The sequence below is a fragment of the Phocoena phocoena genome, chromosome 4, assembly GCF_963924675.1.
Source record: "Phocoena phocoena chromosome 4, mPhoPho1.1, whole genome shotgun sequence".
Lineage (NCBI taxonomy): Eukaryota > Metazoa > Chordata > Mammalia > Artiodactyla > Phocoenidae > Phocoena > Phocoena phocoena.
Window position 1 is genome coordinate 28,143,191 of NC_089222.1, and position 72,089 is coordinate 28,215,279.

Here is a 72,089-nt window from a genome sequence, read left to right on the forward strand (position 1 = left end):
TTTATACTTTTACTATGTTGATCCAAATAATCTTTACTGATAAGCTATAGATCCCAGAGAAGCAGCATGTTTGCTGTGTTTTATCATTTTCTTTGCATAGATACAGATTTATCTATCATTTAAATAAAAAACAGCAAAACAATATTAAGCCGTGCCTGCATTTGTAACTTTTGCTTTTACAAAGTGCTATGCAGAATGTCACATTGCAAAATTTAAAAACAAAACTCCAACTCTTGCAATCTGAACAGCACAGTTCAAATCAGGGATCTTCCTGTAAGAAAAAAAAACTCATCTCCTCTGTGTCATATCAAATGAGACACAGGTTCAATAGGCAATCTTAGAGATTTGACCGAACCTATTTTACATGTAAGACATCTATAACCAAGAGAGGTCAAATGTATTAAATACAAGCTTCTCATAAGGGCACTGATGTCTCTAAACTGCTCAGAGATCTAGATTGGTTAATGGCCCTGGTAGTCTGACTCTATCTTCATACAGAGGCAGCTCCTGATTGTGTATGCTAGTAAATGAGGCATAGAAAATATAACCTTATGATATGAAAAACATGTTTTATTTTGTAATAAAATAAAAATTTCCATTGAAATTTTTATGAAGTTTGCAAAATAAGGTTCTGATACATTTGCACAAGTAAAATTTTCTTTGGGCAATAAAACACAGTATTCCTCTCTGCCTTCCGTTTGGTTTTTAACAATGAAGAGTATCATTCTTTTCACCTGGAATCAAATTTGTCTTCAGTAACTGGACATGTTGATGGAGAGGAGAGGGTCAGAGTTAGAAGCTATATTACTCTATCTCAACAAAGATTGCTCTAAAAAGCCCATCATTTTACTATCAATTAATGTGAAAGCTTTGGGATTCATTTCCCCTAATCTCATGTTTAAAGCGTTTTCAAGTTCACTATATATATGTTTACTTGGTTAATGGGTCATAACTTTTTCAGGTAAACTCCTAGTCTACCAAGTAGACGGGTAGACAGATACTCAATTGAAACACATGTTTAGATGTGTTCTTTCACTTACACGCTCAGCCTACCTGTCAAAGCTAATACCCAATAACAATAATCTGCAAGAGCAGATAAATATATTTGTGAATAATTGAGGGCCGACTGTAAGCCCAACCAACTTTTCTAAATTGTTTTCATTAATCAGAATTGCTGATTTGCGGTGTCCATCAATTATGAGTGGATGAACGTTGTGGTGGAGAGCTCTCAAAATACATGAAGTCCTGAAATTGGAAAAAGAATTATATGTATAGATAAATATCAAATTAGATAGATAAATAATTATATAAAGAATGTAAATAGATAATTAGGTGCAATGCACAAAATGTTATTCTTCATAATTTATCAGGTGATCTCATTCCAGTTAAGGATAAATCAAGCTAATGAAATTTTCATGAAGAGAACCTAATATGAAGAACAGCAATTGCAAATCTGAAACTGGGTAGTCAATAAGTTTTCCATCTGGGGTACCAATTAACTAAATTTTCCTTGTTGAAAGGAGGAAAACCTTGATAATCAATATTAAAGATGTTAAATATACCAATTGCAATATGTTAATTAGGTTTTTAAGGTAAATGCTATCAATTTTATTTCTATGATTTATGAATATTAGCCACTAATCAGACAGGAATACAGCAAGGAAATTGTACCTAATAAATCTTAGGTATATTGACAAAGAGGTAATATATGAAGGGAGAGAACATCAGCTTTAGAGTTATTTTATTTCACCAAGAAATCAAAGAACAGGCATCTTTAAGTAGTGAGAATGGTAAGTAACATGAAATGATGACAATTACACCCACTGGATGCCTAGTATCTTTCAAGCACTCTCCTGGCCCCTTTACTCATATGATAGCTAATACTCATAACCCTGAAATATATATATATATATATATATATATATATATATATATGTGTGTGTGTGTGTGTGTGTTTTCATTTCCATTTTACAAATAAGGAAACTGAGGCTTGCAAGTGTTAAACACTTTGCAAGACATATAACTAGTAAGTGGCAGAGACAGCTTCAAATCGTATTGCCTTTCTACTGCACTACACTGCTTCTCATCAGAAAGAATAATTCTCTCAGGATAACTCAGAAGCAAAAGGCTTACAATGAGGAAGCAAGCTCCAAAAATCATGGCTTTCATTGTCACATCCAGGTCTAATGGGAAGTGAATTTCAAAGTGGTCAGCATCACTCATTGCTGATAACACACCATTCCACTTCCGAGTAATACTGCCGATACTGGATACACCATCAAGGGATATGACCTAGAAAGACAAGAAAGTGACTTTATGATTGAAAGATGTTAAACTACATGCTTTATTCTCCTGTTTATAAGCAGTTTACACTGAGGTAGTATAAATATGGTGCAGGAAATGAATATAGTAATAATATAATTTCAAATAGGGAATTATGGCCAAGAAGGGTTAAGTGCCTTGCAACTGGTTGACAACCAAGCTGGGGAGTATCTTACAATTCTCAGGTCAGTGTTCTTTCTTCACCCTCAAATGAGTTATTAGGGAAGCCTGTCAGAGGAGGTATGATTTAAACTGATTTTGAAATTCTTTTTCATATAGCAAAGGGTGGGAATTGGGGATTGGAAGGGAGTCTTTCCCAGTCGAGGGAAACATGTTAGCAAAAGCAAGGTGGTATGGCTCTTTTCACTTCACAAAATCCATATGATCACTCAGGCTTTTGTGGGCCCTGTCTTCTTAAAGTATGTCAGAGTCCCAAAGGGCTTCAGCTTCTAGAAGGCACCTGCCACAAGGATAATAACCAAACACTACATTTTGGTGATTAAAATGACCCACACACCCTGCCCTCGAAATCTGGCTTATCTACATTTTCTATCTATCTATAATGGCCTTTTAATAAATAAGTCATGGTTGATGATATGGTTATGTAAAATGAGAACTAAGGAAAGTTTATCGGGTGTCATAGAAAATATTTGAATGAGCAATTCTGGATTATCAATTTTGTTGAATTGTGAGGCATTTAGAAAGAACTCTTTAAGAAGCCCAGGAATCTCCTTTGTCACAACTGTTAAGAGTAATAAGCTATCATTTTGTGGCCATTGAGATGAAGGCAGAACAGAAGGATTTTCCTTCTTCCAGAAAATGTTATAATCCACTATAAGATTTATCCTGGTTTATGAGTGTTGTCTTGTTTCTTGAGGATGCAGACAGACTTCTATCTTGCAAATAAGCAATTTGCACAACCTCAGGGGTGCTCTATTGGTTCTGTGATATGTGGGGCCTTTTCATTACTCAGGACCTATATTCTGTTCCTGGAAATCTTTGGTAAAAATGGTTAGTGAAATACAGCCAAGAATAAAATAGATGGATTAGGTTAGGCTATTTATTCTCAGGTTTAATGTTTTAAATGGTTTCTTCTTATCTTTATCAAACACTGAAATCATGCAAAAGAAGCTCACATTGTGGAAAACGTTAAGCAATCCCCTAATGATAATTTGAAAATTTTTCAATGTCAACTGGTTAGTTAACTCTTTCCTCACATTACGTTATTCATTCACACACAGAAAAATCATCTAAAAGCACATCATTCTGAGGTCTGTTAGTAGGTGTAGAAAAAATAGTAGAAACATTTATTTTTATATTTGTTTACCTCAAAAACAGAATCTGAACCACAGCCATAGGTTGAGCATGGCCCAAGCACTCCCATCATATCTTCTTTCTTCTCATTTTGGATGCTGTACACTGCCCTGCACAGGTTCCAGTGTTCGGCAACAAAGCCAATGGTAACACCAGGAGGACACTGCACCTCCAGCTGCAAATGAAGCAGTGACAGAGGCGAAGATGCTACATGTATAGGTATACACATACACAGATACACACAATCTAGGTATGTTCCTAATTCATTCAAGAACTAGGGAAACTGTCACTGGGAAAGAGTCTTCCATTATCCCCAGGCTATTTCTTAGGGCTGTATTTCAGTGAACAGCCTTGAGACATGAAGTCATGTTCCCTTTGGGACAAAATTACTCCTTGTTATAAAATGGTCAGTTCTCCAAGCTCCATGTCCCTTAGCTGCATATGTAGCATCTACCTGGGATCCGCTGAGTCATCCTTGTAGAACTTGGGGATGAGGGGACCTACGCACGTGTGCTGGAGTTCATGCTGCTTACTGTGCTGTAATAAAGTCCTTTGCCCCTGACCTAGGGTTCTCATGTCTTCTGGCACAATCCATGAAAAAGTAACATGCTAGCTTCTTAGACTGACATCTCAGACATGACAAGTGTAATAGGAAACAAGAGAAAAGAGGCATTCTGAAAATTGTATGTTGTGAAGACAACAGTATGTGTGTATAAGTATAGGATGAAGTGGAGACTGATCTCAAATATAAGACTGTTATTATACAAAGACAATAATGACAAAGGAGTAAGCTATCTGACAATTGCTAATATTCACTGAGCACTAAACTATTTGCCAGGCACTACTAACACAGTTGACATTTACTTACTATATAATCCTCAAAATAACCATCCTATGAGATAGGTACTATTAATATCTCCATTTTATAGGTGAATAAATCAAGGCACAGAGGCTATAAGTAAATTCTATTGAAAATGCTGGTACTTAACATATAATTAAAATCCCAGTGATCCTAGGAGGTATTTTTTTCTGCCCAGTTAACATATTAAGAACACTGAGGCTAAAACAGGTTAAGTAAATTGCCCACTTTTAAGTAGGTGGCATATTTGAAATTCAGATTCTCTTGGATCTCTCTCTAAAACTTTTCTCTTCCCTGTAGCAGACAATTTTCCTAGGGCAGCACAGATTATAGAAGAGCAATTAAACTGCAACTTGGCACAACTGCTTCCTAGTTCCAGCATCTACCAAGTGTAACACCATCCTCAGGCACTTATTCATTTTTAGCCACCCTTTCTTTATCTGTAGCAAGGTGTAAATTATGATGGGTAGAGTAAAAGTATCTCAAGTTTCTTCCGATCCTATTTAAAAGCATGTCTACATTTAGTGTGACCTCATTTGGGGATATGTAGGCACATTTAGACAAATGTGTGTTCTAGGTAACAGACTAATTTCTAATTCAGTAGACACAACTGATAGAATTGCGATCACTGACTAAATAACCCTCATTTGTGCTTGACCCCCCCGCCAACTAGCACCTGAAGACATGAACCCACATGAAAAATGTCTTTGTGGTTTTTCCATAGGTAAGACAATTTGGCATTTGGCTTCCTTCCTCCCCTCATCCCAATATCTTCTTCCATTCTGCCTGTGCCATGAAAGTCCCCTCCTGTGTAGCTTTGGAAGGAGCACAATCGTGCAGGGAAGAGTTGGATCAGAAAGAAACAATGGATGAGACTTCTGTCCTCTTACCTCTTGCCTGGTGGAGGGGCAACAGAAGCAACAGCAGGTGCATCTGAAAGGTCTCTGCATTGTCATGATTTCTCGGCCCATACAGTCAGTGACCCGGAGCACAAAGGGCCTCAGTGTCCGATAAGCATTCCTGGTATAATCATCTGTGTCTTCGGTCACAAAGTAAACCATCTGGCCCAGGTTGTTTTTAATATCATATGTATTATTAGTTTCAAAATCTGTTATCACTAAAAATGAGAGAGCCATCTTATTTTAGAAGCAGTTAAAATGGGCCTCAAGAAGTCCTTTTGTAGGATTTCACAGGGGCCTAAAGCAAAAGAGCTTTTTAAAAAATTTCAGGTGAAAAATATGCAATTATTAGAATGCCATTGTAATTCATATGCCCTATAAGTATATAGGTAATTTTGAACTTTTAAAACATTTCTTTTAAGAAGTTCAGTGTAAAATGATTTTTAAAACTTTTCCACATAGAAGCAAAGATTGGAAACAATATTCCTGGAGTACTTGAATTAAGAAAACTTTAATTATAAAAACATTTAGAGGAAATCATACACCAGACCATGAATTAATCAGCTTATGAAATATGCTGAGAGGATTAGGGTCATTACTAATTGCAAATAAGAAAACTAAATAAGAAAAGTCAAAGGCTCTATGTGGAGGTAAAATGAATGAAATGAGGGTGTAGATCTGATACAGTGAGGGGAACTGAGAACAGGCATTGTGTTTACCGTGATTTTTTCTTACTTCCACAGCATTGGACTTAGAACTCAGCAGACTGAGACTCTATTTCCAGTTCTGCCATTGATTAGCTGACTAGGGTGCCCTTGACTAGCTCATCTAGTCTTTTTGCTCCTTCTTTCCCTTGTCCATGAAAAGTGAATATGGAGGAGTTGAGATGGGTAAAGGATAGGGCGTTCAATCAGGTAAAAATGTTTAAGTCCTTTTGAAATCTAAGAGCTCATGTATGATGTGTAAACAGATAAAATTATACAAAGTTAAGTCCCTTTATTACTTTCTTGAAGATAGGGTAATAGAGGATAGTCTTTTCTCTTTGAACCACTAAAAAATGATCAATATAAATAAGGAACTAGATATTGGATAATGCAAATTTTCACCTGATTCAAATATTGCTGGACACTACAAAATTATACATACTTTCCAGGGGTTCAAAATGCTGAAGAACATGTATGTTGTCCAACTGTTGGGATAGAACAAAGCAATTAGGAGAGAGAGAAATAACAGAATCAAATCAAACCAGTATTAGAAAAAAAACTGATGAGACAGAAATTAAATGTATCAATTGATACAAAAATATCTCTCTGAAACTGAATGGAATCAAAAACATTTTGATCAAGCAAAATCAGCCCATCTGCACCTGATCAGATGGTTATTAGCAGAGCTGTCCAGATAGAACACTTTCCTCCATGTCCACTGTAAAATATTGAAACAATTCTCTAAAATATCAGAAAATCATCTTCCTGCTTCAGTAACAGCATCTAGAAGAAGCTATGTTGCCTAGTTCAGTTCCTACTCACTGGTCTCTCTGATATGTCACCCACAGACTGGACTTGTCAGGAAGTTCGGGACAGTTTAACATGGACCAGCCACAGAGAAGCCAATTCTCTCAGTAGCTTAGGGAGAGTGAATGAGGCAGGGTGGACCTTGCACAGGAATGTCCGATCTCATATTACTTCACAGTACCTCTGAAAGAGGTTAACACACTGACTTCCATTCACTTGGGCTGCTGATGCCAGGGTCTTCCCTAAGTGCAGACTTTAATAGGGGAAGATCCAAGAGAGCTGGAAGCATGTGAATAGGATGAGGGCAAAGGAGAGGAAACATTCTCCAAGGATGGAATCCCTTGAAAAGGGAGGTTGGTAATACCATTAGACCAACTTCTACCTTAAGTTTACTTAGGAATCACTGTAAAGATAAACACTTTGGCCCATCATCTGTTATACTTGAGAACATCCTAGCAGAAAAGAAACCCCCTTAAGGACAGACTACTCGTATCTATCTAATTGTAGATAATTTAGATCATTAGATCATTCCTAATGCCTGAGCCCAGAACATTGCCCGAAATGCCATATTTTACCAAATGTTTGTTGAATACATTAATTAATGAACACTACATTACTGTGGTAATAAATAAAATTTAAAATAATGTAACCTGACATAAACATTTTGTGGCGTGATCCATTACAGGTGGGTATAGAGAGGATACAATCTTTCTTTCATTAAAAAATTTTTCGGGCTTCCCTGGTGGCGCAGTGGTTGAGAGTCCGCCTGCCGATGCAGGGGGCATGGGTTCGTGTCCCGGTCCAGGAAGATCCCACATGCCGCGGAGCAGCTGGGCCCGTGAGCCATGGCCGCTGAGCCTGCGCCTCCGGAGCCTGTGCTCCCCAACGGGAGAGGCCCCAACAGTGAGAAGCCCGCGTACCGCAAAAAAAAAAAAATTTTCTTTTATGAAAACACAATCAGGTGAGAGGGCCTAAACATGTCTTACAAAATTATCAAAAGTGGCCACTAGGGTGGTTTACAGTCCCTTTGAAAAACTCTAGGGACTCTTAAACATCTATAACTAAAAAGTAAAAATATTCACTACTTGGTAAGAGCTTCTACTGCTGGGCAAAATATTCTAAAGAAATGCCTGTTACTGTGAAAGAAGTTTACCCAATAAGATACTACGGTTGTTAAGAAGCAGTTCTAACAAAGTGTGGAGTCACTGGCCAAGCCAGTATTCTAGAAATAATATAAACCTGCTACTCTGGATGTTAAAGTGTCAGGATAGTCCTGATAATGATTCATGTAATTTGCACACGAGATGGCAAAAAGACTATGATAGGGACTTCCCTGGCAGTCCAGTGGTTAAGACTCCACACTTCCACTGCAGGGGGCATGGGCTCAATCCCTGGTCGGGGAACTAAGGTACAGCCAAAAATAAAAAATAAAAGCCTAGGATGAAAAAATGCTTAGATGCCTGGCTCTGTGTCTTCCACCTACACACAAGGTGTTTCAACTAAAAACATCCTCACAGCTATTATCCACTGTGTGGGTCCCATGTGCCAAAAATATTAGGCACATTACAAACCTTATCTCATTAAAAATTCTCCTAACAACCAATAGAGTAGGTATGACTAGCACTATTTTATAGATGATGAAATTCAAGCACCAAGAGGTTAGAAAAGTTACTCAAGGTAGTAGAGTGAGGAGAGAGTAGAGCTAGAATTAAAACCCAGGTTTGTCTGGCTCTAAACCTGTATTATTTGTTTCTTTTTCAATTTTTTTTTAAACTAAAAACATTGCTGAAAGGGAAAATAGAATTCATAAAATATGCTCATTTAACTTCACTGAAAGTAACAGAAGAAATTAAGAAAATGGTTTTTTAATATTTAAATGAACAATATTAAAGCTATACATTTTTAAAAAGAAATGACTCTAGATCTTGGATTTCTAAGGAAATTTTCTATATTTATCATCAAGTAAAAAATAAACTTTCTAAACTTGGTTAACTTATAAGCATTTTATAAGCTTCCAAAATAATGTAGTTACTCTAGCACTGTACCTGAATGACTGGCTTTGTCAATATTTTGCCAAACAACAGGTTAATAAAGTTTTTGGTTTATGTAAAATCCAAATTTTGCTGAAACAACTGTATTACTTTCAAAGGTCAACACTAGAACTTTGTAACAATGGTTTTCAATGCACAGGATCAACAGTCAGTATATAAAACTGAAAAGAGAAACATGTCAACTCCAAGGAACATTTGGTTGACTATGGTGGGGAGACACGTATTAAATTGGCAAGTCCCTTGCTTATAATGTATCAATATTCCAACACTTGCTTTTTCTAAAAGTGAAACATGATTTAGTAGTTTCTAGGGGATTTGCAATACTAGGTTTATCTTATTTTCATTAAGCAACATTTTTACTTCTGACATGGGTTTTTAAACAATACCATTTGATGGTACACAAACCTGTGGGCATGTTGCCCCAGTTTCTGAAATGGGTGGCCCAGTCCTAGAATGTCCATCTAGATAAAAATTAGAGAGTCTCTGTGTTGTGGAAAGGGGTTCTCCGGACCTTGACCTGAAACAGTATCCTTGGAGGTCCCCTATTTTTATTTACCTTGTATGCTTTGGGAGGTGACAAGACTGGTTGATGAAAACTATGGGTGGTGAGAAATAGCAATGGCCTGAGGCACTGAGTGATTTACTCACTGTCTACTGTTCTGTTCTGTTCTTTGTAATATTGCTTTTCTTGACATTCAGCCTTTACTTCTAAGCAAATGACACTCCAATTAACATCTTTGATAATTTTTCTTCTATTCCAATTCCTAGTTTTTAAACTGCCTTCAATAGGACATCTTGAATGTCTTAAAATTCAATATACAACCTTCACAAAAACCATATCATCCCACCAAAAAAATCCCTATCTTCTTTGTTCCCCATTCACATTTCTGAAATTAGCACTACCACTCCGATAGTCTCACAAACATCTGTCATCACTGACCCATCCCTTTATCTACTCTATCCAGTCTCTTTTTTTTGGATCCCCAGTCATACTTTGTAAGAAAATAATTTGGATTTGTGTGGAGTACCTGGGCTAAATATTCCAGACCTGGAGGACAGTTTGGCATAACAGTTGGCATTGGCATCCATACTATTGGAGCAGAATGTTGTGGTGCAGGATATTTTCCAGGCTGGTACTGGATAGGATGGCTACCACCAGTTTGCATGTACAAGGGGAAGGTAGTGGGCTGATGTGGACTGTAGTATCCCACAGGCAAGCCTCCTGGGTGGCCTGCAGGAGGAGGGACAGCTGGTCCAGGGGGCCCTGTGTTCAAAAACAAATGAAAGTGTTATACATTATAAACACTACAATATATTGGAAATTAGCATGACTTTTTACATGGAGATGATATGAATCACACAACCTCCACTTAAAAATAACAAGGTGTTCCATTTTACGAGTGTGTAGGATGTACCAAAATGTACTAAGGGGATTTAAATATTAACTCATTTAATCCTCTTAAGCCTTATGAGACAATTATTCCCATTTCAGAGGTACAGAAGTAAGGTTGAAATATCAAGTTAACATGTTAGCCTCTAGGCATTAGCTTCCTTCTTTGGAGATAATAATATACCTACTTCATTAGGTTATAGTAGGATTAGCGCAAGGCCTAGCATATAATTAGCATGGTTAATTTTTTGTTACTATGTTTACTGTTATTATTGTTTAAGGTCATAAAGATAGTAAGGTCTACTTAACTTCAAAGGGGTTCTTTTTTTTTTTTTTTCTTTTTGCGGCTCGCGGGCCTCTCACTGTTGTGGCCTCTCCCGTTGCGGAGCACAGGCTTCGGACACGCAGGCCCAGCGGCCATGGCCCACAGGCCCAGCCGCTCCGCGGCATGCGAGATCCTCCCGGACCGGGGCACGAACCCGTGTACCCCTCATCGGCAGGCGGACTCCCAACCACTGCGCCGCCAGGGAAGCCCCCCAAAGGGGTTCTTTTAATGACTGCTATCTAACTCCAGAACAGTTTCATCACCCGTCCCAAAAATACCATACCCATTAGCGGTCATTCCCCATCTTTTCCCCCAGTCCCTGGAAACCGCTATCTCTATATATTTGCCTAATCCGGACATTTCATATAAATAAAATCATGTGACATAGCCTTTGTATCTGGTTTCTTTTACTTGGCAAGTTTTCAAGGTTCATCCTTGAACTTTGCATTAGTACTTCATTAATAAAAACTAGTGAAATAACAATACTCACGTCAGACAAAATATACTTTAAGACAAAAACTGTTACTAGAGGTAAAGAACATTTTATTACAATAACAGAAGTGTCAATCCATCAAGAAGACATAACAATTATATACACCTAAAAACAGAGCTTCAAAATACATGAAGCAAAAACTGACACACTAAAAAGTGAAATAGGCAATCCAACGAACAATAGTTGGAGGCTGCAATACCACACTCACAATAAGGGATAGAACACCTAAGCAGAAGATCAAAAAGGAAATAGAAGCATGAAAAACACTATAAATGAAACAATACATAACAGGCATGTATAGAACACTCTACCCAACAACAACAGACTAAACATTCTTCTCAAATGCACATAGAACCTTCTCCAGGATAGACCTACTGGATGGCCATAAAACAAGTCTCAACAAATTTAAGATACCTGAAATCATACAGAGTATATTCTATTACAATGGAATAAAACCAGAAATCAATAATAATAGAAGAAATTTTGGAAATCACAAATATGAGGAAATAAATCAATACACTCTTAAATAAACAAAGGGGTAAAAAGAAATCATGAGAGAAATGAGAAAATACTTTGAGATGAATGAAACAAAAGCACAATATACCAAAGCTTATGGGATGCAGCTAAAACAATGCTTAGAGGGAAACTGACAGCTGTAAACACCTACACTAAAAAAGAAATAGCTCAAATCAGTAACCCAACTTTCCACCTTAGAAATAAATCAAACCCAAAGCAAGCAGGAGGAAATAATAAACACTGAAGTAGAAGTGAGTGAAATGAAACAGGAAAAACAATAGACAAAAATCAGCAAAACTGGGCTTCCCTGGTGGCGCAGTGGTTGAGAATCTGCCTGCCAATTCAGGGGACACGGGTTCAAGCCCTGGTCTGGGAAGATCCCACATGCCTCAGAGCAACTGGGCCCGTGAGCCACAACTACTGAGCCTATGCGTCTGGAGCCTGTGCTCCACAACAAGAGAGGCCGCGATAGTGAGAGGCCCGTGCACTGCAATGAAGAGTGGCCCCCACTCGCCACAACTAGAGAAAGCCCTCGCACAGAAACGAAGACCCAACACAGCCAAAAATAAATAAATTAATTAATTTTTAAAAAATCAGCAAAACCAAAAGTAGGTTCTTTTAAAAGATCAACAAAATTGAGAAACCTTAAGCCAGACTAACCAAGAAAAAAAAATAGACTTCAATTGTTAAACACAGGGGTGAAAATGGGGACATTACTAAACTTACAGAAATTAAAATGCATCATATGGAAATATTATGAACGGTTGCATGCAAAAGCAGGGTCCTGTGCATGATCTCTGCACACAGCACCACCAAGGGGGTGGGAAGACCACCCAGGCTATGCCTCCTGCCCAACCCACTGACCCGTCCCTACCCTCACCCCATTTAAGGAACCAGCTCAGCCCCTGCCTCGGGGAGTGAGCAAGGCCACCTGCTTCTTATTCTCGCTCCCTCTGCTGTAGCAGGAATCCCAGTAAAGCCCTGCTTCAACTTCTCATCTGGCCTCTTAACAATTTCTGTTGATTAAATTGTCCAAGGACCTGGGTCTGTAACACATTCACTGGTAGACGCATAGTATGTGAAGTGATTAGAGAGGAGGGGCAACTAACCTAGGCAGAAGAGGTACCCTGTGATGTAAGTGCTGACACATTAGACCCAGCCAGCACCTTTACGATGAGCAAAAGTTTTCGATACAGCAGGTACAAAATGAGCAGCCGCACAGAGGAAGCTCAGTACCACAGGAATAAAGGCCATGCATATATAGAGATTTAGCAAACAAAACAGAAAGGAAGGTGGGGAGGAAGTGACGATTATGAAAGACCTATGCTCTGTGCAAAGAACCTGAGCTTTATGCTAGTAAAATGTAAAATGGAGTGACCAGTTTTACATTTAGAACCTTTATGAGTGAGAAGGTTAAATTAGGAAGGAGGTGCCTGCAGGAGTCTAGATGTGAGGTAAGGAAGTTTAATTGTGATGAAAAGAGTAGAAAGTGGAGAAAATAATCAACGTTTAAGAGACATATTGTCTTGGCAGTAGACTGGATGTGAGGAAAGATTCTCAAGTTTCTGACATGGGTCCCTGCAGGCCTCCAGTGTAGAGAAAGAACAGAGGGCACGTGTTCCGGAGTGAGATGCCCAAGATGCACTGAGGAATCACTGAGTTTGAGATCCTGGGTCACCCAGGGCAAGTGGTCTACAGGCAGGTGGAAATGCAAGTTTAGAGCAGAGGAGACTGATGTGGGTAGGGGCTAAGGGATTCGTAAGTGGTTAAAGGCAAATGAAACCATATGGGGGTATTCCCAGTATAACTTAGGAGAGTGTAAAAGGACAGGTGAATGGAAGAGGTGAGAGAGAGGACAGGGCAGGGCAGGGCTGGACAGGGGAGTGGCCCAAGGACCTCTGGGGAATACCCGTTTTTAAGGGTAGAGAACACAGACCTCTTGACAGAGACCAGGAGTCAGGAGAGACTAACAGAAAAATAATGGTAACTAGAAACAATGTTAAATTAGAGCTAAGTGAGAAAAAAAGTGCTAATGTCTTTAGAAAAAATGGAGGAAATTTCACGTTTCAGTTTGTTGTGAAGAACAGACTTTAATTCCTTTAAGAGCTGTGTTTAAGAGTACCCAAATTGGCTTGGAAATCCCGCTCATCATTTTTTTAGAACTATTATTAAAAAGCATACAATGCACCTAAAAAGTCACACAAACTATCTCAAAAATACTAATTGTTATATCACTTCAATGAGTTGATGATTAATTCTTCTGGTATTAACCATGTGATTTTAAGATAAAAGTACGTCATGGAACAAATTTTGAGGATCAATAAATTAGAAAAGAAATTACAATTTAGATTATGGTGCTATTCAGTTTAGAGACTATACTTCTAAAAAAATTGTATACAAATGTATGTAATCAAATGATTTTTGTTATAAGTATGTATTATTCAGAGAGGTTAAGAGAAGTGAAGAAAAAAACAATCTAATTACGTGTGGGAAATGTTTTATACTCTCTTTTAAGCTTTAAAATTGCCGTTAAGGGTTCTGATTGTTCTGCAGGAAAACACAACAAAACATGTTTAACTTTGTGTAACTATAGTATCCCACACTTATTTAAATAAAGAACTCTGTTATGGAGCATTTTCCTACCAATGCTAGTAGGTAGGAAAATACTGAGAAATACTGCTTTATGGGATTTGTGTTTTCTTAGTTATTTTGAATATTATCATCCTTTTTTATTTCAAAAAAGTATGTCATTTTCCTCTTTAAATAGACTACATATAACAAAGGCTTCTTTATCAACTATGTTTTTAAACATATGTGGCCCAAAATTATTTTCAATGGTAACAAATATCCAGTAATGTAATGCAAATGGAATTATATAATTGAATTTAAAGAAATTCATTAAAGCTAAAATTTCTAGTATTTCAAGTTCCTTAATGTGAATCAAGGGCACACAATTTGCATCAGTATAAATAAGTATATAGTTCAGCCACTAGATGGTGATCACAGTGAATTTTTGTTGCTGATTTTCATAACTGAAAATTCATTAGTTGTGCTATTTTTTTGATACAGAAAGGAAGAGACAGACACTTTCCCAGATGAGCAGAACATGATTTATAACCAATGTTTACTTCTTAGAAACGGTGGAGTTTCTGTTCTACTGGAACCTAAGTTCTTGGATATAGAGTGACTGGTGAATCTAAGACAGATTATGTAGATAATGTTGATAGCCAATGAAGTAAAACATAGAGAAATGTATATATAGTGATATTACAATGTAGGGTCGTCAAAACTTGGATTTAGCAGGGGTTAAGCCATAATGAGGGGTTATACTGGATCAGATTCACACAACATGCATACACATGAGGGAAAGGGGAAAAGGAAGCCCTGTTTTCAGAAAACACTGCCGGGGCAAAGGCTACCTGAGCTCCATGAATCATATGTCTGGAGCCAAGACAACATCCTTGCCCTCATCCTGTGGATACTGGGGTTTCTTCTGCTCTTTCACAGCCTAACTCACTGGTTTCTGCCTCTAAACAAACACTTAAATATATATTTAAAGAAATATCACTATACTTTATCATTTTCTAAATCACTAAAATGTATTTGAATATAATCCTGATTAAAACGATTTCCTTAGTCAAAAGTAAGAGTTGGGTTTTTTTTTTAGATGTTTTAGGGCTTTAATGTCCTTCACATGGTCAACATAAAACACTGACAATGGATGAACAATAGGGGAAAAGACTGTTCAGCGAAGATCTTCCCGAACTCACGGCATCACTGGTCAAACACCATAAAGAGAACAGTCACATGAACAGTAAGGGAGTTTAACAGAGATTTTTAGTTTAACAGCATAACTGAAAAACAAAGAACCAACCAAGTAAGCAAGCAAGCAAGCAACCAACCAACCGTTCTTCTACCCACTGAAAGGAAAGTAAAAGTGAATCGGGGAGCTGCCAAATCTTGTGAAGCAGCTTAAAAAGGGAGAGGGGAGGGGGAAGGGGAGGCACACAACAGTTGAGAACGTAACACTCTAATGCACAAGGTCAAGGATCCTAACATTCTCAAAGTCTCAACATATACCAACAAGAACCATATTATTAGAAATATAAAGGCACAGAGATATAAATGCATAGAGATATAAACTATTTGGTATTAAAAACAGACCTTGCTATATAAACGTATAGTATGTCACTTTTATCTCTTTATGAGAATAACAGTATAAAGAAATATCTCCAGTTTGCCTTTTAGTCTGGAACATCACAACACGGTCGGTGGTGACCTGAATTAACAGCTGCAGAATCCAGAAGACCCCACTCTGCTGTCATCTTGCAAAGGATCAAAATTCAGCACCTAGAGGGCTCCACCCACCCTCCATGCTGTGTGTCTGTGTGTCTCTAAAAATAATAACCTGCAATTTGCATATAATTAAACCCATAGGCATCTTCGAATATGAGATCTAGGGAGAAAAAGTAGCAGCAAAGACAACAGTAGCTAGAATTTGGTAGAAAAGCAAGAGAAGATTTTTTAAAAGCTTCCACTTCAAGTCAGGATTAAGGTTAAGTTTCAACAGCTGGGCTTAGCTGTGGATGTTTTGCTGTTCTCTGGAAAAAAAAGAAAATCTATCATAAGGATGTTCATTCGAGAAAAATACTGTTTGTTTAGTTTTTTTAGCCATGACCAAGTGAAAGAGTAAGAGTATTTTTAATTTTAAAGAATTTACATATTGCCCAAATACTTAGGAGTATCTATTTTCCTGAGTCCCTGAGTACAGTATGAGTTGTGTATTCAGACTTATAAAACTATTTGCTGAACTACAAGCTCCTGAATCAGAACTCAAAGCCATTCACTTCCATTTTTCTGCACTTCTCCTGCCATTTGTCCCAACCAGACCTTCATGACCCTGAGCTTTTGGACATATTGTTCTTTCTGCAAGTATGGCCCTTTCCCCCTTTCCTTCGATTGATAAATTCCTCACGTGCCAGTAAAACTTGATTTCCTCAGTTAGTGCTTCCCTCAAATCCCCAGTAGAGGCAGTTACTGCCCTCTGTGCTCTTCACAGGACAACGTTCTCTTCACATTCAAGCAAAGAGAATGCCATCAATGTTTGCACAACTTCCTTCCTAAGACAGGAATATAATTCTAATTAACATCTAGTAAACTACTCGGCATGCTGTAGGCATCCAGTATTTATTTACTGAATCATTCCATTAATTAATTAGTTAATTTTAAAAGCAATCTTAACTATGAGTATGGTTTTCTGGAGAGGGGCAAGATTCTTTCTGAATAGTTAACCTACCTGGTACAAAATGGGAATTGTACTCAGGAGGGGCACCAGGCCTTGGATCAGGTGCTTTTATTTGATTCTCCATTTCATCTGCAAGTTGTTCAGGGCCTGTGGGGACTATATTTTGGGGGAGAGAAAGGGGACCTGGTTTACAATGGGAATGATAATATGATTACAGAAGATATTCATTTTTAAAATTTTGGTATGCATCAATGAATATAACCAACATGACATACACTCATTTTTTATAAACAAGCAATTCATTATGTATATTAGACATCAACCTATTAATATATTTGATGAATTTTTAGCCTGAATATGGACTTAAAAATAAAACTAAGCAATTATATTGTCATGATCAAAGCAACAAGCTTTCATGCGAGTGTTCAGCTGACCTGATGCTCATTCCTATCTACATAAACTCCTTGCACAGTACCAAAACTTCCTTCTCCTATTATATAATAGGGAGAGTACAGTCATTTAGAGTGCATCTGATTTAGTCCCGAATCCTTTTTGGAAAATGGCTGTGTTTAAATAAATTCAAAGCACAACACAATAAATACTTAATAAATTTAATATATAACATGATGAATACTTAATAAATTTAAAACATAACACAATACTTAATACTTTAAACAGCAGTAATGCTACACACAACTCAGCTGGAGGTGGTTCAGTCTTCATCTCCAGTGAGTCACATTTTTACCATATTCTGCCTAAAAGCAACCTAGATCATTGTAATTGCTGCAAGGGAGGTACTGAAGTCACTTTTGTTATGTTATAGCTTGTCCTCTTGTTGAAATTAGAGAAATTACTCACTAGAAGGTAGTCCTGACTCTTTTAACTGGTTGACTTTTATCTCATAAGAAACACAAATCCCACAGATGTGGTGTTTCTCTCCTTGTATCATCTCCTACATTGCTTGAAAAAGCAGCGCTATTTTTGAGTCTTCTTCTGTAAAGGCAAGCTGCCATCACAGGCTTTTTATTACTATTACCTCTCTTTGCAGATTTACTCTCCTACCTGTATTTTTCCTTTACCTAACTTTCCCCCACATACTTTAGAGATTTTTGCAGTACCTATATGCCAGTATAAAACCCTTTTAATCCTTTTCTGTCAAAGATAAAGAGGAATGTTCATATATATAAATGAACAAATGAATGTATATATATGTATATATATATATATTCTTCAAATATTAAACAAGTGACTTCAAAGTGAAATAAACTCCAATTTTTTAAGGAAAGGAATCACACAGTTCACATTTGAAAATAAAGCATATTAAAATTTATTCACAAAAACTTACCTGACATTTGAAGAATTCTAATTAATCCTGAAAAAAAAACACATTTTATACCTTTAAAAATATATTTATATAGTTAGTATTATTATTTAGTGATACATGTAACAAGTTCTGTGATTCTTTTAGTCCCCAGTTACCTTTCTTTCATTCCTTCATTAATTCAACAAATATTTCCTGAGCATCTATTATGTACCAGGGACTATTATAGGTGTTGAAAATACAGCAGTAAACCAGATGGACACTCTGCTGGAGATTATATTCTAGTGGAGTGAAACATATCAAGAGATATTAAAGATTAAATTTAGGTAGTACAGTTATGAAGAAAACAAAGTTAAAGATTAAGAAAAACATGGATGAGGCGCTCGAGGAGGGTCAGGGAAAAGCTCTCTCAGGAGGTAAGCTTTCAGCTATCTGAACTATGACAGAAAGCATTATACTAAAAATGTAGGAAGAGAGTTCCCAAAAGACAAGAAAGTAAGTGCAAAGGCCTTGAGATGGCAATGAGCTTGGGCAATGAGCAAGGGAGAGAAAGAAGTCAGGTGTGACTGGAACACAGGGAAAGAAGAGAACCGAGGTCAGAGATGGAGACAGAGGTCTGATCATACCTGAAACTCATGGCAAAATGTTTGGAATCTGTTGTAATTGCAGTTGGGGGTCTTTGGAAGACTTTAATCAGTGGATTGACCAGATCTGATTTAAACTTTATCTTGAGGGGCAGGAGTAGAAGCAGTGGGGGAGGGATGGCAGCAGTAATCCAGGTGGGAGCTGATGCTGGCTTAGACTGGGGAGGTGACATAAGAGAGGGTCAGATGCCGTCAGATGCATAACAAGATTTGGAAGCAGAACCCACAGGAGTTGCTGATGGACTAAGTAAGAGAGGAGTCGAGGATAAGTCTCACTTTTTAAGCCAGGGTACCTGAGCTGATGGTGATGCCATTAGCTGAACTAGAGAGGAAGATGGTGGGAAGATGGTGGGAAAATGTTGGGACTGGGGTGGGCAGGAACCAAAAGTTTAAATCGGGACATGTTATGTTTAAAGAAGAGTCCAAGAGAAGACATGTTAAACATTTAAATAACAAACATGTACATGTGAACATTATGAGAATAACTCAGAGAAGTAATCTAGAAGTTGGGATGATATTTGAAACAAGGGGTGGAGGTTGGGGAGAGAGTTCATTGATTTCATTAATTCAGTCAAGGGGAAAAGATTATTACAGAAAGGAATTTCAGTATTTCAGGTTTCTGAGTTCTGGGCGATGACAAATAACAAGGAGAAAACATCAGCAAAAGCTATAATACTCTGAATGCTTATCAAATGTCAGGAAAAGGCAGAGCACTTTTCATATATTATCTCCAGTTTGCACAGCAAAGAAACCATGAACAAAATGAAAAGACGACCCACAGAATGGGAGAAAATATTTGCAAATGATACGACCAATAAGGAATTAACCTCCAAAATTTACAAACAGCTCATGCAGCTCAATATCAAAAAAACAAACCACCCAGTCAAAAAATGGGCAAAAGACCTAAATAGACATTTATCCAAAGAAGACATGCAGATGGCTAAGGGGCACATGAAAAGATGCTTAACGTCACTAATTATTAGAGAAATGCAAATCAAAACTACAAGGAGATATCACCTCACAGCAGTCAGAATGGCCATCATCAAAATGTCTACAAACAATAAATGCTGAAGAGGGTGTGGAGAAAAGGAACCCTCCTACACTGTTGGTGGGAATGTAAATTGGTGTAGTCACTATGGAGAACAGTATGGAGGTTCCTTAAAAAACTAAAAACAGAGCTACCATATGACTACCATATGATCCAGCAATCTCACTCCTGGGCATATATCTGAAGAAAAACATGGTTCGAAAGGATACATGCACCTCAATGTTCACTGCAGCACTGTTTACAATAGCCAAGACATGGAAGCAATCTAAATGTCCATTGACAGATGAATGGATAAAGAAGATGTGGTACATATATACAATGGAATATTATTCAACTATTAAAAAAATGAAATAATGTCATTTGCAGCAACATGGATGGACCTGGAGATTATCATACTAAGTGAAGTAGGTCAGACAGAGAAAGACAAATATGATATTGCTTATATGTGGAATCTGAAAAAAAATGATACAAATGAACTTATTTACAAAACAGAAACAGACTCACAGACATAGAGAACGAACTTATGGCTACCAGCAGGGCAAGGGTGGGGGAAGAGATAGATTGCAAGTTTGGGACTGACATGTACACACTGCTATATTTAAAATAGATAACCAACAAGGACCTACTGTATAGCACAGGGACCTCTGCTTAATACTCTGTAATAACCTAAATGAGAAAAGAATTTGAAAAAGAACAGACACATGTATATGTATAACTGAATCACTCTGCTGTACACTTGAAACTAACACAACATTGTTAATCAACTATACTCCAATATAAAATAAAAATTAAAAACAAACCAAAAAAAAAAAATAAACAGGGACTTCCCTGGTAGTGCAGTGCTTAAGAATCCACCTGCCAATGCAGGGGACACGGGTTCGAGCCCTGGTCTGGGAAGATCCCACATGCCGTGGGGCAACTGGGCCTGAGTGCCACAACTACTGAGCCTGCGCTCTGGAGCCCACGAGCCACAACTGCTGAGCCTGTGTGCCTAGAGCCTGTGCTCCACAATAAGAGAAGCCACCACAATGAGAAGCCCATGCACCGCAACGAAGAGTAGCCCCCACTCGCTACAACTAGAGAAAGCCCGTGCACCGCAACAAAGACCCAACACAGCCATAAATAAATAAATAAATAAATAAATAAACTGGAAAAAAAGTAAATAAACAAAACAATGTAATAGTGAAAAAAACAAATGAAAGCATCTAATACGTAAATGGCCAATGCTGCTAAACTCAAGTACTTCTAAGTTCCCAGTCCATGTTCTTTCCAATGAGTTGTTCTGCTTATCAGAGTACAGAATGTGGTCATTTGTGTTGCTCCAGTAGGGTAGAAATCACCGATACAGGGTAGGTATGCCAAAGAAGCATTAGAACACTATATGAGTGAGTAGTCAATACAGACTGAGTTGACCCAGCAAATGTCACCACGGCATAAGCCAGTATGTAGATTCTAGCCTCCTGCCAAGCCTGCGTCAGTGTTGGACCATTTCCTCTCCCTCTCTGGAGCTGGAGTTAGTTGTACAATGTCCTATGTGTCTTAAAAGTAAAAACAGCTCCCTGGAGCACATCACAAATCCAGACCCAACTGCAGGCCAACCAAGAGTTCCAGGAACTGGTCCTATTCCTTTAATGATGGTAATATCTGGTGTTTAGGAAAATGCCCCTATCTTTCTAGAACCTTAAATTCTGGACATTCCTAGGAATGTACCCTCAAGTGACTGCATGTGTACACACAGGTTATATACGAGAATATTCTTGACACACTGTTCATACTAAAAGAAACTAAAAACATTTCCAGTGCCCATCAATGGTACCCTGGATAAATATATTCTGGTATATTTATATGATATAATAGTATACTGTAGTGAAAACAAAGTACAGCCATACCCATCAACAGAGATGAATCTCGAAATTACAACACTGTACAAAAAAAAAGGAGTCATAGGAGAACACATATGAGTCCATTTAAGAATGTTCAAAAGCAGGAAATGAGACAAAACGCTTTTTTTCTGATACATGTACGGGGGAAACTTTAAAGAATAAAATTAGGTAATTAATAACACAAAATTTAGGAAAATGGTTACCTGTGGAAAAGAAGTGATGTGGGTAAAGTGTTTAGCTCTGGCCCTCAAGGGGCTTGAAGTTCCTGCTAATGTTCTACTTCTAATAGGGTGGTGAAACAGGGGTGATGGGTTGTTACTAGTTTTTAAAGAGTACATATATGTTTATATCTGCATATTTATATGTATGACATTGTTTCACAATAAAAAAGAACCATCTGACGGTTATATGTTTAGTGTAACTTTCTAACTAAACATCTATTTTTCTTTTCTACATCAAGCCTGGGGATTGTAAACTGTCAAATAACTGTGATGGAAAGTAATTAGACCAGATTATTGAGTGCCTTAGTAAAAACGGGCCAAATTATCAATCTATCTATCCATCTATTCATCCATTCATCCATATATCCATCCAACTATCTAGAGTGGCAAATGGTACAGCATAGTGCAAAAGTGGCATATGTTAACAATTGCTGAAGCTAAGTGAAGACAGATTTGAACATTTTTATTACAAAAACAAAAAACTTGAAGGAAAACAAGTACATAATTCTGGACCCCAGAAGTGAAATAATACCTCTGGGGTCCAGGCCTGGAAATCTGTACTTTTAACACAGTCCCACGTGATCCTTTTGATCAGGCATGTTTGGACTGATATAGTGTAAAGAAAAATAACAGTTCTCAACCATGCCAGGCAGAAATTAGCATTCAAATGTGATTCCAGCGATTGAAAAACACCTTGAAAAAATAAACCAATTTTGAAAAAATTTAAAATCTATAAGAATGTTTTTTAAAGTAACTAATATTAATGAATTTAAAGTAAAATACACCTACACATTGCCTAACAAGCTGCAAGTGCTCATGGAATTTGTTTAGTCCTCCCTCCTTTGAGCCACTGGTTTCTTTTTTTTCACCACTCTAAATTCTCTCCCCGTTCTTAAAAATTTTACAATATAGTTTTGTTTTTTTTTAACATCTTTATTGGGGTATAATTGCTTTACAATGGTGTGTTAGTTTCTGCTTTATAACAAAGTGAATCAGTTATACATATACATATGTTCCCATATCTCTTCCCTCTTGCGTCCCCCTCCCTCCCACCTTGCCTATCCCACCCCTCCAGGAGGTCACAAAGCACGGAGCTGATAGCCCTGTGTTATGCGGCTGCTTCCCACTAGCTATCTACCTTACGTTTGGTAGTGTATATATGTCCATGCCTCTCTCTCGCTTTGTCACAGCTCACCCCTCCCCCTCCCCATATCCTCAAGTCCGTTCTCCAGTAGGTCTGTCTTTATTCCTGTCTTACCCCTAGGTTCTTCATGAAATTTTTTTCCCTTAAATTCCATATATATGTGTTAGCATACGGTATTTGTCTTTCTCTTTCTGATTTACTTCACTCTGTATGACAGACTCTAGGTCTATCCACCTCATTACAAATAGCTCAATTTCGTTTCTTTTTATGGCTGAGTAATATTCCATTGTATATATGTGCCACATCTTCTTTATCCATTCACCTGATGATGGGCACTTAGGTTGTTTCCATCTCCGGGCTATTGTAAATAGAGCTGCAATGAACATTTTGGTACATGACTCTTTTTGGATTTTGGTTTTTTCAGGGCATATGCCCAGTAGTGGGATTGCTGGGTCATATGGTAATTCTATTTGTAGTTTTTTAAGGAACCTCCATACTGTTCTCCACAGTGGCTGTACCAGTTCACATTCCCACCAGTAGTGCAAGGGTGTTCCCTTTTCTCCACACCCTCTCCAGCATTTATTGTTTCTAGATTTTTTGATGATGGCCATTCTGACTGGTGTGAGATGATATCTCATTGTAGTTTTGATTTGCATTTCTCTAATGATTAATGATGTTGAGCATTCTTTCTTGTGTTTGTTGGCAGTCTGTATATCTTCTTTGGAGAAATGTCTATTTAGGTCTTCTGCCCATTTTTGGATTGGGTTGTTTGTTTTTCTGTTATTGAGCTGCATGAGCTGCTTGTAAATTTTGGAAATTAATCCTTTGTCAGTTGCTTCATTTGCAAATATTTTCTCCCATTCTGAGGGTTGTCTTTTGTTCTTGTTTATGGTTTCCTTTCCTGTGCAAAAGCTTTGAAGTTTCATTAGGTCCCATTTGTTTATTTTTGTTTTTATTTCCATTTCTCTAGGAGGTGGGTCAAAAAGGATCTTGCTGTGATTTATGTCATAGAGTGTTCTGCCTATGTTTTCCTCTAAGAGTTTGATAGTTTCTGGCCTTACATTTAGGTCTTTAATCTATTTTGAGCTTATTTCTGTGTATGGTGTTAGGGAGTGATCGAATCTCATACTTTTACATGTACCTGTCCAGTTTTCCCAGCACCATTTATTGAAGAGGCTGTCCTTTCTCCACTGTACATTCCTGCGTCCTTTATCAAAGATAAGGTGACCATATGTGCGTGGGTTTATCTCTGGGCTTTCTATCCTGTTCCATTGAGCTATCTTTCTGTTTTTGAGCCAGTACCATACTGTCTTGATTACTGTAGCTTTGTAGTATAGTCTGAAGTCAGGGAGCCTGATTCCTCCAGCTCTGTTTTTTGTTCTCAAGATTGCTTTGGCTATTCGGGGTCTTTTGTGTTTCCATACAAATTGTGAAATTTTTTGTTCTAGTTCTGTGAAAAATGCCAGTGGTAGTTTGATAGCGATTGCATTGAATCTTTACAATATAGTTTTATCAACAAATGTTATATAAGGCAGGATAATGTCCTGTTGGTACAGTCGTGAATGTTCTAAATTAATCTTCCCTTAACATTCAGTGGATTGTTTCAGATTTCTCATTCACTCAGCAAGGCCAGAAAGTGCCATACGTTGAAGAAAGACTGACTTTTGGCTTTCTATCAAAGGGAAATCAGATAGAAAACTGAGCTGTGTCTCCGTAACAGGTTAGCATCACATGGTCTAGAGAACTCAATTGCAGAGGCCTTCGCATTTTCAAGGCTTGGGCTACATACAGGGGAATCTAAGCCAACTGAAGCATAAATAAGAGGGAAAGAAGACATGGGCGAGATAGCATGAGGTTGGGGAATCTGTGGTTTGCCGCTGTGCAAGGCAGCCCTGGTATCTTAAACGGCATCCCACAGCAAGAGAGCATTTACCCGGATACCACTTGCTGCAACAAGCATTGCAGCTGTGTTATATGCTCATGCTTCAATTTCACCTTTGTAAGTAGTGACACACTCGCAAAGTGCAATAAAACCGCAAGTCCTTGAACCATACCATGGATATTCAATCACAAAACTGAAAATGACAATCAGCTTTTTGCAGTTGAGTATTTACTAGAATCTGTCCTGGTCTCTTGGCAAGAGAGACTCTGGGCACATGAGAATCTTGCCGTTCTTTAGGCACATGGCTTGGAAACCTGCATGTGAAATCTCAAACCTTGGGCTCTGCCTGTTTCCAGTGCCTTCAGCTGTGAGAGGAGAGAAGAGAAAGCAAGAGGTCCCTGTCCATATAATTCCTTCAGCTCCTTAGCAGGGGCAGGAAATACAGCTAGTTCTTGCAAAGTCCCAGTCCATCTACCACAGTTCCCTATTTGGGTATTCAAATGTAGTATTAGAAAAAATGCTGCCAGTCATTTAACGTGTATTACTGAGCATCTATGTGTAAGACTTTATGCTGGGTTCCAAGCTGATACCAAGAGATGGGCTAGGACCTGGGACCCTCGTCTCCTCGAGCAACATAATACAAAGAAACTATAAGGGACTGAAAATAACTACACGCATGCACAGTGGGGCAATTATGAGCAATAAGATACAAAAAGGCCACAAACCAACTGCCATTTCTGAGGTGCCGAGAGTAAAAGCAGGGTCCTGTGCGTGATCCCTGCACACAGCACCACCAAGGGGGTAGGAAGAGCACCTAAGCTACACCTCCTGCCCAACCCACTGACCCGTCCCTACCCTCACCCCATTTAAGGAACCAGCTTAGCCCCTGCCTCAGGGAGTGAGCAAGGCCACCTGCTTCTTATTCTCGCTCCCTCCTGCTGCAGTACGAGCCCCAGTAAAGCCTTGCCTGAATTTCTTGTCTGGCCTCTTACCAATTTCTATTGATTAAAGAGTCCAAGGACTTGGGTCGGTAACAATTCTAGCAGATATGATTTTATAAGCATTGTTTGTAAGGAGTTGCAAATTGGAAAAACTAGGAAAAAGAAAATGGAGACACTGCTGGAGGGCTTTCCATATTTGTAGCCAAATGAAAGACAATGAGTAAAGCATAGCTTAAGTGTTTGCTTATATTTTTAAGATGAATGGATTTATTTAGTAATAGACTTTAAAATGAGCAGAAAATTTAAAGATATCATCTCTTTGCCACTTATTTCAAATATACTGTGAAACTAATAAATGTATTTGTTTAAATGTAAGGTACCAATGACTATACCTTAACTTATTCAAACTATTCTTCCATTTTTACTGTTTACACCTTTTTGGTATTATGAACAATGCTATATAATTTCCATTTACATAAATATTTGCACATACCTCTGCCATTCTCTTATGATAAAACAATTTAAGAAGGATTCTATAGGTGGATGTTTCTTATAATTTAGGGAACATTTTGCTATTTTCTTTCTAGCAGACTTCTTCAATTTAAACCTAAATCATATCTGAGTGACCATCTCAATATTAAATATTATCTTCCTTTAAACTTTTCCCATATGCTAAGGGAAAATTTCCTTTTGTATTACCATGCCATTAAATATAATTCTTAATTCCTTAAATATTAAGAAGAATAATGTGCTTTTTGAAAGAGAAAGTTTAACTGATACAGTGGCTTAATAGATTTTAAAGAATCACTAACGCAAAACTATTACAGAATAGTAGGTACTCAGGAACTTTTACTTATATTCAAAAGGATTGTTGATTCTTCCTTTTATAAGTGACCCTTTAAATACCTATTGCTAATTCAAACATATAAAACTCTATTCATTTCTTCAAATGAAGCAAGATAAAGACATGGAAATTTAATGGCTGCCTAGGGAAACAGCCCCTCAAATTGGGGGTTTAAAAGCAAAAGATACATTGTGTTTCTAATTTAGCTTGCCTGTGGATTCTGGATTGAATATTATAATAGCTAGGTAACTACTTTTTTGAAAGAGAGAAATTTTAAATTAACACACGTTTAGGGGTAGGCTCCTTGAAATCACTGCTGAAGAACAAACTAGTTCAAATCAGATTTGACAGGGGTATCCAGAAATATAGCCTCTGATCCCACCCAAATCTTACACATTTAGGGTTTAACTAGATTTTTGCAGTAAATTCACTAGAGGTATTACGTGTTCTTTTGCTCACTTTTCTTTTTACATTTCTTAGCTTTATATTGATGGATGAAAAAGACTGGATGTCCAAAAACTGATTATTATTTTTGTGGCCAATGTATCAAATCAGATCTCCCATTATTGATGATCCCTTTCTATCTTTAACTTGTATTCAACAAAAATACTTTAAAACACCTTCATAGGCAGTTTACAAATATTAACTTCATAGAAAGCTTTATAGAAGAGATACTATAATAGAGGTGGAAACTGAGGCACAGAGAAGTTATTAAAAGGCTATTCTCCAAGGCTGTACAGTTAGCAAGAAGTTGTGGCAGCATTGACTGGTGATCCAGTTTCCCTGTGCCTTCCTTTTATCCAGTGCAGCTGTCTACCTTTTGGCCAAACCAGAACTCTTCAATATTTGCCTTTGAGGTAGGGGAGAGTTGAAAATAGAAAAAACACAGTTGACCCTGAACCACAGGGGTTAAGGGTGCTGACCCTCAGCAGTCTAAAATCCACCTATAACTTTTCAGTTGGTCCTCTCATCCCTGGTTCACATCCGTGGATTCAACTAACTTCAGATCATGTGGTACTACAGTTCCTATTTAGGAAAAAATATCTGCATATAAGTGGACCCTCGCTGTTCAAACCTGTGTTGTTCAAGGGTCAACTGTACGTACAATTTAATGAGCTACTTTTTGTCTTTGTAAGGCACAGCAATTCTGGTGATAGACTTGGTAAAATCAAAAAGCAAAAACAACTAGTTCAAATATGCTACTCTTTGAATATGAAATTCATTTTATAATTGGGTGGGTCTGGTTTTTGAAATGGTTTTACAGTAATGGTGACAGATTTATATTAATCTCTCTACCGTGGCTCAGCAAAAGTTTTGTGGATTATAGACTAATTCATATGTGACGTTACCATGGATAATAAAAACGTCAGCTGTAAATTTTAAACTGAATCAGTTTATGTATTTTAGCAAGCGTAATGAGGTAGGTGAAAAATTCATTTCACAAAAAATTCTGCAGCAAGATTTCTTATAATACAAACAGAGCTAAGGAAGATGTTTTTCATGGGTTTCCCCACCCTTGTCCCTGAGAAACTGGCCCAAAAGGAGATCATGTTTATGAAAGGGAGGGCTGGGGTCTCTGCCATCCTATGGCCCAACAAAGCCACTGGGGCAAAAAGAAAACCCCTTTCTGGCTTGGAGGGGGTGCCATACGGTGGAGAGAGGTGGAGAAGAGGAAGAAGGGCAGTGGAGAGTAAGCCTCCCCATAAAGAAACTTCAAGAGTAGGAAGAGAGAGAGAATTAGCAGCAGATACGATAAAAAGTAAACGGTCTTGAAGTAAGAGCCTTAACAAGGATTAAGTTTTATGGAACCCCCAACTAGAATGTAAGTTCCCTAAAGAAAGATTTTTACTTTTTTACTCCTGTACTCCTAGTACATAGAACAGTGCCTGCACATGGTAGGTAACCAAAAAATATTGTTTAAATGAAACTTTTTGCTGTGTAAAATCCTATGCTACACCCTTTAAGAAAATCTACACTAAAAGCTTGAATTATTCTTCCACATCTCTGGGTATATTTTTGTTTTCTCTGAATACAGTTCCCTACAGATTCCGGATCATGATGGACTACAGGATTTATGCACTTTACACATCAGTTTCTCAGTGTAAATTTCCTTTATTTAAAAGTTTTTTGACTGTTAGTTCATTAACATGGAGATAGTTGACCTGAATTTGTATATTTCTGTCACTTTTGCGTTGTCTATAGTATTACATTATTGTGCTCATAATTGCAGATGTAATTCTCTTGACCACATACTATCTCTACAACCTCATATGTAGAGATTACTATGTTAAAAATTATTTATATTTACTAAATATGTAAATATCACACACACATATATGACATATAATACTGTTTATATATTATAAACTTTTATTTATACATATAATTATATAATACATAATACTAAACCACAGGGCTGGAAAGCATAGGTAAACTGGTCATATTTCTAACTTCTCAAGCAGATAACTGTTGTTACACTTCAATTTAAAACTACCTTGGGGCTTCCCTGGTTGCGCAGTGGTTGAGAGTCCGCCTGCCGATGCAGGGGACACAGGTTCGTGCCCCGGTCCGGGAGGATCCCAGGTGCCGTGGAGCGGCTGGGCCCGTGAGCCATGGCCGCTGAGCCTGCGCGTCCGGAGCCTGTGCTCCGCAACGGAAGAGGCCACAACAGTGAGAGGCCCACATACCGCAAAAATAATAATAATAATAAAAAGATAAAACGACCTTGGATGAGGCCAAACAGATGTTTTTTTAAAATAAATTTATTTTTAAATTTATTTTTGGCTGTGTTGGGTCTTTGTTGCTGCGCACAGGCTTTCTCTAGTTGCGGTGAGCGGGGGCTGCTCTTCATTGTGATGCACGGGCTTCTCATTGCGGTGGCTTCTCTTGTTGCGGAACACGGGCTCTAGGCTCACGGGCTTCAGTAGTTGTGGCACGCAGGCTCAGTAGCTGTGGCTCGCAGGCTCTAGAGCGCAGGCTCAGTAGTTGTGGTGCAAGGGATTAGTTGCTCCACAGCATGTGGGATCTTCCCAGACCAGGGCTCGAACCCGTGTCCCCTGCACTGGCAGGTGGTTTCTTAACCACTGAGCCACCAGGGAAGTTCCGAAAGTGGGATTTTTTTTTTTTTTTTTTTTTTTTTTGCTGTATGCGGGCCTCTCACTGTTGTGGCCTCTCCCGTTGCAGAGCACGGGCTCCGGATGCGCAGGCTCAGCGGCCATGGCTCACGGGCCCAGCCGCTCCGCGGCATGTGGGATCCTCCCGGACTGGGGCACGAACCCGTGTCCCCTGCATCGGCAGGCGGACTCTCAACCACTGCGCCACCAGGGAAGCCCCGAAAATGGGATTTTTTTAAGTGAAAAATTTTAATATTTTTTTATAAAAGATTTAAAGTATTTTTTAAAGGAGCAGTTAGCTATAAAGAGCTGAGGAGTTACCTACTGATTAATTAATGAATTAATTTTTCAAATGAACTGATATACATAAAACACTGTCATTGGATTTCAGTTTTAGATATCAATTATTAATTATCTATGAGGTTCCAGGAACTTTGTATATGTTGATTGAGGTGGATATTACAATTTTCATTACACAGGTAAGGAAACAGAAGCCCAGTGTTTAAATAATCTGTTCAAGGTCACAGTTCTATAAACTGGGGAAAGAGTAGTTCAAAACACCATCATCAGAGGCCAGGTTAGTATTCTAAATGCCACTGAAAATTACTTTCTGCACCTTGCTGCCCTCTCCAGCTCTCCCCACTACTATTACTGTACTCTACCCTCTAAAATGAAAATAGACTTTTCTACTGAACTCCCTTTCAACTTCCCTTTTGTAAGAGTTTTGAAATATATGTATAATTGGGAGAGAAATTATCCATGAACCAGGAGGAAAAAAATTCATAAGAGGTCACATGTTCCAGTTCTGAGTCCGATTCAGTAAATTTACACAACTGAATGCAATTAATGTAGAAAAATTGATTGGGCATCTGAAGGTCCTGAAAATTAAACAGCAGCAAGAGCATGGGAGAAGAAGTCCAGAATGGGAAACACTATCAAACCAGAATCAGTTTCCTAATCTTTCTCTGGTGTCTCTAGCATGATACTATTTCAAGGCAGCCTGACACACAGTAGCAAGTGCCAGATGCAGAGAGATCAGAAGCCCTCTGGTCCTGGCTTAAGCAGAGGGAAAGGGGAATCCCTGCAGCTCAGGAAGAGTTGAGAATTCCCCAATATTTTCTCATTTTCTCCACTCTGTCACGTTGGGGGAGAAAATACAGTTTTTAAGTAAAGGAATTAAATATTCTTTCTACTGTGCGTATTTAATTATTCAAGTACCAAAACATATATTTATGTACCTATTATAAAGAATTAAGAAAATGATTCCAGAAATCAGGAACATGATCACATTTTCAGATGTTTTACTTCTTTTCTATTGAGAAAACTTCTTTGAAAACTTTTATAAGTACATAAATGTCCAACATTAAAACAATTCAAAAACAACTGAGACAATAAATAAAAATTAACACCTTCTGTAGCCAAATCTAAAGGAGTTCTTTCATATAGATTTTTAAATTGGATCAAGTTGCTAAAGATTTTTTTAATACATAAACATTTTTTAGATTATGACATTAAATCAGGAGTCTTTTAAAAATTTTCTGTTACAGTACTATTCAAGGGTACTTAGCATAGCAGAAATTTGCAAAAGGATGATTAATAGGATATGCAATGTTCCTACAAGGATTTTCCAAGTATTAGCTCATCATTTGATGTTACCACTTCCAAAATGAGTGTAGATATGTCTTTAACACTCCACTCTTACCAAGAATATTTAAGAAAGTCAATTTGCTACATATATTACTAAATAATATGGTTCAGTTTGTTCTCATGAGTGTAAAAATTATGAAATTTTCATCACGTTGACACTGAAGAAAAACTATGCATATGTTTCATAGAGAGCTTCAGTCACACATAGAATACACCCAGACGAGTATATGTTAACTAGACCTGTATAAAAGTTTGAACAAATTGATTTCCAAAGCTCCCTTCTGCACGAAAATCCTACAGCTCAGCAATCAAATATGATTCTCAAGGAGGAGGTGGGTAGTTGTATAAAGGAAATCTAGAACCATTCCAAATAGGACTTAGAGCATATCAGACCAGGTGAGGCTGATACTGCTAGTTCACTCTGAGAACCACTAGTCTAGAGAACTTCTTTCACAAAGTTTATGAAGTTTGAAACCATTTTCCAAGCAATTCTGACATACCCCTCACCCCCCCCAACACACGCCCAACTTTGGACAAAATCCATTCCTCACTCAAAAAAAAGCCATCTTCTAAAAGAATCACATCTTTTTCTTTTTTGCATCTTTATTGCAGTATAATTGCTTTACAATGGTGTGTTAGTTTCTGCTTTATAACAAAGTGAATCAGCTATATGTATACGTATATCCCCATATCCCCACCCTCTTGAGCCTCCCTCCCACCCTCCCTATCCCACCTGTCTAGGTGGTCCCAAAGCACGGAGCTGATCTCCCTGTGCTATGCGGCTGCTTCCCACTAGCTATCTATTTTACATTTGGTAGTGGATATATGTCAGTGCTACTCTCTCACTTCGTCCCACCTTCCCCTCCCCTGCTGTGTCCTCAGGTCAGTGCTCTACATCTGCATCTTTATTCCTGCCCTGCCACTAGGTCCATCAGTACCATTTTTATAGATTCCATATATATGCGTTAGCATATGGTATTTTTCTCCTTCTGACTTATAAAAGAACCTTATCTTAATAAACTTCCTTTAAAGTTCAAATATGTTGTAAGATTTTTGTTTTAAGTGATACATTCTCATTCTCATAGGAGTACAGAATGAAACAGTAGTAACTGTAAACTACATAAATATCTAGCACATAAATATCTAACACATATAAGAAAACACACTATAGTGAAACGTTATAAAATCATATTCCTTTAAAAATATGGTCACAATAATTTTGTAAAAATAATTAAGATGCTTACAATAATCTGCATAATTATAATATGGAAAGTTTTGTTTTTAAAAGTATTTAAAATCTAGAGAATATGCTAAAGAATAAATAATATTTCCTTTTCAAATTTTCTATAAGAAATGTATAATAGGGCTTCCCTGGTGGCGCAGTGGTTGAGAGTCCGCCTGCCGATGCAGGGGACACGGATTCGTGCCCCGGTCCGGGAAGATCCCACATGCCGCGGAGCAGCTGGGCCCGTGAGCCATGGCCGCTGAGCCTGCGCGTCCGGAGCCTGTGCTCCGCAACGGGAGAGGCCACAACAGTGAGAGGCCCGCGTACCGAAAAAAAAAAAAAAAGAAATGTATAATAGATTTTATAATCCGAAATGAAAAAAATAATAGAAATAGAACTGACAATCTAGACTCTTACAGTGAATTTAACTAAAAAGACCTGAGGTCTATAAAAGATGAAAACTTTACACACCCTTCCAAACACAATTCTCTTTACAGACTTGAAGCCAAAATCTTGGCTCCTGTGGTGTATTGTGTTAGTTTTATGGGTTTCCTAGTCACCAGGGAACTAGATAGTTGAGTGGGCTCAGTATGAATGGATTAAAGTCCGATGATTGTGAAGGATTCTGTCATTCCTGTTCCACACCTTGGCAACTTAATAGGTTGCTGTTACATGGGCTGGAATTAAGAAACTATCCTACTCAAAAAGCAATTACAGAGGCCTGCACTAACAAGATAAATTTAGGTCTGTTACTTTGGAATAAAACATGCAGTAGAAGTAACCCAGAAACACATGGAATCTTTCATTAGAACAATACATGGAATATATATTTAATTATATATTTGCATGAAATTAATCCTACAAGAAACTTGACAGAAATGGTGACTAATTTTCACTATGAACAAATGAAAATGTTGGCAAAATCTAATCAATTTATGTTCTGTTTTTATAATTTATACAAATATTTTTCTTATTTTAGTCACACTATGGTTCCTTCCAAACAAAAGGTCTATGGTAGGACATTTCCTTTTTTTAGCAGGAGGTTGGTTATTCAGCTTTATTTAAAAACAAAAGAATTAGATTAAATGGGAGCAAACTGATAGTCACAGTTGATAGATAACTTTTTTTTTTTTTTTGCGGTACGCGGGCCTCTCACTGTTGTGGCCTCTCCCGTTGCGGAGCACAGGCTCCGGGCGCGCAGGCTCAGCGGCCATGGCTCACGGGCCCAGCCGCTCCGCGGCACGTGGGATCCTCCCGGACCAGGGCACGAACCCGTGTCCCCTGCATCGGCAGGCAGACTCTCAACCACTGTGCCACCAGGGAAGCCCGATAGATAACTTTTATTAAACGTATTAGCTTAATTTTTTAAAAGAGAATATCAGGTCTCTCCATTTTAGCTTTCAGAGGAGGCATGTTTTTGTTACCTGGAGTACAAAAAATTCCAGAAGAATAATATAATCATGATTTTTATATAATACATTTTAGGAAACATTACCATGACAATCATGATATCTAAAAGATTGCCAGATAATGCCTTATTGTGTCATTTTCTGGCTAGTCTTCTAGTATTAAAAACTGTAACAAAACAGGATGTCAGGTGACCTACAATTAAATCATTTTGATAAGTAACCTTACATTTTAAAATGTGTTATCTGCAAAAGTACATATATTTGTATCACAAAAAGGATCCTTCCTACCTAGAGCCCCATTTCCCTTCTCAAAAGGCAGCCACAGATACTAGATTTTTTGTGTCTTCCAAGAGGTTTTCTAAGCAAACACAAACTAATATATATGCCTTTTAATACAAACGGCAGTTTCCTATATACTGTTTTGTATCTTGTTTTTTCATTTATTAAAATTCTTTGATGTTGATTACATTTCAGTTCATATAACCTTATTATGTTTAAAGGCTGCACCACAGTTCAACTGGCTGCTTGATGAAAATTTAAATTGTTCCCAAATGTATGCCATTACAAACAATGCTGAAATAAACATATATTTTATGCACCAGTGTATTGAATCCCTGGAAGCAGAACTGATGGATAAAAGTTTTGAACATTTTTATTTTGACATATATTGTCAAACTCTTTGCCAAGAATCTGAATCAACTCACATACCAGACAAAAATGTGTTACATTTCTAACACTATGTTTTATCAAAATTTTGTCATTGTTAATCTGAAAGGTGAAAACATTTCAGTTTTATTTTCCATATCTTGAGCACTTTTTACTCTTTGCTTAAAAGTCATTTTCAGCTCCATTTCTGTGAACTGCCTGTTTGTCATGTGCCCATTTTTCTGTTTGCTAGGTTTTGTAAAAAGTTTCTTTTCAAGCTGCTCAACATCACTAATTATTAGAGAAATGCAAACCAAAACTACAATGAGGTATCACCTCACACCAGTTAGAAGGGGCATCATCAGAAAATCTACAAGCAACAAATGCTGGAGAGGGTGTGAAGAAAAGGGAACCCTCTTGCACTGCTGGTGGGAATGTAAATTGATACAGCCACTATGGAGAACAGTATGGAGGTTCCTTAAAAAACTAAAAATAGAATTACCATACAACCCAGCAATCCCACTACTGGGCATATACCCAGAGAAAACCATAATTCAAAAAGACACATGCACCCCAATGTTCATTGTAGCACTATTTACAATAGCCAGGTCATGGAAGCAACCTAAATGCCCATCGACAGATGAATGGATAAAGAAGATGTGGTACAGATATACAATGGAATATTACTTAGCCATAAAAAGGAACAAAACTGGGTCATTTGTAGAGACGTGGCTGGATCTACAGACTGTCATACAGAGTGAAGTCAGTCAGAAAGAGAAAAACAAAATCGTATATTAACCCATATATGTGGAACCTAGAAAAATGGTACAGATGAACCAGTTTGCAGGGCAGAAATTGAGACACAGATGTAGGGAACAAACATATGGACACCAAGCGGGGAAAGCGGCAGGGGGATGGGGATGGTGGTGTGATGAATTGGGCGATTGGGATTGACATATACACTAATATGTATAAAATGGATAACTAATAAGAACCTGCTGTATAAAAAGAAAATTTCATTTTATGTTAAGAATTTTTTCTCAAATTTGTCATGAATGTTTACATTTTTGCCATGCATTCTTTTTGATTTTTTTTGTAGTCTAATTTTGCCTGCTTTACTGATTTTGAAAATGTGGTAATACTCAGTAGTGTTGATAATGTGATGAGAGAAATATACTCTTACAAACTTTTTGAAGTACAGCATCTCTCTCATCCTGAAGAATGAGTACTATAAAAGTGATTTTAGGACAATGTTACTGAAATATATAAAGAGTATAAAAACTACTGTATTTTCTGTTTATAAAAATGTTAACAGGCTGTGAAATCCCTCAAGCAAAACTTCAATTGTGTGCCTATAGGAAACATCATAGCAATCAATACTGAGGAAGTAGATAAAGGAAGGAATTTTCAAAGAAAGAAGCTGAAAGAGAACATTCAAAGAGAAAGTAAATGAAGTGAACAATATGAAAAGCTCTGTGAAAGAAAATATATTTCTTCTACACTGAATGATAACTAATATATCCAGAAAGGAATTATATACCTAAATTACTAATTACAATCTCAAGATCTTTACTATTTATTATTTTATTTTTCCTATTATAAAAATATCACTTTTTATTTACAAATATGCATATATTTACAGAACAAAACATGAATATACATAATATATGCATACCTCAGAGCTATTGCATGTTCAGTTCCAGACCACAATAAAGCAAATACACATATATACATATAAATATATGTATATATACACACCCATATACATAAACATTTATACATACTGTGGTACAACTTGCTTTTTGTTACTGTTTGTTTTCAATTTATAATATACTTCGGACATACTTCCACCTTAGAACATTTAGAACTATCAAATGTTTTAAACTATTATTATTCCACTGTAGATGTACAATTAATTATGTAACCAAATTCCAATCAATGGTTACAAAACTATTCCCAAGTTTTCTATTACAAACAATCCTACTGTGACCATCTTTTTTGTTTTTTTTTTTGTGTGTGACCATCTTTGACACAGATTTTTATTTGCACACTTAGGAGCACGATGAATTCCAATAAGTGAATGGATATTAAAATTTTAAAGTTATCACCATAAAAAAGTTTTACCAATAAATTTCCACTAAGAGTTTGTAAGAGTATATTTCTCTCACCACACTATCAACAATACTGAGCATTATCACATTTTCAAAATCAGTAAAACAGGCAAAAATGGTCTTACTTTAATTGCATTTTTCTGATAATTAATGTGGCTGAGTCTTCATTCCCCTTATCATTTGTGTTTCTCTTACTTTGAATTCACACTTTTTATTCTCAGATTGGATGGTTGATCTTAAAAGTCCTTAATGAGAGTTCTAGGCATATTAGAAAATTAGCTCTTTTTCTGTTAACAATTTCCATTTGTACCTGTTTTGTTTTGTTTTTCTTGCATGCAAATGTTAAGAATCATGTCCCTACATGGGCTTTAGGTTTTTCTATCAACCTCAAAAATGCTTTCCCACATGCTACACTCACAAATATTCATTCAGCTTTTCTTCTTTTTTAGGTTTCATATATTTCAACTTAAATTAGTAAATCATCTAGATTTCATTTGTATGTTAAGAGTGAGGGAAAGTTCAAGTTTTATTATTAGGTTTCCCAAATAAACACCTGATTGTCCATACATGATGGATTAAATGTTATTTATTCTCCATTCCTTATTTTAAATGTATGCTTATCAAATGTCAGCTTTCCTTTTATTCTTAAATGTCTCTTCAGTTTCTTTGATTTGTCTGGTAGTAGATCTATTCCCCCTAGTGGCCTTTTAATCACTACAGCTTTATAAGACCTTTTATTATATTGCAAAATTCCCAGATATATGTATACATATGTACATTTTTCTTTGAATTGAAAACTTCCTGGCAAGTAGTTATTTTTCCCCTTGAGCTAAACAGTTGCTTTAAAAACAAACAAAAAACTCGGTTAGGATTCTGTTTAATTTATATGTTCTTTTAGAGAAATGATACCTTTGTCTAGAAAAACGTTATGTATTTCATTGTATTTTTATCTATACATTCTCATATATATTTTCATCTATGTCCCTAGAGCTTTACATCTTTTTTAAAATATGTTTTTCAAGTTATTTCATGCCAAACGGAATGGTTTATTTTGTTCTATTTTCCAGTTTATATATATATAACATCTATTGATAACTGTAAATTGCAGTTAGATGTAATTAGACACCACTAAATTTTCTTATTTTTTCTATGAGATTTTCAGTTGTTTTCTGTTGATTCTCAAGGTACACGATTGTATTATGTGTAAAAAGTGATAATGTTGTGTCTTCTTTTCTAATCAGAATGTTAACGTGTCCTCCTGCCTACCTCACTGGCCTATACAACTCAACTTCATAGAGTATGATGATGAGCATTCTTGGCTTTTCCAAATTTCCTGGAAGTGATGCTAGTGTTCCAAGATTTACCGTGAGAGCAAGACAGACAGATGGAGGGTATCCTACTCGTAATGCAGTAACACCCAATATAAAATATTAAAGCTTTATCCTTTTACGTAGGTGGGAAATCGACCTTGGTGCATAACATCTTCATCTGTACTAGTTTGGGTAGATAACACACTAAATACGCAACAAAGTAAAAACTCAACTAAATCGTAGGTCCTAAGACCAGAAAACAAATGAAAGAAAATTCTAAGTCTTGAAACATAAACGTTTTATTTTATAGAAACAAACCAACTGTACGCCGAAATAATTTACCACCCGCCCCCCAAGTCTGCCTGAATGCTAAAGCGAGAGTTGGGTTCTCTCCTGTAACCCCCGTCGCTCTGCCAGCAAAGCACGTCAAGAAGTGGCTGCAAACCCTTTTACCTGCGAGTCGGCCAGGCCCGGGTCCGCAAAGCTGCGCTGAGCGAGCGCCCGCCAGAGACGCCAGCGGAGCCGCCTCCGGGGCAGGAGACGCGGGAAAGGTGCGCAGCGCGGCCGGGCAGCGCGGCCAGCTCTCTGGGGCGCGCTTCTCCGCGGCCGGAACGCTCTCCCCAACACAGCCTCAGTCCCGGGGACACGACCGCCGACTTCAGATCCAGGGGGTCCCGACCCCTCACCCAGCGCCGGAGACGGCTCGCTGCCAGCCAGGCCCACGCGTCCACCTGGCAGACATGCGCCGAGCGCCCCGAAACTTCGGAAACCACCTGGGGATGCGGCGCGGGGCGCGGCGGGCCGGGGGGCAGCCAGCCCAGGACACGGCGTGCCCCCGCGTCCGCCGGCCTCGGGCCTCTCCTCGAGGCGCCCGCGACCCGGCTCTCCGCCCGCCCGGCCCCACTCACCGCCCGGCCAGCCGTCCACTCGGCACCCGCGACGCCAGGCCTGGGGTCTGAGTTTATCCAGGGAGGAAAGAGAAAGGGGCGGGGCGGGGAAATGGAGAAGGAAGAGGAGGATTTTGCAAAAAAACCACACAGAGCCCCACAGGCGACTGGGAGGAGGGTCAGGGGCGTGGTCCCGCGGGCGGGAACGCTCCCCGGGGCGCCGTCCCCCCGACCCGCCCCCGTGCTGAGAGCTCTGCTGCCGCGGGTCCGCTGCCCCTGGAGGCACGGGCCGCTGCTGAAGCCGGCTTTCCAGTAAAAATGCACAGGAGACAGGAAAAGAGGGAAAACTAGTTGTCACCGCTTACATGTGAGGTGAAGAAAAAGATAAAAGCAAGTCGACGGTTGCCTCTAATCCTAAAGGCACTTTCTAGAGCCTGTGAGGCAGGGCTTCGTGGCAGAGATCAAAGAGCCCAGAAAGGAAAAGAAGCAGCCAGCCTTTCGTAAGAGCCCTGTTAATTTGCATCTGTCCCACACCCCAGACCCTTGGCTTGGAGAATTGACCTTGGCGATGCAATGCGGGCTGGAAACACTCAGGCGCGGGGCCCAGGCATTTGTTTTCCTTTCCACTGGATTGGAGGAGGCCAGTTTGATGTTAGAGGGAGGTAGGGAGGAAGGGGTGCCAGAAAAGAGGAGTGAGGGAGCTGGGTCGCCTATGTTTTCTGAGAGAAAAATGGCATTTGTTAATTACTGTTGTTAGGCACAAGTATTGGTTTCAAACTAATGAAGTTTAGATCTGTGGTCCATGGGAAGGAACACAACCCACTGACAGGAACTGAGGGAATCTAGATATCTCTGACCTTATAAAGAATCAGAACTGGACAGAAGTAAATTAGATTAAGTTCTGAAGAGTACTTGGCAGTGCCCCACTATGGGAGAAGTTTGGATAGGGGAAGGCGTATGGGAGTGGAGTTCTGGAATTTTCCATTTTCCCCTTATGAATGCTATCTGCTACTCTGTATGTGAAATAGATTTTAAAAATTCATATTGCATTTCTCAGTAGTAATTGCATGGGACATTACCCAGATACTGAAATAATGTTATATTGAAAGCATAAAATGAAGTAGTGCCGAAACTACAACTAAATATGATACTATTTATTAGCTTTGTTTTAAATTCATGAGAGTGATTCAGAGATTGAGTTTATGAATGCAAACCTCCAAAATGATCACATGAATGATCCCCAATAATTCAGGAGCAAAACATGGCTTGTGAAACATATTGCTTTGGGGAGGGATAAAGAAACGATTGAAAGTATTTCATATGCCCCAAATCCCAAGTTTTGAGGGGAAGAATAATGATCAAACCTATGTCTATGAAATTCCTGATCTGGTGATGTTCCAACCCAAATTCTTCAGGGGACGAAAACTTTACTGTTTTTTTACTAATCCTACGTTATTTGCCCTATTGCTCCTTAGCTACATCTCTTAGTATTATTTTCTTTTTATTGTTTTTTCCCACATTACCACAATCCTCTTAGAGTTAATATTGTACCTCTTCATGTGAAATTAGGAAGTTTGCAAAGCACTTTTTGGTACCTCAATTCTATATGTCATTGCTATCATGTTTTACATGCACACAAATTATAGACTACATAATTAAATGTTAAGTTTTGCTAAAGCAATCAGTTGTCTTTACAGCTATTAGGAGATGAAAACATCGTTTTTATATTTACCCACAACTACACAGTTATCTGCTTTTCATTTTTTCTGGTAGTTAAAGAGTTTTATCTATTGTCACATCCCTTCAGGCTGGGGAATTTCCTTTAGCATTTCTTGTAGTGCAGAACAGCTAGAGATAAATTCTCTCAGCACTGTTTAATCTGAAAGTATTTTTTTGTATGCATTTTAAAATATCTTCACTGGATATAGAATTCTGAGTGGACAGATTTTTCTTTTCTTCCCCAACAGTTTTGAGTTACATTTTTATCTGATGGGATTCAGATTTCTGGCTTTAAGGTAAAATTTTTAGCTTTGGTTTTCTGCAATTAGGCTGTGATGTGTGGTTTTCTTTGTATTTATCCTCATTGGAAGTCTTTGAGCATCATAGACAGATGATAGGTTGATATTTTCACCATTTGGGAAACTTCCAACCATTATTTCTTTAACTTACCTCCCTACACCATTCTCTGTTCTTTCCTTCTGTAAATTCGATTAAATGTATCTTAGACCATTTAATGTTGCCTCACAGGTCAGCAAGACTTGTTTACCTTTTTCCAATACAGTAAGTCCCCTACATATGAATGAGTTCCATTCCGAGAGTGTGTTCATAAGTCCAACAAAGTTGGCTTAGGTACCCATAACACAGTCAGCTATATAGTACTGTAATAGGTTTATGATACTTTTCACACAAATAATACATAAAAAACAAACACAAAAAATAAAGAAAACATTTTTAATCCTACAGTACAGTACCTTGAAAAGTACAGTGGTACAGTACAATAGCTGGCATCCAGGGGCTGGCATCGAGTGAACAGGCAAGAAGAGTTACTGACTGGAGGAGGGAGAGGAGGTGGGAGATGGTAGAGTTGAAGGATCGTCAGCAATAGGAGACGGAGGGCAAGCTGCAATTTCACTCACACCTGACATAGATGACACGGGTTCTGATTCCTCACTGGATTCAATTCTATCTACCCTCTTGAAAAAACAATCCAGCGATGTCTGGGTAGTAGCTCTTTTTTTCTCATATAGATAACAGAGACTGCTTTCTGAACAGCTGCTGCAACCTTCGTGAACCATTCTACATTCAGGTACTGTGCCTCGAAAACTAACAGCGCCTCCTCAAATAAAGAAAATCCCCTTGCCATTTCCTGGGTCGTGAATCTCTTCAGTTCTTCAGTTACTTCTTCTTCCTCTTGTCTCTCTTCATCCTTACTCTGGGCCACCAATTCCATCAGGTCTTCATTAGTCAGCTCCTTGTGTTGCAGAGCAAGGAGTTCAATGAAATTGTCCTCTTGCAGATCTATCTTCTTGCCGAGGGTCACTAAGTTGTTGAAGACCTCTTTGGACTCCTCATCCACCTCAAATCCATGAAAATCATGAACAAACTGAAGGCAAATGTTCTTCCAAATCCCATTCATGGTAATGACCATAACCTCACACCAAGCAAAGTCAATGTTTCTTATGGCCTTGTAGATGTTATAGTCCTTCCAAAATTGTTGCCATGTTGTTCCTGATTCATCACTTACCTTTACTGCCTGACGAAAAGTGTGACATAAATAATATTTCTTGAAAGTCGCTATAACTCCCTGGTCCATAGGTTGGATGAGCGACATAGTATTCAGTGGCGATGCACTACTTTGACATTGGGATGAAAGTCATCCATGAATGGGAGGTGGCCCAGAGCATTATCAAGCAGCAAAAGAATGTTGAATGGGACATCCTTCTCCAAGCAATGTTTCTCTACCTCTGGGATAAAGTGGTAGAAAAACCCATCCTGGAAAATGGCCTGTGTAACCCAGGCTTAGGGGTTACTCTTCTATACAATAGGGAGAGAGCCCGTGGCTATGTTTTTAAGGGCTTTTGGGTTCTCTGAATGATAAACTAAGGCTTCAGCTTCATATCACCAGAAGCATTGCCACCAAACAACAGAGTTAGCCTGTCCTTTGCTGCTTTATAGCCTGGCAACAACTTCTTCTCCTTACTGATGTAACGTCGGTCTGGCCTCCTCTTCCAGTACAGTCCTGTCTTGTCCACGTTAAAAACCTGCTCGGAGTGTCCTTGTCCCCATGGTGAGCCACAGCCACCGCCCACCTCTGCAGGAGAGCCTCCAACACTAGCAGGAGAGGGGGAAGATGGCGGAAGAGTAAGACGCAGAGATCACCTTCCTCCCCACAGATACACCAGAAATACATCTACACGTGGAACAACTCCTACAGAACACCTACTGAACGCTGGCAGAAGACCTCAGACTTCCCAAAAGGCAAGAAACTCCCCACGTACCTGGGTAGGGCAAAAGAAAAAAGAATAAACAGAGACAAAAAATAGGGACGGGACCTGCACCAGTGGGAGGGAGCCGTGAAGGAGGAAAGGTTTCCACACACTAGGAGCCCCTTTGCGGGTGGAGACTGCGGGTGGCAGAGGGGAAAGCTTCAGAGCCGCAGAGGAGAGCACAGCAACAGGGGTGTGGAGGGCAAAGTGGAGAGATTCCCGTACAGAGGATCGGTGCCGACCGGCACTGACCAGCCCGAGAGGCTTCTCTGCTCACCCGCTGGGACAGGCGGGGCTTTGGTTGGAGTGCAGGGAGAGAACTGGGGTTGGCGGCGTGAACACAGCCTGCAGGGGGTTAGTGCACCACAGCTAGCCGGGAGGGAGTCCAGGGAAAAGTCTGGATCTGCCGAAGAGGGAAGAGACTTTTCTTCCCTCTTTGTCTCCTGGTGCGCCAGGAGAGGGGATTAAGAGTGCTGCTTAAAGGAGCTCCAGAGACGGGCGTGAGCCACGGCTAACAGTGCGGACCCCAGAGATGGGCATGAGACGCTAAGGCTGCTGCTGCCACCAACAAGAAGCCTGTGTGCGAGCACAGGTCACTATCCACACCTCCCTTCCGCAGAGCCTGTGCAGCCCGCCACTGCCAGGGTCCCGGGATCCAGGGACAACTTCCCCGGGAGAACGCACGGCATGCCTCAGGCTGGTGCAAAGTCACCCCAGCCTCTGCCGCTGCAGGCTCGCCCCGCACTCCGTGCCCCTCACTACCCTGGCCTGAGTGAGCCACAGCCCCCGAATCAGCAGCTCCTTTAACCCCGTCCTGTCTGAGCGAAGAACAGATGCCCTCCTGCGACCTACATGCAGAGGCGGGACCAAATCCAAAGCTGAACCCCGGGAGCTGTGTGAACAAGGAGAAACGGAAATCTCTCCCAGCATCCTCAGGAGCAGTGGATTAAATCTCCACAATCAACTTGATTGCATCTGGGGAATATATGATTAGACAACGAATCATCCCAAATTGAGGAGGTGGACTTTGAGAGCAGGATTTATGATTTTTTTCCCCTTTTCCTCTTTTTGTGAGTGTGTATGTGTATGCTTCTGTGTGAGATTTTGTCTGTATAGCTTGGCTTTCACCATTTGTCCTAGGGTTCTATCTGTCCATTTTTTTGTTTATTACTTAAAATATTTTTTCTAATAATTTTTTTTATTATAATAACTTTATTTTATTTTACCTTACTTGATTTTTTCTTTTATCCCCTTTCTTTCTTTCTTTCTTTCTTTCTTCTTTTTCTCCCTTTTATTCTGAGCCATGTGGATGAAAGGCTCTCGGTGCTGCAACCAGGAGTCAGTGCTGTGCCTTGGAGGCAGGAGAGCCAACTTCAGGACACTGGTCCACAAGAGACCTCACGGCTCCACGTAATATCAAACAGCGAAAATCTCCCAGAGATCTCCATCTCAACACCAACACCCAGCTTCACTCAACGACCAGCAAGCTACAGTGCTGGACACCCTATGCCAAACAACTAGCAAGACAGGAACACAACCCCACCCATTAGCAGAGAGGCTGCCTAAAATCATAATAAGTCCACAGACACCCCAAAACACACCACCAGACGTGGACCTGCCCACCAGAAAGACAAGATCCAGCCTCATCCACCAGAACACAGGCACTAGTCCCCTCCACCAGGAAGCCTACACAACCCACTGAACCAACTTTAGCCACTGGGGACAGACACCAAAAACAAAGGGAACTACAAACCTGCAGCCTGCAAAAAGGAGACCCCAAACACAGTAAGATAAGCAAAATGAGAAGACAGAAAAACACACAGCAGATGAAGGAGCAAGATAAAAACCCACCAGCCCTAACAAATGAAGAGGAAATCGGCAGTCTACCTGAAAAAGAATTCAGAATAATAATAGTAAAGATATCCAAAATCTTGGAAATAGAATAGAGAAAATGAAAGAAACATTTAACAAGGACCTAGAAAAACTAAAGATGAAACAACCAACGATGAACAACACAATAAATTAAATAAAAAATACTCTAAAGGGATCAATAGCAGAATAACTTAGGCAGAAGAATGGATAAGTGACCTGGAAGATAAAGTAGTAGAAATAACTACTGCAGAGCAGAATTTAAAAAAAGAATGAAAAGAACTGAGGACAATCTCAGAGAACTCTGGGACAACATTAAATGCACCAACATTCGAATTATAGGGGTTCCAGAAGAAGAAGAGTAAAAGAAAGGGACTGAGAAAATATTTGAAGAGATTATAGTTGAAAACTTCCCTAATATGGGAAAGGAAATAGTTAATCAAGTCCAGGAAGCACAGACAGTCCCATATAGGATAAATCCAAGGAGAAATACGACAAGACACATATTAATCAAACTGTCAAAAATTAAATACAAAGAAAATATATTAAAAGCAGCAAGGGAAAAACAACAAATAACACACAAGGGAATCCCCATAAGGTTAACCACTGATCTTTCAGCAGAAACTCTGCAAGCCAGAAGGGACTGGCAGGACATATTTAAAGTGATGAAGCAGAAAAACCTGCAACCAAGATTACTCTACCCAGCAAGGATCTCATTCAGATTTGATGGAGAAATTAAAACCTTTACAGACAAGCAAAAGCTGAGAGAGTTCAGCACCACCAAACCAGCTTTACAACAAACGCTAAAGGATCTTGTCTAGGCAGGAAACACAAGAGAAGGAAAAGACCTACAATAACAAACCCAAAACAATTAAGAAAATGGGAATAGGAACATACATATCATTAATTACCTTAAATGTAAATGGATTAAATGCTCCCACCAAAAGACACAGACTGGCTGAATGGATACAAAAACAAGACCCATATATATGCTTCCTAAAAGAGACCCACTTCAGACTAGAGACACATACAGACTGAAAGTGAGGGGATTTCCATGCAAATGGAAACCAAAAGAAAGCTGGAGTAGCAATTCACATATCACACAAAATAGACTTTAAAATAAAGACTATTAGAAGAGACAAAGAAGGACACTACATAATGATCAAGGGATCAATCCAAGAAGAAGATAGAACAATTGTAAATATTTATCCACCCAACATAGGAGCACCTCAATATATGAGGCAAATACTAACAGCCATAAAAGGGGAAATCGACAGTAACACATTCATAGTAGGGGACTTTAACACCCCACTTTCACCCATGGACAGATCATCCAAAATGAAAATAAATAAGGAAACACAAGCTTTAAATGATACATTAAACAAGATGGACTTAATTGATATTTATAGGACATTCCATCCAAAAACAACAGAGTACACATTTTTCTCAAGTGCTCATGGAACATTCTCCAGGATAGACCATATCTTGGGTCACATATCAAGCCTTGATAAATTTAAGAAAATTGAAATTGTATCAGATACCTTATCCAACCACAATGCTATGAGACTAGATATCAATTACAGGAAAAGATCTGTAAAAAATACAAACACATGGAGGCTAAACAATACACTACTTAATAATGAAGTGATCACTGAAGAAATCAAAGAAGAAATCAAAAAATACCTAGAAACAAATGACAATGGAGACACGATGACCCAAAATCTATGCGATGCAGCAAAAGCAGTTCTAAGAGGGAAGTATATAGCAATACAATCCTACCTTAAGAAACAGGAAACATATGAAATAAACAGCCTAACCCTGCACCTAATGCAATTAGAGAAAGAATAACAAAAAACCCCAAAGTTAGCAGAAGGAAAGAAATCATAAACATCAGAGCAGAAATAAATGAAAAAGAAATGAAGGAAATGATAGGAAAGATCAATAAAACTAAAAGCTGGTTCTTTGAGAAGATAAACAAAATTGATAAACCATTAGCCAGACTTATCAAGAAAAAAAGGGAGAAGACTCAAATCAATAGAATTAGAAATGAAAAAGGAGAAGTAACAACTGACACTGCAGAAATACAAAAGATCATGAGAGATTACTACAAGCAACTCTATGCCTATAAAATGGACAACCTGGAAGAAATGGATAGATTCTTAGAAATGCACAACTTGCCAAGACTGAATCAGGAAGAAGTAGAAAATATGAACAGACCAATCACAAGCACTGAAATTGAAACTGTGATTAAAAATCTTCCAACAAACAAAAGCCCAGGACCAGATGGCTTCATAGGCGAAGTCTTTCAAACATTTAGAGAAGAGCTAACACCTATCCTTCTCAAACTCTTCCAAAATATAGCAGAAGGAGAAACACTCCGAAACTCATTCTACGAGGCCACCATCACCCTGATACCAAAACCAGAAAAGGATGTCACAAAGAAAGAAAACTACAGAACAATATCACTGATGAACCTAGATGTAAAATCCTCAACAAAATACTAGCAAACAGAACCCAACAGCACATTAAAAGGATCATACACCATGATCAAGTGGGGTTTATTCCAGGAATGCAAGGATTCTTTAATATATGCAAATCAATCAATGTGATACACCATATTAACAAATTGAAGGAGAAAAACAATATGGTCATCTCAATAGATGCAGAGAAAGCTTTCAACAAAATTCAACACCCATTTATGATAAAAACCCTCCAGAAAGTAGGCATAGAGGGAACTTTCCTCAACATAATAAAGGCCATATATGACAAGCCCACAGCAAACATCATCCTCAATGGTGAAAAACTGAAAGCATTTCCACTAAGATCTGGAACAAGACAAGGTTGCCCACTCTCACCACTATTATTCAACATAGTTTTGGAAGTTTTAGCCACAGCAATCAGAGAAGAAAAGGAAATACAAGGTATCCAAATCGGAAAAGAAGAAGTAAAGCTGTCACTGTTTGCAGATGACATGATACTATACATAGAGAATCCTAAAGATGCTAACAGAAAACTACTAGAGCTAATCAATGAATTTGGTAAAGTAGCAGGATACAAAATTAATGCACAGAAATCTCTGGCATTCCTATACACTAATGATGAAAAATCTGAAAGTGAAATCAAGAAAACACTCCCATTTACCACTCCAACAAAAGAATAAAATATCTAGGAATAAACCTACCTAAGGAGACAAAAGACCTGTATGCTGAAAATTATAAGACACTGATGAAAGAAATTAAAGATGATAGAAATAGATGGAGAGATATACCATGTTCTTGGATTGGAAGAATCAACATTGCGAAAATGACTCTACTACCCAAAGCAATCTACAGGTTCAATGCAATCCCTATCAAACTGCCACTGGCATTTTTCACAGAAGTAGAACAAAAAATTTCACAATTTGTATGGAAACACAAAAGACCCGAATACCCAAAGCAATCTTGAGAACGAAAAGCAGAGCTGGAGGAATCAGGCTCCCTGACTTCAGACTATACTACAAAGCTACTGTAATCAAGAGAGTACGGTACTGGCACAAAAAGAGAAATACAGATCAATGGAATAGGATAGAAAGCCCAGAGATAAACCCACACACATATGGTCACCTTATCTTTGATAAAGAGGCAGGAATGTACAGTGGAGAAAGGACAGCCTCTTCAATAAGTGGTGCTGGGAAAACTGGACAGGTACATGTAAAAGTATGAGATTCGATCACTCCCTAACACGAAAAATAAGCTCAAAATGGATTAAAGACCTAAATGTAAGGCCAGAAACTATCAAACTCTTAGAGGAAAACATAGGCAGAACACTCTATGACATAAGTCACAGCAAGATCCTTTTTGACCCACCTCCTAAAGAAATGGAAATAAAAACAAAAATAAACAAATGGGACCTAATGAAACTTCAACGCTTTTGCACAGGAAAGGAGACCACAAACAGAACCGAAAGACAACCCTCAGAATGGGAGAAAATGTTTTCAAATGAAGCAACTGACAAAGGATTACTCTCCAAAATTTACAAGCAGCTCATGCAGCTCAATAACAAAAAAACAAACAACCCAATCCAAAAATGGGCAGAAGACCTAAATAGACATTTCTCCAAAGAAGATATACAGACTGCCAACAAATACATGAAAGAATGCTCAACATCATTAATCATTAGAGAAATGCAAATCAAAACTACAATGAGATATCATCTCACACTGGTCAGAATGGCCATCATCAAAAAATCTAGAAACAATAAATGCTGAAGAGGGTGTGGAGAAAAGGGAACCCTCTTGCACTGCTGGTGGGAATGTGAATTGGTACAGCCACTATGGAGAACAGTATGGAGGTTCCTTAAAATACTGCAAATAGAACTGCCATATGACTTGCTTGCTTTTATTCTATCAGTCTTCTCAGAGTAGAAGCCAATGACCTCCGTGATCTGGCAACTCTGACATCATCTCCCATTGCTCTCTCACTCTCTTGCTTTTACTTCAGTCACTGGCATCATTCTGATTCCTGAATATCATTCACACTCCTACCTCAGGATCTTTGTAACTGTTGTACCCTCTATCTTTTTCAAGTACTATGGAATATACTTATTTTAACTTCTTATATCTATGAATGCATTTATTACATTTATTTTCTGCCTCTCTCAAGCAGTATCATCTCCATCAGTCCTTAAAAAGGAAAGAGTTAAAAAAAAATACTATGCACAGTGGAGACGACTTTGAAATTTAAGAATAAATTTAACAAAAAAATCGATAGGGCCTTCATGAAAAGGACTGAAATTTTAATGAAATCTGTAAAATATAGGATATATAAGCAATGCTTTTGGATGAGAAGAATCAATATTTTTAAAAATCAATACATTAAAAATTAATATATTAACAATACCTGACAATTTCTAACTTTCAAATAATTGGCTAAAATGATCTTTCAATGTAGAGGGGAAAAATAAATGTCCATGAACGTACAAGGAAAATATTGGAAATGCATTATAATTTAGTATATAATTCACAGTAACAGGGCCATTGAATATTTTTTCCAGTGATTCAATATGAAAAATGATTTTGCCAACCATGTCCATTAGCTTTCAAATCTGATTTATTTGTCAGCAACTCAATTATATATACTCACAAACATAATTATTAAAAGTTTTGCTAATCTATTTCTAGGCTTGTTTAAACCTCATAGTATATTTCTTCCTATTATAATTATACTGTGATGACTTAAATCTTAGGGACATAAGACTACCAGAAATGGGTTTGTTTACAGGTTCTAAAAATGAATAACAAAGCATTTAAAAAATAAGTCTGGAAATTTCTAGAATTAGTTTGTAGAATTAGTTTGCTTTCAATGTTTGTATTTATTTTTTCTAAGTATGATACCTGTGGGTCTAGTGCCTTGAGTTAATGTAACAAGAAAGGAACATTGTCCATTTCCCTCCCATTGAATTTAGTCAGATGTTTTCCTTCAATTTCTCTAGCCCATTGATTCTTGTTATGTTCATGATAGCAACATTCTTAACATTTTTCTGATTGTGAAAATGATCCATATATATATTATGAAGACTCAAAAAATACAGAGGAGAAGAAACACATACTCAAACACACACAAGTGCAGGATAGAAGAGAAAATTAAATTCATTCTTAATTTGAATATTGCACTTACTGAATACAAAACAATTCCAGTCTGGGAATATGTGAAATTTAGGTGTGGTAGCCTGGTCTAGCCAAATCCATCTTAACTAACCAACCTGTGTCGATGCACTGCCAACCTCTGGACACTGAGCATATAGATATTTCCTTTCTGGATTGATAACATGAAACAGAAACCATCTGTCTTCCTCTTATCTCCTTTTCTTCTTCCTGGCAATTCCTCTGAATTTTCCACTCCTATCCCTTTGAAATGTCTACCTCCTATATCTTCAACTACTTTCTTTCTTTCTTGTTTTCTTTCCCTTAGACAAAATTTAGGCTTATCCCTCCCATCCGAAAAAGTCATCTGTTGTCTCTACTTTTCCCTATATCCACTATAGAGTCTAAAAGCATTTCTACTATCTTATTTTCCATTTATTTCTCAATTACTTGCAATCTGGCTTGCTCTATCAACTCTCTATGGAAGTGATTCTGGCATAGTTCACCAATGACCTCTGTATTTCCAAATTCAGTGGAAACAATTTAGCTTTTATTTATTGATCCTCCATGGCTCTCTGCTCCCTGATATCACATCCTTCTGGTTCTCATACTTTTGCAGGTATTTGTCTCTTTCACAACTTATATTTCCCACATAAACCTTAAATGTCCTGTTGCATAGGATACATTATGTAGCAAATCCTTATTTGCTAAAATGAGATGGATAATCTCATCTTTTAAAATGTTTTCAATGATTACCCACATATACAAAATTCCCCAAACTCTACTTCCCACAGAGATCTCTGTCCTCAGCTACAGATTCACAAACTCAGTTCCCTACTGGACATTTCTATCTGGGTATGACAGTGGCATCCCAAATTCAACAGATTTAAAACAAAACTGATTTTACCTTAGGCATCTTCTTGTATGCTCCCTGTCTTAACTGGTAGTACCACAATCCACTTAGCCAGAAACCAGTTTTTCTCAAAATTTCTCTATCTTTCAGGGTTCGAATCAAGATGGCAGAGTAAGAGAACATGGAGCTCACCTCCCCCCATGAAGACATCAAAGATACATCTACATTATGAATAATTCTCACTGAAAACTAATGGGAAACTGGCAGAAGAACTTCCGTACAACAAAGGCTGTAAGAAATATACACATGTAATTGAGTAGGAAGAGAAGAAAATTGATTGGGTTGGGATCTGTGCCCCTGGGAGGGGATCAGAGGAAAAGAGACATTACATGGGCAGATACCCACCTTGGGAAGTAAGCAAGTTGAGCCACAGATTGGGAGCTCTAGTCCTAGGGTCCTACACAGGGGAGACAAGCCTCCTTGGCTGGTTGGAGGACACTGGGACAAACGGAAGAGCTGTGGGAAGCCTGGACTCCATTCACGAGGAGTCTGCACATGCTGGCTAGACCTTGAGGCAGGGCAGAGAGAGGTCTTCTCTACTGGCTGCCAGGTTTCCTGCAACCACCGTGTCATGTGTTCCAGCCCAGACTGACTGAATTCTGTGGCCCTACTCACTTATGTCACAGCATGGCACTGGATCTAGGGTGGCCACAACCCAGTAAAAGACATGACCATGGGATGCAGAAGTGACTTGGTCCAGGGACAACGACTGCATGGGGTGGTGGTGGCCATTGCTTGTGTTTGCTCAAGCAGTGCCTCAGAAGCAGCCCAGATCTCTGATGGTGGCTACTCCACCATAGCTTACCTTGTATACATGTCAAGAATCCATGCAGGCCCCACCTGCCCTGTGGAGCAGTTCCACAACAGGGCAGGGATGGCAGAGGCTGGGGCATTCATAGGCTGTGGGGGACAAAGGGGGCTTGCATCCAAGGCTGCATTCGAGCAGAGCTGCAGGTTCTTGCACAGGCAGAGCACTGGTACTCTGTCTGCACATGGGCCCCACTTGCTTCAACACTCCCTCTCTCCAGGACAAGGGTCCTGGTACAGGGAGAAGGAAAAACACACACTTAAAGGGAACAGAGCAAGCTTGGGCCCAACCCACAGGGCTTCTGCTCTAGTAACTTGGGATCAGACTCTGCCTCCAATAGGGTGGTGCTAGCCACTGAGCAGATGGGAAGACCTGAGTCATACCTGGTGCCAGCTCTAGCCTCTCCAGCTTCAGCCCCACTTCCCAAAAAGGTGATAGCTGCCAGCACTCCCTGAGAAAAGATGTTCCTAGAGTCCTCATCAAATCAGCTCTCCCACCAAAGGCACTAGGCACATTCAGCCTGTATAGGGATGTTCCCACATAAGATCACCTCTTCAAGACTGCAATACTTAACTGTTTCACCTAAATTCATAGAGGCAGAGAAAGTTAAGCAAAATGAAAAGGCAGAGGAACTAATCACGTTTGAAAGAGCAAGAGAAAAACATCTGAAAAAATAAATAATGAAACAGAAATAAACAATATACCAGATAAAGAATTCAAAGCATTGGTAATAAGAAAACATTAACTGGATTAGGGAAAAGAATTGATATAAACATTGAACACTCTAATGAGGAACTAGAAAATAAAAAAGACCTAATCATAAATGAAGAATTCAGTAGCTGAAATAAAAAGCACACTAGAAGGAATGAACAGCAGACTAAGTGATACAGAAGAATGCATAAGTCATCTGGAGGATAGAATAATGGAAATCACCCAATCAGTACAGCAAAAAGAAAAGCAAATTTTAAGAAATAAAAGCAATTTAGAGATCTCTGGGATAACATTAATCATACCAATATTCACAACTCAAAATTCACACTCAACATTATCCCAGAAGAAGAGAGAGAAGAGGAATGAAAATGTATTTGAATAAAGTATAGCTGAATACTTCCCAAACCTGAAGAAGGAAACAGATACTCAGATACAGGAATCATAGAGGGTCCCAAACAAGATGAACCCAGGCAGACCCACATCAAAACACATCATAAGTAAAATGGCAAACGTTAAAGAGAATTTTAAAGGCAGCAAGACAGAAACAAAGTGTCATATACAAGGAAATCCCCATAAGGCTATCAGCTTATTTCTCTGCAGAAACTTGGCAGGAAAGAAGGGAGTGGCATGATATATTCAGAGTGATAAAAGGGAAAAACATGCAATCTAGGATGCTCTACCCAGCAAGATTATTATTTAGAATGGAAGGAGAGATAACGAACTTCTAAGAAAAAGAAAAACAAAAGAGTTCATCAATACTAAACCTACCCTAAAGGAAAGGTTAAAGCATCTTCTCTAAGTGGAAAAGAAGCAAGAACCTATAGGAAATGGAAAATCCCACTAGGAAAGGCAAATATATAGTCATGACTGAGGATCAACCACTTAAATAAGCCAGTATGAAGATTAAAAGTTAAGGGATAAACATGAATATGTAAAATATGAGATCAAAAACACAAAATGTGGGGGAGACGAGTAAAAAATGTGATCTTCCTGAATGTGCTTGAACATATGAGACTAACAGTTTAAAACAAGTAAATATAGGTCAACCTATATGAACCCTACATACCAACATAAGGTAAATGCAAGTCAAAAACCTACAATAGATTCACAAAAACTAAAAAGAGAGGAACACAATCATACTAGTAGAACCACAAGGGAAGAAACAGAAAGAATAAATAAACAGAGAACAACAAAAACAACTGGAAAGTAATAAAATGGCATTAAGTACATACCTATCAATAATTACTTTACATGTCAATGATTAAATGCTCAAATCAAAAGACATGTGGTGGTGGATTGAATAAAAAACAAGATCCACATATAAGCTTCCTGAAAGATAGTAACTTCAGAGCTAAAGACACACACAGACTGAAAATGGAGGGATAGAAAAAGATATATCATGCAAACAGAAACAAGAAGAAAGGGGAGGTACAAGACTCACATCAGACAAAACAGACTTTAACACAAAGGCTATAACAAAAGATGAAGAAGTGCATTATATAATGATAAAGTGATCAATATAAGAAGAGGACATAACATTTGTAAACATATATGCACCCAGTACAGAAGCACCTAAATATATAAAGGAGATATCAACAGACATGAAAGGAGAAATATACAATAATACAATAATAGTGTGAGACTTCAACACCCTAGTTACATCAATGGACAGATAATTCAGACAGAAAATCAATAATGAAAGAGTGGTCTTAAATGCACAATAAATATCTACAGGACATTCCATCCAAAACAAGCAGAATACACATTCTTTTCAAGTGCACTTGGATTGTTGTACAGGACAGATCACACGCTATGCCACAAAACAAATCTCAACAAATGTAAGAAGACAAATTATTTCAAGCATTTTTCTGATCACAATGGTATGAAACTAGAAATCAATTACAGGAAGAAAAATGGAAAAAGAACAAACACGTGGAGACTAAACATGATACTAAAAAACCACAGGGTCAACAGTAAAATAAAGAGGAAATCAGAAAATACCTCAAGACAAATGAAAATGGAAACAAAACACTCTAAAATCTATAGGATGCAGCAGAAGCACTTTTAAAAGGAAAGTTCATAGTGATACAGGGATTCCTCAACAAACAAGAAAAATCTCAAATAAGTACTCTAACCTACCTCTTGAAAGAATTAGAAAAAGAAGAACAAACAAAGCTCAACTTCAGCAGAAGGAAGGAAACAATAAGGATCAGCGAGGAAATAAATGAAATGGAGATTTTTAAAAAACAGAAAAGATCAATGAAATCAAGAGATGATTTTTTTGTAAAGGTAAACAAAAGTGATAATCCTTTGGCCAGGCTCACCAAGAAGAAAAGAGAGAGGACCCAAATAACAATATAAGAAAGGAAAAAGAAGAAATAACAACCGATACCACAGAGATACAAAAAAAATCATAAGAGATTACTACAGTTATATGCCAACAAATTGGACAACCTAGAAGAAATTAAGAAATTTCTAGAAACATACAACTGGCTAAAACTGAGTCAAGAAGAAACAGACAATTTGAACAGACTGATCACTATTAGTGAAATTAAATTTGTAATTAAAAGAAAAAAAGACTCAGCAAGCAAAAGTCCAGGACTAGATGGCTTCACTGGGGAATCCTCCCAAACATATAAAGAAGTAATACCTATTCTTCTCAAAATACTCCCCCAAATTGAAGAGGATGGAATAATACCAAATTCATTCTCTGAGCCCAGTACTACCCTGATAACAAACCCAGAAAAAGACACTACAAAACAAAATCACAGGCCAATATCTTAGGTGAATATAGATGTAAAACTCCTCAACAAAAAGAATCCAACAATATATAAAAAGGATCATACATCACGATCAAGTTGGTTTTGTTCCAAGAACGCGAGAATGGTTCAATATTCACAAATCAATCAATGTGATACACCACATTAACAAAAGCAGGATAAAAATCACATGATCATCTCAGTAGAGGCAGAAAAAGCATTTTACAAAATTCAACATCCATTCATGATAAAAACTCTTATCAAAGTGGGAACAGAAGGAACATAGCTCAACATAATAAAGGCCATTTATAACAAGCCCTCAGCTAACATCATACTCAACAGTGAAAAGCTGGAAGTGTTTCCTCTAAATTCAGGAACATGACAAGGAGGTCCACTCTCACCACTTCTCTTTAACATAGTATTGAAAGTCCTATCCACAACAATAAGACAAGGGAAAGAAATAAAAGACATCCAAATTGGAAGGGAAGAAGGAAAACCATTACTATTTGCAGATGTCATGATACTTTATATAGAGAACTCTAGGGGACTTCCCTGGTGACACAGTGGTTAAGAATCTACCTGCCGGTGAGGGGACAAAGGTTCGAGCCCTGGTCTGGGAAGATCCCTCATGCCGCGGAGCAACTGGGCCTGTGTGCCACAACTGCTGAGCCTGTGCTCTAGAGCCCATGACCCGCAGCTACTGAGCCCGTGTGCCACAACTACTGAAGCCCGTATGCCTACAGCCTATGGTCCACAACAAGAGAAGCCACTGCAATGAGAAGCCCACACATTGCAATGAGGAGTAGCCCCTGCTCACCACAACTAGAGAAAGCCCACGTGTAGCAACGAAGACCCGACGCAGGCAAAAAATAAATAAAAATAAATTTAAAAATAATAAATAAATATGAAACTGGAAAAAAAAGAAAACTCTAAAGCTTCCAACAAAAAGCTATTAGAACCAATAAATTAATTTAGTAAAATTGTATGATACAAGATTAATATACAGAATTTATGACTTTTCTATACACTAATAGTGAAATACAGAAAGAGAAAGTGGGGCAGCCTTGAAGATGGCGGAAGAGTAAGACGCGGAGATCGCCTTCCTCCCCACGGATACACCAGAAATACATCCACACGTGGAACAACTCCTACAGAACTCCTACTGAAGGCTGGCAGAAGACCTCAGACCTCCCAAAAGGCAAGAAACTCCCCACGTAACTGGGTAGGGCAAAAGAAAAAAACAGAGACAAAAGAATAAGGACGGCACCTGCACCAGTGGGAGGGAGCTGTGAAGGAGGAAAAGTTTCCACACACGAGGAAGCCCCTCCGCGGGCGGAGACTGCGGGAGGCGGAGGGGGGAGCTTCGGGACCGCGGAGTGGTGCACAGCGACGGGTGCGGAGGGCAAAGCGGGGAGATTCCTGCACAGATGATCGGTGCCGACCGGCACTCACCAACCCGAGAGGCTTGCTGCTCACCCACTGGGGCGGGCGGGGCTGCGAGCTGAGGCTCGGGTTTTGGTTTTGGACGGAGCTCAGGGAGAGGACTGGGGTTGGCGGCTTGAACATAGCCTGAAGGGGTTAGTGCACCACGACTAGCCGGGAGGGAGTTCGGGGAAAAGCCTGCACCGGCCGAAGAGGCAAGAGACTTTTTCTTCCCTCTTTGTTTCCTGGTGCGCGAGGAGAGGGGTTTAAGAGCGCTGCTTAAAGGAACTCCAGAGACGGGCGCGAGCCGCGGCTAAAAGCGCGAACCCCAGAGACGGGCGCGAGCCGCGGCTGAGGGCGCGAGCCCCCGAGACGGGCGCGAGCCGCGGCTAAAACCGCGGAGCCCAGAGACGGGCGGGAGACGCTAAGGCTGCTGCTGCCGCCACCAAGGGGCCTGTGTGCGAGCACAGGTCACTCTCCACACCCCTCTTCCGCGGAGCCTGTGCAGCCCGCCACTGCCAGGTTCCCGGGATCCAGGGACAACTTCCCCGGGACAGCGCACGGCGGGCCTCAGGCTGGTGCAACGTCACGCCGGCCTCTGCCGCAACGTCACGCTGCCTCTGCCGCCGCAGGCCGGCCCCGCACGCAGTTCCCCTCCTTCCCCCATCCCTCAACCCCCGGCCTGAGTGAGCCGGAGGCCCCGAATCAGCGGCTCCTTTAACCCCGTCCTGTCTGAGCGAAAAAACAGACGCCCTCCAGCGACCTACACGCAGAGGCAGGGCCAAATCCAAAGCTGAGCTCCTGTGAGCTGTGAGAACAAAGAAGAGAAAGGGAAATCTCTCCCAGCAGCCACAGAAGCAGCGGATTAAAGCTCCACAATCAACTTGATATACCCTGCATCTGTGGAATACCTGAATAGACAAGGAATGATCCCAAATTGAAGAGGTGGAATTTAGGAGCGAAATCTATGATTTTTTTTCCCTTTTCCTCTTTTTGTGAAGGTGTATGTGTATGCTTCTGTGTAAGATTTTCTCTGTATAGCTTTGCTTCCAACATTTGTCCTAAGGTTCTATCCGTCCCTTTTTTTTTTTCTAAATATTTTTTAATTCAATAACTATATTATACTTTATTTTATTTTTACTGTATCATCTTTCTTTCTGTCTTTTTTTCCTTCTTTCCCTCCTTCCTTCCTTCCTCCCTCCCTCCCTCCTTTCTTTCCTTCTTTGCTTCTTTCTTCCTTCCTTCCTTTCCTCCTTTCCCTCTTTCTTTACTCATACTTCTACTAATTCTCCCTACTTTTTCTCCCTTTTATTCTGAGCTGTGTGGATGAAAGGCTCTTGGTGCTCCAGCCAGGAGTCAGGGCTCTGCCTCTGAGGTAGGAGAGCCAACTTCAGGACACTGGTCAACAAGAGACCTCCCAGCTCCACATAATATTAAACGGTGGAAATATCCCAGAGACCTCCATCTTAACACCAGCACCCAGCTTCACTCAACGACCAGCAAGCCACAGTGCTGGACAACCTATGCCAAACAACTAGCAAAACAGGAACACAACCCCACCCATTAGCAGAGAGGCTGCCTAAAATCATAATAAGGCCACAGACACCCCAAAACACACCACCAGACGTGAACCTGCCCACTAGAGAGACAAGATCCAGCCTCATCCAGCACAACACAGGCACTAGTCCCCTCCACCAGGAAGCCTACACAACCCACTGAAACAACCTTAGCCACTGGAGACAGACATCAAAAACAACGGGAACTAGGAACCTGCAGCCTGCAAAAAGGAGACCCCAAACACAGTAAGATAAGCAAAATGAGAAGACAGAAAAACACACAGCAGATGAAGGAGCAAGATAAAAACCCACCAGACCTAACAAATGAAGAGGAAATAGGCAATCTACCTGAAAAAGAATTCAGAATAATGATAGTAAGGATGATCCGAAATCTTGGAAGTAGAATGGACAAAATGCAAGAAACAGTTAACAAGGACCTACAAGAACTAAAGATGAAACAAGCAACGATGAACAATGCAATAAATGAAATTAAAATCACTCTAGATAGGATCAATAGCAGAATAACTGAGGCAGAAGAACGGATAAGTGACCTAGAAGATAAAGTAGTGGAAATAACTACTGCAGAGCAGAATAAAGAAAAAAGAATGAAAAGAACTGAGGACAGTCTCAGAGACCTCTGGGACAACATGAAACGCACCAACATTCGAATTATAGGGGTTCCAGAAGAAGAAGAAAGAAAGAAAGGGACTGAGAAAATATTTGAAGAGATTATAGTTGAAAACTTCCCTAATATGGGAAAGGAAATAGTTAATCAAGTCCAGGAAGCACAGAGGGTCCCATACAGGATAAATACAAGGAGAAACACGCCAAGACACATATTAATCAAACTGTCAAAAATTAAATACAAAGAAAGCATATTAAAAGCAGCAAGGGAAAAACAACAAATAACACACAAGGGAATCCCCATAAGGTTAACAGCTGATCTCTCAGCAGAAACCCTACAAGCCAGAAGGGAGTGGCAGGACATACTGAAAGTGATGAAGGAGAATAGCCTGAAACCAAGACTACTCTACCCAGCAAGGATCTCATTCACATTTGATGGAGAAATTAAAACCTTTACAGACAAGCAAAAGCTGAGAGAGTTCAGCACCACCAAACCAGCTTTACAACAAATGCTAAAGGAACTTCTCTAGACACGAAACACAAGAGAAGGAAATGACCTATAGTAGCGAACCCAAAACAATATATAAAATGGAAATAGGAACATACATATCAATAATTACCTTAAATGTAAATGGACTAAATGCTCCCACCAAAAGACACAGATTGGCTGAATGGATACAAAAACAAGACGCTTATATATGCTGTCTACAAGAGACCCACTTCAGAACTAGAGACACATACAGACTGAAAGTAAGGGGATGGAAAAAGATATTCCATGCAAATGGAAACCAAAAGAAAGCTGGAGTAGCAATTCTCATATCAGACAAAATAGACTTTAAAATAAGGACTATTAAAAGGGACAAAGAAGGACACTACATAATGATCAAGGGATCGATCCAAGAAGAAGATATAACAATTGTAAATATTTATGCACCCAACATAGGAGCACCTCAATACATAAGGCAAATACTAACAACCATAAAAGGGGAGATCAACAGTAACACATTCATAGTAGGGGACTTTAACACCCCACTTTCACCCATGGACAGATCATCCAAAATGAAAATAAATAAGGAAACACAAGCTTTAAATGATACATTAAACAAGATGGACTTAATTGATATTTATAGGACACTCCATCCAAAAACAACAGAATACACAATTTTCTCAAGTGCTCATGGAATATTCTCCAGGATAGATCATATCTTGGGTCACAAATCAAGCCTTGGTAAATTTAAGAAAACTGAAATTGTATCAAGTATCTTTTCCGACCACAACGCCATGAGACTAGATATCAATTACAGGAAAAGATCTGTAAAAAATACAAACACATGGAGGCTAAACAATACACTACTTAATAATGAAGTGATCACTGAAGAAATCAAAGAGGAAATAAAAAAATACCTAGAAACAAATGACAATGGAGACACAACGACCCAAAACCTATGGGATGCAGCAAAAGCAGTTCTAAGGGGGAAGTTTATAGCAATACAAGCCCACCTTAAGAAACAGGAAACATCTCGAATAAACAACCTAACCTTGCACCTCAAGCAATTAGAGAAAGAAGAACAAAAAAACCCCAAAGCTAGCAGAAGGAAAGAAATCATAAAAATCAGATCAGAAATAAATGAAAAAGAAATGAAGGAAACAATAGCAAAGATCAATAAAACTAAAAGCTGGTTCTTTGAGAAGATAAACAAAATAGATAAACCACTAGCCAGACTCATCAAGAAAAAAAGGGAGAAGACTCAAATCAATAGAATTAGAAATGAAAAAGGAGAAGTAACAACTGACACTGCAGAAATAAAAAAAATCATGAGAGATTACTACAAGCAACTCTATGCCAATAAAATGGACAATCTGGAAGAAATGGACAAATTCTTAGAAATGCACAACCTGCCAAGACTGAATCAGGAAGAAATAGAAAATATGAACAGACCAATCACAAGCACTGAAATTGAAACTGTGATTAAAAACCTTCCAACAAACAAAAGCCCAGGACCAGATGGCTTCACAGGTGAATTCTATCAAACGTTTAGAGAAGAGCTAACACCTATCCTTCTCAAACTCTTCCAAAATATAGCAGAGGGAGGAACACTCCCAAATTCCTTCTACGAAGCCACCATCACCTTGATACCAAAACCAGACAAGGATGTCACAAAGAAAGAAAACTACAGGCCAATATCACTGATGAACATAGATGCAAAAATCCTCAACAAAATACTAGCAAACAGAATCCAACAGCACATTAAAAGGATCATACACCATGATCAAGTGGGGTTTATTTCAGGAATGCAAGGATTCTTCAACAAATTGAAGGAGAAAAACCATATGATCATCTCAATAGATGCAGAGAAAGCTTTCGACAAAATTCAACACCCATTTATGATAAAAACCCTCCAGAAAGTAGGCATAGAGGGAACTTTCCTAAACATAATAAAAGCCATATATGACAAGCCCCCAGCAAACATCATCCTCAATGGTGAAAAACTGAAAGCATTTCCACTAAGATCAGGAACAAGACAAGGTTGCCCACTCTCACCACTCTTATTCAACATAGTTTTGGAAGTTTTAGCCACAGCAATCAGAGAAGAAAAGGAAATAAAAGGAATCCAAATCGGAAAAGAAGAAGTAAAGCTGTCACTGTTTGCAGATGACATGATACTATACATAGAGAATCCTAAAGATGCTACCAGAAAACTACTAGAGCTAATCAATGAATTTGGTAAAGTAGCAGGATACAAAATTAATGCACAGAAATCTCTGGCATTCCTATATACTAATGATGAAAAATCTGAAAGTGAAATCAAGAAAACACTCCCATTTACCACTGCAACAAAAAGAATAAAATATCTAGGAATAAACCTACCTAAGGATACGAAAGACCTGTATGCAGAAAATTATAAGACACTGATGAAAGAAATTAAAGATGATACAAATAGATGGAGAGATATACCATGTTCTTGGATGGGAAGAATCAACATTGTGAAAATGACTCTACTACCCAAAGCAATCTACAGATTCAATGCAATCCCTATCAAACTACCACTGGCATTTTTCACAGAACTAGAACAAAAAATTTCGCAATTTGTATGGAAACACAAAAGACCCCGAATAGCCAAAGCAATCTTTAGAACGAAAAAAGGAGCTGGAGGAATAAGGCTCCCTGACTTCAGACTATATTACAAAGCAACAGTAATCAAGACAGTATGGTACTGGCACAGAAAGATAGATCAGTGGAACAGGATAGAAAGCCCAGAGATAAACCCATGCACATATGGACACCTTATCTTTGATAAAGGAGGCAGGAATGTACAGTGGAGAAAGGACAGCCTCTTCAATAAATGGTGCTGGGAAAACTGGACAGGTACATGTAAAAGTATGAGATTAGATCACTCCCTAACACCATACACAAAAATAAGCTCAAAATGGATTAAAGACCTAAATGTAAGGCCAGAAACTATCAAACTCTTAGAAGAAAACATAGGAAGAACAGTCTATGACATAAATCACAGCAAGATCCTTTCTGACCCACCTCCTAGAGTAATGGAAATAAAAACAAAAATAAACAAATGGGACCTAATGAAACTTCAAAGCTTTTGCACAGCAAAGGAAACCATAACCAAGACCAAAAGACAACCCTCAGAATGGGAGAAAACATTTGCAAATGAAGCAACTGACAAAGGATTAATCTCCAAAATTTACAAGCAGCTCATGCAGCTCAATAACAAAAAAACAAACAACCCCATCCAAAAATGGGCAGAGGACCTAAATAGACATTTCTCCAAAGAAGATATACAGAATGCCAACAAACACATGAAAGAATGCTCAACATCATTAATCATTAGAGAAATGCAAATCAAAACTACAATGAGATATCATCTCACACCAGTCAGAATGGCCATCATCAAAAAATCAAGAAACAATAAATGCTGGAGAGGGTGTGGAGAAAAGGGGACACTCTTGCACTGCTGGTGGGAATGTGAATTGGTTCAGCCACTGTGGAGAACAGTATGGAGGTTCCTTAAAAAACTACAAATAGAATTACCATATGACCCAGCAATCCCACTACTTGGCATATACCCTGAGAAAACCAAAATTCAAAGAGAGTCATGTACCAAAATGTTCATTGCAGCTCTATTTACAATAGCCAGGACATGGAAACAACCTAAGTGCCCATCATCGGATGAATGGATAAAGAAGATGTGGCACATATACACAATGGAATATTACTCAGCCTTAAAAAGAAATGAAATTGAGCTATTTGTAATGAGATGGATAGACCTAGAATCTGTCATACAGAGTGAAGTAAGTCAGAAAGAAAAAGACAAATACTGTATGCTAACACATATATATGGAATTTAAGGGAAAAAAATGTCATGAAGAACCTAGGGGTAAGATAGGAATAAAGACGCAGACCTACTGGAGAACGGACTTAAGGATATGGGGAGGGGGAAGGGTGAGTTTTGACAGGGCGAGAGAGAGTCATGGACATATACACACTAACAAACGTAGTAAGGTAGATAGCTCGGGGGAAGCAGCCGCAAGGCACAGAGATATTAGCTCGGTGCTTTGTGACAGCCTGGAAGGGTGGGATGGGGAGAGTGGGAGGGAGGGAGACGCAAGAGGGAAGACATATGGGAACATATGTATATGTATAGCTGATTCACTTTGTTGTAAAGCAGAAACTAACACACCATTGTAAAGCAATTATACCCCAATAAAGATGTTTAAAAATAAATAAATAAATAAATAAAAAAGAAAGAGAAAGTGAAAAAAAAATCCCATTTAAAACTGCAACAAAAAGAATAAAATACCTAGGAATAAACGTAATCAAGGAGGTGAAAAGCCTATACTCTGAAAACAATAAAACATTGATGAAGCACACTGAAGATGATAAAAAGAAATGGAAAGATATTCCATGCTTTTGGATTGGAAGAATTAATATTATTAAAATGGTCATACTTCCCAAAGCAGTCTACAGATTTAATACAATCCCTATCAAAATACCCATGACATTATAATAACAGAACTAGAACAAATAATCGTAAAATTCATATGGCACCACAAAAGACCCCAAATTGCCAAAGCAATCCTGAGAAAAATGAACAAAGCCAGAGGCATCACATTTCCAGATGTCAGACTATATGACAATGCTACAGTAATCAAAACAGCATGGTATTGGCACAAAAACAGACATATAGATCAATGAAACAGAATAGAGAGCCCAGAAATAGCCCATGCACCCTATGGTCAATTAATCAATGATAAATGAGGCAAGAATATGCAATGGAGAAAAGACAGTCTCTTTAATAAGTGGCACTGGGAAAACTGCACAGTTATGTGTAAAACAATGAGATTAGAACATTTCCTCACACCATATACAAAAATAAACACAAAATGGAGTAAAGACTTAAATGTAAGACATGAAACCATAAAATCCTAGACGAGGACACAGGAAAGACATTCTTTGACATAAATTATAGCAATATTTTTTTTGGATCTGTCTCCTAAGGAAAAAGAAATAAAAGCAAAAATAAAGAAATGGGACCTAATTAAACTTAAATGCTTTTGCACAGCAAAGGAAACAAATGACAAAATGAAAAGACAACTTCCAGAATGGGAGAAAATATTTGCACATGATATGACCAACAAGGGGTTAATATCCAAAATATATAAACAGCTCAAACAACTCAATGTGAAAAAAAGAAACAATCCAATCATAAAATTGGGCAATGACCTGGATAGATATTTTTCCAAAAAAGACATATTAATGATTAACAGGCACATGAAAAGTTGCTCAATATCAGTAATTATTAGAGAAATGCAAACCAAAACAACAATTAGATATCACCTCACACCTGTCATAATGGTTATCATCAAAAAGTCTACAAAGAACAAGTGTTGACAAGGATGTGGAGAAAAGGCAACCCTTGTACACTGTTGGTGAAAATGTAAATAGGTGCAGCCAATATGGAAAACAGTATGGAGGTTTTTCAAAAAGACAAATATAGAACTGATCCAACAATTTCACTCCTTGGTATATATACAGAAAAAAAATGAAAACACTTATTCGAAAATATACATGCACTCCAACGTTCATTTCAGCACTATTTACAATAGCTGAGATATGGAAGCAACCCAAGTATCCATAAACAGACAAATGGATTAAGAAGATGTGGTGCATATGTGTGTATATATGAAATTTTGCCATTTGCAGCAATGTGGGTGGACCTAGAGAATATTATGCTTAATGAAATGTCAGACAGAGAAAGACACAATACTGTATGATAACACTTATATGTGGAATCTAAAAATAATACGAGGGATGTGTATAGCAAAACAGAAGGAGTCACAAATATAGAAGACAAACTTGTGGTTATCAGTGGGGAGAGGGAAGGGGCAAGGGGAAAGCTAGAGGTATGGGATTAAAAGATACAAACTACTATGTATAAAACAGATAAGAAACAAGGATACATTGTATAGCACAGAGAATTATAGCCATTATCTTATAATAACTTTTAATGGGGTACAATCTGTTAAAATACTGAATCACTATGCTGTATTCTTGAAACTATTATAATATTGTAAATCAACCATACTGCAATGAAAAAATAAAAAGATGTACCAATGACATAGATAAAAAATCTCTTTCACTAACTCACTTCTAATCAATGCTCTATGTGTATAGATCTTACACCCCAAATATTTCTCAAATAATTTTCCTCTTTTCTTCCTTAGTACCACTAACGTACTGCTTTCTATACACAGTCATAAAGATGTAACCAAAATACAATTCAAACCACATTAGTCAACTGTTGAAATCTTTCAGTCCCTTATTAACACATTCAGGATAAAGCCCAACCTCTTAGAGTGCACACATGGCCCCTCTGCCTCTGTCACCCTCTCTCCCATCACTTCCCAACACTGTGTTTAACATAATCCAGTTGCTAGCAAACTCCCCATTCACTATGCTATTTGTCATTTCTGCTCCTTGTTTAATTTCATCCATTTGTTCTGGAATCCTTTCCTGTTGTGAGCTCCCATATCTGCTCTTTACCTGGGTAATTCCTATGTAAGACTTGGCTCAGGCCTTACTCCCAAAGTCTTTCTAAGTCTTCTTGCTTTTCTTTTTTCACCCCATTGTGTTAAATACTCTTTCTATGGACTTCCCAATGCCTCTCTCTATCATCAACCTCACACAGTATGTTACAATTAGCTTTGTAGGTTCATGTACTGCCTTCCCAGCAGACTAACAGCCCAATGGGGGCAAAGACTGTGTACAAGTTGGCACCTGTATAACCCCAGTTCTTAGCACAGTAGTTGGCATGTGATTGGATTCAATACATATTTTTACTGGACAAATGCATTGTATCTTTTACTATTCTTGAATAGTCTCTTAGAGAGTGCCAACTAAATGGAAAATAGCACAGGCATTTTGGCCAAAGACATATTGTTTGTTCTATTTTTCTGATTTTCACCTAATTTTAATTATATTAAGATTCAAGAACATTTGAAAATGCATCTTGAAAACAAATTAACAGTACACTGAATACCTACTTGTTAAACGTTTCGATGACAGTTGTAATTTTTTCTCCATTTCTCTGGTACACATCCAAAGAGGAGGTTACAATCATTGTTTTATTTAACCATGTTTACACATTCCCATTCCTTTACTCTGCAGAGGTTTTCAACAAATTTAAAATGTTCTTGGACACAAGAACAAATATGATACAATCTACCGCAAAATTAGACATGAGCTAAACATGATCTAATAATACCCATTATGTGTTTATTTTACATTTTAATATTTATTTGTGCTCTGCTAGACCTGAGCCAAGTCTTAAATGATTGGCTTTAGTACACTGAGACATGACTGAGTTTCATACAGGTAAGAAAAAAATAAAAACCAATGGAGAGATATCAACTACACCACATATGTGTTTTAAAATAATTGTAGAATAAGAACATATTTTAGATGATTTAAAGAAAGCATTTTATATGAATCATATCATTCACTGCATAAAAATATGATTTTTAATACTTATTTGATATTCCTAATAACTCTGAATACCGCACAGTAGAAAATTAACTCCTTACTTTCACATACCAGAGGGTGATAACATCCTGCTTTTCAGATGAAGAAAACTAGTGCACATAATCCTCTGCTGCTTTCTTAGATCTGTGATGTCATGACTTGTGACTGCTAGAAGCCCTGGCTAGAGGTGCCATTTCACCTTCAGTTCCATGTATCCACAAAAGATTTTGTGTTAACATCTAAGGGTTTTAGGATTACTAGGTAAACAGTTTCCTGATTTTTTAAAATCTATTTCAATCATATACTTTTTTAAAAACAGATTTATTTAGATATAATTCACATACAATAACATTTACCCTTTCAAAGTGTACTGTTCAGTATTTTTTGGTATATTCAGAGAGTTGTGCAACAAGCACCACCAAGCAATAATAATGAGCCCAAAACACACAATAGTCTGGCTGTCATCCCAGACCATCCCTACTCTTATGTTCCTGGCCTGCTCACTCTTAAATTCCATCTCCATCTGTTTCCTGACTTTTTGATCCTTTTTCTCATATAATGCTTGCTTCTGCCCTGGAGATTTGGCATTTATATTTTGTCTCTGGTTTCTGACAGTCTTCAAGAACTTTGGCATAGAGCTGCTCACCAGCTCTCTCATTTTGGTTACCTCCCGGGTGCTCCTGTCTTAGCTGTTCTTTAAAAATCTATGCATGGTTATAGCCCACCCCAATACTTCAGCCAGTTAACTATTTCCTGTAAGAGGGTCATGCAAACATTTTGCTTCCAATTTTTGTTTCTTGGGACTCTGTCTTCAATGAAGCTCTAACAACAGGAATGAACCCAGAATATCTTGATATACGTCGCTTGTGAAACAAGAGGTGAAGAAAAAGTAGAGATCTTGTTGAGGAGAAATTTAGGGCATCCCCAGGAATTGGGAATTGCTTCTAGGCCAGGTACATAAAGATATGAGGTATATATACCCCAGGGAGGTGCAGATGAGTTGCCTGTGGCTCCTGAGTCTAGATCATCCCTGAAGGCTTTGCACAGATATACACGGGTGATTCTCAGCACAGAATGAACCACGTCTCAGAGTTCATGTTGGGAGTGGGAGAGTATGTGAGGGAGCATTTATGGCTGTCACTTTGATAGGGACATTACTGGCATTGAAAGGACAGGGACCAGAGATGTTGAACTTCCTGCAGGACATAGGGCAGCCCTGCACAAAGAGTATTTGTTAGTGTCCTGCATGACTTGGAATGCCTAATGGGAGACATGAAAAAATAGGTGTCATCAAGTGTTGAATGAGTCTGAATGGGTGAAGACTACTGACCTAACCCATCAGCTCTCTACATGTCTGCTGCCTTTGGTCTTACACCCTGCCCGAACCAGTGACGTGGGCCACAAACCCTGCCCTGCCCTCCTGGGGCTGCCCTGAACACCAACCTGACCTCTTACAAGGAGATCTTTCTTTTCCTTTTCCATAGAATAAGCCGGTTATGAGGCCCAGGAAGAGCTATGGTTGGACAGCTCCAGCCCTGGGAAAGGGTTTCAGAGCCAGAATAAGAGCGTGGACTCTGCACCCAGACCATGTAGATTTGAACTACAGCATTGCAACTTACTATCAGTTAAGACCTTGAGGAAAACACCAAAGTTTCTCTTGCCTCATTTTCTCCCTCTGTAAAAATGGGGTAATATTGGTCCCTGTCCTAGAGGTTTGTTGTAGGGTTAAATGTGTCAATAGGTATAAAGTGCTTGTGAGAGGGTCTGGTATAGAGTAAATAATATGTTAGCTGTTATTATCAAGAAGCCTACATCACTGATGACTTATCCCGGCATAGGAAGGTCAAATGCCACATCAATCAAGATATGTGACCTTGAGCATTTCACTTTATCCATCTGACTTTGTGTTCCTTACTGTAAAATGAGATGAATAATTCCTGCCCCTATTTGTCCCACAATGACTTAAAGGTTATCTTGCAAAGGCTCAGGGCACACAGCAGCAAGCACCACATAATGCAGGCAGGAACTCACTGGTGAGTGCCAGCACGAGCAAGAGACCCCTGCTTTTACAATTTCCTGGAGAGATGTGTTTGGGGCATAGGGCTGGGTGCTGGCAGAGGTACTTTGCCTCCTGCTGTTTTCTTTCTTTTTTTTTTTTGCGGTACGCGAGCCTCTCACTGTTGTGGCCTCTCCCGTTGCGGAGCACAGGCTCCAGACACACAGGCTCAGCGGCCATGGCTCACGGGTCCAGCCGCTCTGCGGCATGTGGGATCTTCCCGGACCGGGGCACGAACCCGTGTCCCCTGTATCGGCAGGCGTACTCTCAACCACTGCGCCACCGGGGAAGCCCCTGTTTTCTGTTTTTAATGGGGAGTGCGTACCAATGATATGCCTTTGGGGAACAGATGCTTTGAGCTTTGGTGTCAGTTTTTTAAAGATATACTGGAAAAAGCCAGGTTTCTAGCACCTGGAGACGGTGAAGGAAGTGGCCTGGCCACCCACAGAGACAGGTCCACAGTCAAGAACCAGCACTCCTGTTTTTCAGTACAAGAGTAAAAGATAAAATTAAGTAAACAGATTTTTAGAATTGTTAAGCACTATGTAAATTATTCTACTTATGAATACCAAAAAGTCATGGCAAAAGATTACAATGAAGAATACCATATGTAGACTATATAGTGCACACGATATTATGTTCTTAATCCTAAATATATAACTTCGTTTAAATAATAAGCGTTTCTGATTTTAAAATGACCTTTACTTATGACTGATAGCTCACAACTGGGAAAAGGGACCCCAAGGATTGCGGGGGAGAAAAGCAAAAGATTGTTTTAATTAATGTAATTCTTGTTCTAACACTAATAGCAAGATTTTAAAGTCACTAATTTTTATAACTTTTATAATACATTCAGTTATTTGTAAATTCACTAGAATAAAATTCACATGTGTAATTCATATGCGATGCTGGAACTCGCAATGGAAATTTAATTTGCATGGCCACATTTCGGAGAGGAAACTGAAAATAACTTGCCCCAAATCCAACAGGTGATATGTGACAGAGCTAGGACTCACATCTGCATCTGCAACACTGTAAGCCAATAATTTCCGGTACCAGACAGAAATGGAAAATATTTAGCTTGCTTCAATATGTAAAGTGATACTGCCCGCTGGCCAGGGCTGGCCTCAAGGGCCTCAGAGAAAGTGCAGTTGCTTGGAGTGCCACATGGTAACCTAACCCATTATCAAGATGTTAAATACTAGCCGCAGTCCAGAAAGCTTCCTCATGCCCCTTTCAAGCAAACCCTCACTCCACTCATTATAGGCAACAACTGTTCTGATTTTTTTCTTACCATAGAAATGTTTGCCTGTTTATAGATGCTATAAACAGAATCAGTATGTACTCTAGATGTGTAGCTTTTTTCGCTCAGCAGAATATTTATGAGATTAGTCCATGCTGTTGTATATACCAGTAGTTCATTCATTTTATTGCTATGAAGTTTTCCATTTATGAATATATTACAATTTCTTTATTCATTATCCTTTTTTTCTGACCCAGATCCTTTTACTTATTTATTTTTAAATATTTTTTATTGAAGTATAGTTGATTTATTATATGTTTTGGGTGTACAAAATAGTGATTTGATATTTTTATAGATTACACTCCATTTAAAGTTACTATAAAATATTGGCCATATTCCCTGTGCTTTACATATATCCTTGTAGCTTATTTATTTTATATTTAGTGGTTTGTACCTTTTTTTTTTTTTTTTTTTTTTTGCGGTACGCGGGCCTCTCACTGTTGTGGCCTCTCCCGTTGCGGAGCACAGGCTCTGGACGCGCAGGCTCAGCGGCCATGGCTCACGGGCCCAGCCGCTCCGCGGCACGTGGGATCTTCCCAGACCGGGGTACGAACCCGTGTCCCCTGCATCGGCAGGCGTACTCTCAACCACTGCGCCACCAGGGAAGCCCGGTTTGTACTCTTAATCCCCTTCCCCATCGTGCCCCTCACCTACCCATCTCCCCACTGGTAACCACTAGTTTGTTCTCTGTAACTGTGAATCTGTTTCTGTTCTGTTATATTCATTCTTTTTTTTTAGATTCAACATATAAGTTAAAATATACACTATTTGTCTCTCTCTGACTTACTTCACTAAGCATAACTCCTTCCAGATCCATCTATGCTATTGCAATGCAAATGGCAAAACTTCATTCCTTTTATGGCTGAGTAATATTTCATTGTATATATGTATATATATACCACAACTCCTTTTTCTTCCCTTTTTTTTTTTTTTCAGTTGCATCGCGCAGCTTGTGGGATCCTAGTTCCCAGACCAGGGGTCGAACCTGGGCCACCACAGTGAGAGCACTGAGTCCCAACCACTGGACAGCCAGGGAACTCCCTATACCACATCTTCTTTATTCATTCCTCTATTGATGGAAACTTAGGTTGCTTCCATATCTTGGCAATTGTAAATAATGCTGCTATGAACATTAATGTTACTGTTTTTGTTTCCTTTGAATACACTATCCAGAAGTGGTATTGCTGGATCATATGGTAGTTATGTTTTTAATTTTTTGAGGAA

The 72,089-nt window shown here is 38.7% G+C and overlaps 1 protein-coding gene across 1 annotated transcript; it reads right to left on the minus strand.

Annotated features, from left to right (window-relative positions):
- Positions 1 to 1,191: 1,191 nt before the first annotated feature.
- On the minus strand, positions 1,192 to 17,082 carry PLSCR4 (phospholipid scramblase 4). The gene is made up of 7 exons (XM_065876395.1): positions 16,977 to 17,082; positions 9,985 to 10,220; positions 6,541 to 6,583; positions 5,386 to 5,612; positions 3,650 to 3,811; positions 2,134 to 2,292; positions 1,192 to 1,245 (listed from the first exon to the last, which is right to left on the minus strand). The coding sequence occupies exons 1-7, from the start codon at positions 17,047 to 17,049 to the stop codon at positions 1,192 to 1,194; spliced, it is 954 nt and encodes a 317-aa protein (XP_065732467.1). The 5' UTR covers positions 17,050 to 17,082.
- Between the last annotated feature and the right edge of the window lie 55,007 nt (positions 17,083 to 72,089).

Excerpts from the sequence above, each read along its gene's own strand:
- PLSCR4 (XM_065876395.1), bottom strand. The coding sequence starts at position 17,049 with ATGGAGAATCAAATAAAAGCACCTGATCCAAGGCCTGGTGCCCCTCCT. Across the intron at positions 6,584-9,984 it reads GTCTGGAATATTTAGCCCAG|TTGGACAACATACATGTTCT; the intron begins GTACTCCACACA and ends CTATCCCAACAG. Across the intron at positions 5,613-6,540 it reads GCATTTTGAACCCCTGGAAA|TGATAACAGATTTTGAAACT; the intron begins GTATGTATAATT and ends TCTCATTTTTAG.